This window comes from Phodopus roborovskii, unplaced genomic scaffold (genome assembly GCF_943737965.1).
Source record: "Phodopus roborovskii unplaced genomic scaffold, PHOROB, whole genome shotgun sequence".
NCBI classification, from domain to species: domain Eukaryota; kingdom Metazoa; phylum Chordata; class Mammalia; order Rodentia; family Cricetidae; genus Phodopus; species Phodopus roborovskii.
In genome coordinates this window covers 884,520-936,125 of record NW_026126482.1, presented here as the reverse complement: position 1 = coordinate 936,125, position 51,606 = coordinate 884,520, and the positions used below count along the sequence as shown (strand labels likewise).

Sequence of the window (51,606 nt, the reverse complement as noted above, 5' to 3'; positions counted from 1 at the left end):
CCCTAGTTTGAGATGCGTTTCCGACAAATGAATACACCCAAGCAAACGCGCAAATCCAAGCTCAGCATCCCCGCAAAGGGTAACAGCTCCCCTAGGCCCTGCCCGACAGAGCTTTGGCTGTGGCGCTGGGCTAGACCTTCCTTCGGATGGTTCGCGTGCTCGAAGCACCAACTACCACCCTGCTACTCTTACGTCCGTTCCCCATTGATGGAATGATGGCCGTTCCTAAAGTTCAACTATTACTAAAGCACTTCCAGGCACACTGCAGGGCAAGCTCTTATGTTTCTCGTTCATAAATGCCTAGGCCTGGAGCAGCAGGGCAGGGGGAGCTAAGTATTGAGCTCCTTTTTCTGGACTCTTTTTGGAAAGTTCAGGCCTCCCTCACCCAGGGCCCACTTCTCCCTTGGACAGCAGTGAAGGATCACTTGTTTTTGTGAATAAAGGCTCCGAACTGCAGAATAGTATTTTCAAATACAGTGTCTCATATTTTTAATTCTAAATAATTCAAAATCTGAAATTTTAGCTTTTTAGAAACGCTTCAGATTTCCTTTCAAATAAAGCTGAAGCCTAATTGTGTAAAAGCTAAAACTGCCAACAGTTGGATTGGAAGCTGAACAGAACTTTTGGGAAGTGACCTACCACTGAAAATTTTGGTTAGAAGAGCACAAATTATCCGAAGGGTGTGGGGGGGAGGGGGCAAAGGCACATGAGATTTTAAAGTCTGAAGTAGGGACCGGAGAAGAGCAGGGGTTAGGACCTCTAGTTCTTGTTGAGGACCCAGCCCGTTCCACCAAGCAGACCAAGCAGCTCAAAAATGCCTGTAACCCCAGGTCCATGGGGACCTGATGCTTCTGGCCCGAGCGGGCATGGATACTCAGTGTATACAGATGTACACTAACATAGCCAGAATTAACAATAAATCACAAAGGAAAAATCCGAATATAGTCAGTCACTTGGGTTGATTTCCTCCAAGAGATCCGCTGTTTCTGGTCACTCTCCACACAAACTTTGCAAAACAGTATTTTAAAGTCAGTTACAGCCTAGCAGGCATGAAGAGCCTCCTGGGGTACTAATCCCAGAAGCTTGCACTTGGGTGCTCTTAACCATCTTCTCATTTGTTCTCATGGTCTTACGTGACCACAGGGCTTTTCATCAGTATTAACTACCATCCCACAGCCTGACTAGCATTGTTTGTGAGGCCTGCACACACCACAGTTAGTTAGGTTCAAAGGGTTCCCCATTCCCTCGAGGGAGGGCAGGCTCGCTACAATCCTATTACTCTAAGGCCTGAGATAGGGCTGGCAATAGTTAATACTTAACTGCTTGGATAAAGGTTGTGTGCCACCACCTCTGGGTGGCAACACTGGGATCTTTCCTCAGTCTCTCCTTCCCCAATTTGGCTGAACCTGGAGCCTGCCACTTCCAGTAGATTGGCTGATAAACCAGAGTCCCCTCCTTGGGCTAGAGGCGTGCACCACCCTACCCAGCCGTTATGCTGAAGCTCAGACTCCAGCCCTCATACTCATGCAGCAGGTACCTGGCCCACTGGGCCATCTCCCCAGCAGAATCTTAGCACTGCGATATTGAACGAAGTGAGGAAATTAATGTCCACAATCCAGGCCAGTGTTGACAAGGCAAACCTTCAATCCCAGCACTCAGGAGGCAGAGGCAAGCAGATCTACATAGCGAGTTACAGGCCAGCCAGGGCTACAAAGTGAGACCCTGTCTCAAACCATAATTTTAAAGAAACAGTATAAAGAAAAGATGCCTGAGGGCTGGGTATATGATGTAGCTCAGTGGTAGGATGCTTGTCTAAGTTTTTTTGACGCCCTGAATTCAGTCCCTACAACCTAAGAAAACAAAAAACAAACAAACAAACAAAAAAACCAAAGTATGTTAGGTTGTGGGTTGTTTCTACTTTCTAGGATTTTGTTGTTATATCAGTTATTTTATTTTTGATAGAGAAACAAACTATAAAAAATGCAAGAATGACCCATGTACTTTAAGCTTTAAATTAAAATAAAATTTTATTCAAAGCATCTTTTAAAATTACAGCATGTTTATTAATATGCTGTTAACTCTGTCATACTACAACTCAGCCATATGAAGCATAAAACACTTCAAAAATCTGAATGTAACCACATTTTTAAAACAAAAAGCAGTCATAACACACCTCAAATTTTAGATGCCAATGTATTTGTCCAAGTATATAGCTTATATTAAAAAAAAAAAGAACCCTTTAAAACGTGGCCAATGGTAAGCAGTTGGAGTAATTTCTTAAATTGTCCAATCATACAAATAAAAATACTTGGGAATATAACTGTAATGGTTGACAAGTCAGCTGGAAAAAAAAAAAAAAAACCTAGCCCTTAATTTTTGAAGACCCTTTGTCATCTGTGAACTGGCTAATTGCATTTTTCCAATTGTACTGCTGTCCATAAAGTAAGTTCCCAGTACTGATGAGTGCTGCACTTGGACCCATACATACACTCCCATTCATCTTAGGAAAAACTTTAAGAGAAACTGTGGAACCTCAAATCAAGAAAATTCAGATGCTATGGTCTCTTACCATACTTATAAGTGCTTCAAGTTAAAAAAAGTCTACATACCAGACTACAAATAAAATTCTTAGACCATTACAAATATAAATTCTGTTATTACAAAAGCCCCTAAAGATCTGTAATTGACTGTACAGAGGAATTCCATTTTTAAAGTATGTCCTCATCATACACATTATTGTAACTACCACTTCTTCAGTTTCACGCTAGCGCTTCTCAAGACATCTCCTTACCTCCCGTCTCCGAGGTCACACAATTTACCTGTTGACTACAACCACAGACATTTTTGATAACAAAGCCTACATTCTCAATAATGTGTGATCTAAACTTGTAGGGTACTATCTCAATTCAAAGAAAAAAGGCACAGAGGAGCCCATCTTCCTCCTATTACTTTGAAGCCTCCAACTAAGGAGTCTATATCACCATGTTCTGCATATAATTTCATTCATCCACCTTTTAACAAAAGCTCAAGTGACAGATTCCTGACTCCATAACAGAGATGGATGCTCGGCCCTGGGACTCTGTTCATGCCTCAGTACACTACGTGTGTTTGATAACTTCATCTATTTGGAGAAAATGGTTTTGAACCACCAGACAACACACTTGCAGTTAAAACTATCTCAGAAGCCTGCATATTTGAGTAGCTAATATTTACTCAAGTGTTTAACTGATAGCTAAATTTAGTGAACACAAAATAGCTTGGCATGTTATTCTGAAGTGAAGCAGAAAGGTGGCAATATGCACTGAAACATAAATATGGAGGCTTCCATCCACTAATGCTAAACAAGCAGTACAATTAAAATTTAGTGTTTACTATCAAAAGACCTAAAACATTTCACTACAAACAACCCTGCAGATGTCCCTTTTATTAATATAAACACAAGTGCCAATCTCATTACAGGGCCCAAAAAGGAGCTCACTGGTGTACACACATACATACACACATGTGCACCAGTTGCCGGGGTTACCTAGACTTTGCAAGATTAATCACTCAGGTCCAACAGCTGAGCAATGTGCAAAAGTCCCCAGTCAACAAGCTGGGTGACGAGCGCTTTCTAAGCGTCAGCATTATATTACAGTGAGTTAAAAAGCCCAGAAAATGGGGTAAGATTCATTTTACACCAATTTAAAAAAAAAAAAAAAAAAATTTCAACTACCCCTTACCAAGATCCTCAAACACCTATTTTCTTCCATGTCCATAACTTATAACATCTTTCCAAATAGTTGGCCTCCCATGCCTCTAGCCTTACTGGGCATACTATTTTGCAATTTAAAAATATGTATCTTATACATATGTCTCACACTGCCTCGCTTCAGTGTTTACAGTACTGTCACACATACTAACATACACTGTTTAAAATGATCTTATAAATAATCTATTTCAACCTTCTTTGGCTATTTGTACCAATCTGTTTTTTCACACAAATGTCTTATTCACAAAGTGCTTCCTGTGAGAACTGCTTCCAATGAATGCATTAAACTTGCAAAAACCTAGCTTCCCACAACACATAGCTTCTACCCTGTAACTGCAGTCCATATTTACAAAATATTTTAAACTTTACATCAAATCCATTTCTGTATAAAAAAAAAAGTGCAATTCTCTCTCACCCCATGTCTGAGGCAACAACATTCTTCATGAGTTCCTACAGAATAGCAGCCTATGATAAGCAAATAAGGTGCTTAGCTTATGCCCAAGGATCTACTTTGTAAGTATGCTGGGCAGTACTTTTGTACAGTGAAGAGTCAGTGTTGGGGCTACTGGCGGAGTGGCGCCCCAGTCAGGTTGGCGAGCTCAATGAGTGCCAGGGCCCCATGCAGCCGCTCTCGCTGCTCCTGCAGCCGGCGCTGGGCGCCGCTCTTCTCATCGTCCTCTTCATCAGACTGGAGGTACTCCATCGGATCCTGCTGCTCCTGATCAGCCTTCTGAACTAGCTTGCCTTTCAGGGTGGGGGTGCGCTGCTCTCTCATCTCCCAGTACCTGTGCGACAGGCAGACAGGGTATTTATATGGTAGATACAGGTTGTCAAATATTTTCTTGGTGGGGCTGTAGAGGTGGGTCAGGGTTAGGAGCACTAGCTCCTCTCCCAGAAGATCTGGGTTAGGTTCCCAGTACCTATGTGACAGTTCACCACTGTCTATACCTCCAGTTGATGGTTCATCTAAGAGTATATATGAGAGCTTCACAGTCCAGATATTCACCAGTCTGAATTCTTCCTTTTCTTCAGCCCAACAGGAGGAATTAGCTGTTTTGATTACTTTAGTATGGCTAATTCATAAACTCTTAAATATCATTTCAGATTCTGCTTATGCTGTAGGATTATTTCCATCAATAGACTCAGCTCATGCACACTCTAACCTCCCTGGTTTTATTGCAAAAGGAAATAAGCAAGCTGATGCATTAACTTGTCCTATTTCTACTTCCCCACATGCAAATGGATCCACTGAAACACGAATTCCTCTTTGCCTCCTCTGTCCCCAGGCCATCAAGGATGATGGTGAACCTCCAGCTAATGGGCATAAAGAAATATCAACCATATCGTCTGAAATCAAGCTGCCCACTTGGGGACAAGTTAAAGCCCTGTGCACCAATGGAGAAATTATGAAACACACAGATCCCTATGTCAACCTGAGAATCTCCTTCTGGTGATGCTAGCTGCTTTGACCTGTGCATCTACAGTGAGTACCTCTGGGCATGTATTGGTCTTTTGTTCCTCATCTTCCTTTGCTTCAACTTGTATATTGGATGGATCTAGCTCCTGTTATCTTTACTAATCTTACTGATGGCTCTGTGTTTGTGTTTGGACCTTAGGACTATAATAGACTCGTTCATTCTTCTGAAGAGAAGACTGCATTTATTTTTTTCCTTGGGATTTGAATCCCTTCCCATTTGATAAGGATATCATGACTGGGCTCCATACTCAGGATGATACTAGCCTCTTGAAAAGAAGCATCTGTGAAGTGAGTCCCAGCCTGTTTGTTCTAAAAGGTCCTTGGTAAGTCAGGTAAGCTTTTCCTGAAATGATTAGTCTGAGTAAGAAATGAAGATGAGGGAAAATGAGCCCTCCAGTCAAGAGCACAGAGGCTCAAAAGCACAGAGGCACGGTTAGGGGGAGGTGGAACTGTAGCTGCACAATAACGGACCCAGCGGCACTGCAGAGAGCCAGTAGTCATGTTTATCACAGATGAGTCTTTATGTCAAATATCCTAAAAGACTTTACACTGACTTCCTTGTTCCATGACTTGCAAACTCAGTGTTCCAATAATATTGTTCAACAGTGAAACAAAGAAAATGAAATATTCTGTGATTGAGGCATATAAACTATTGTATTTCTATCACACACAGACCCCAAGTACTCTTAACAACTCTATAGGAAACTAAGGGCTATTCTGAATTATTTTATAAAACATGTATAAAGTCATTTATTTAAAATGAGAAAATTCTCTAAATTTGACATAAACAAGCCCCAAGGGCACCCTTCTGGGAGACCACATAGTAGGCCTTACTTTGCCAGCCACTCGGCAGCAGCCTTGTTGTCGGCGGACTGATGTTTGCTGAGCGTGTCCGTTGGCTCTTCTCTCTTCAGCCTGGCATAGGGGTGCTTTGGACAGTGGCGGTTTGCATGGGTGAATCTGCTTAGGCAGCCTTTAAAACACAGAAGAAATGCTAACTAGAATCTGGACATTCAGACATACTAAACATGTCCAGCTTCAACGTATATTATAAAGTAAATTAAGGCAGAGTTGCAGCATTCCATAACCAAACAGAGCTTCTACAGTCAGATCCATGGGATCCAATGCCTTCTGACCTCTATAGGCACCAAGAACACTAATCTCTCTCTCTCTCTCTCTCTCTCTCTCTCTCTCTCTCTCTCTCTCTCACACACACACACACACACACACAGGCAAACACATGCTCATAAAATAAAATTTAAAAAGAAAGTTTTCTATCAAGTCAGGTGTGGTGTTGCACACCTTTGATTCCAGCACTCAGGAGGCAGAGGCAGGCAGACTTCTTTGAGTCTGAAGCCAGCCTGGGTCTATTATTGCAAGTTCTAAGCCATGCAATGCTACACAGTGAGACCCTGCCTCAGAAAGAATCAAAAAAAGTTTCCTCTCATGTGGAAACTAAAAATAAATAGCCTATGAGCATTTATAAGATTAAAATTTAGAAAAATAATTGAGAAAAATAAAAACAAGAATTATACTGAAATATAACTGAAAATTTGTACCTTTTTAAAAAAAAAAATTTTTTTTTTTGATACTGTGATTTAAAAAATAACACTTCAAGGGCCAGCAAGATGGCTCAGTGGGTTAAAAAAAAAAAAAAAAAAAAAAAAAATGCAACCAAGCCTAATTTCCTAGAATCCAAGAATCCAAGTGGTCCCTTGACCACACACTAAAGAGATTCCTTTAAGAAAAGATACACAATGGAGCTGGAGAGATGGCTCCATGGTTAAGAGCACTGGCTGCTCTTCCAGAGGTTCTAAGTTCAATTCTCAGCAACAATGTGACAACTCACAACCATCTATAATGGGGTCTGATGCCCTCTTCTAGCACGCAGGCATACATAGAGCACTCATACTCATAAATAAAATTTTTTTTAAAAAAAGGAAAAGATATACTATCACAAAAAGATACACTTCTTCCAATTAATAGAGTACCTCTCTAGCATGTGCAAAGACTTGGGCTTAATCCACAGCATGGGGGTAGGAGGCTTATAATGTTCTATAAAAGCTTTTCAAAAATTCCTTCTCAAAAAATCTAAGTAAAACTACCAGCTGATTACTAAAAATCTAAGTAAAACGTACTCTAACTACTGAAATACAACTTCTAACACCATACCATTTTCTGAACAGACAAAAGGCTTCTCTCCGGTGTGAAGGCGTTGATGTGTTTTGAGCTGTCCACTCTGAACAAAGGCTTTCCCACAATCTGGATAGTCACACAGATATGGTCTCTCACCTAAGAAGACAGACATCATATCAGACCTGAGGCAGCAAGGCAGGAGAAAGGGAAATTCTCTTCACTGGGTCAGAACTCCAGTGAAAATTAACACACACATCACAGTGCACACAGGCAGGGGGACACAGAATGGCAACAGAGCAGCTCTGCTCCGCAAAGCACACTGCTTCCTCTAGGTCTTGAGTATTTAAAAACCCAGGTTCTAGTCCTGACATTAGCATCTTCAGCTTATGTATACTTTTCTCCTCAACACTGCAACTATGAGCTCTTCCTTGATTTATAAACTGTATCCTACTCCTGCTCTCTGGCTATTTCCTTGGCCTCACTCAACCAGAGGGGATGCTCTAATAGCCTGCCAACTGGCCTCTAGCCTCCTTCATACACTGGGCCTCAAGCTGGAGGCACCAGCACACAACACTGCTTTTGTACCCGTAGTACCAGTAATTCCTCAAACCATCCCAAGCCCTGCTGAGCTCCTGGACAGCTGAAAATTGACTGCTGATTTTTAAGTGGTTCCTAATATCTTCTCTGCATGCAGTGTCATCAAATTCATAAGCTACTTGGAGAAAGGTCATTATTTTCCTCCAAAAGAGACATACCAGCCAGGAGGCAATGTGTTTTTATCTGGTTCTTATCCTTAAAAATACTGGTGATGTTGGCACATGACTTTAATCCCAGCACTAGGGAGGCAGAGGCAGACAGAGCTCTGAGTTCAAGGCCAGCCTGGTCTATAGCGCAAGTTCCAGGACAGCCAGGCTACACAAAGAAACCTTATCTCAAACAAACACACAATAAACAAATCACAATGTCTTCCCTGCCCATTCAAATCCTAGAGTCACGCAGGCTTTCAGCTGTACTTTGTATCCCCTCATGAAGTGTCCTGGGGTGCTTATTTACCATAGGAGTCTCATGGAGAAATTTAAATTTCTACATAAGCATAGTGCTAAGCTAGATAAGGTGCTCAAAAACGTCAATCAAAACTAATGTATTATTTATTGCAAATGACAGACTTAAAACAATTACAAGTCTTTCAATGACTCAAAACAGTGACACATCCCTTAACATCACATTATTTACAGATACACTTACAGTCATGGTAGCTGAATATAACTTAAGAAATACTGAGCTACAGGGACATTGGTTTCACAATGGATAGTTGGACATTTCACATTGTCCATTTGGACAGTGCACAGCTTTCCACAAAGTCTGTGCTATCAGAACTTAACTGTTTCTTGGGGAACTTGAGTTCAGCATTTGCTCTTTTGTGTCCCCGAAGCAAACCAAGGTACAGAAGCATCTGGGGACATACAGCAAAGTAGCAGAAGTTAGACGAGAACATGGGACTTTCTTCATTAGGGCCCATGATCCTTTTTGTTTTTATTTTATTTTTTGTTTTGTTTTTACATCCCAAAGTTTCCCCTCCCTCTTCTCCTCCCAGTTCCTCTCCCCACCCCACCTTCCCCCTATTCCCTCCTCCTCCTCTGTTTCTCTTTGGCTAAGGGCAGGCCTCCTACAAATAGCCAGCCATGGTATATCAAGTTGCAGTGAGACTAGGTACCTCCTCTTCTATTAAGGCTGGATGGGCTATCTGGTAGGAGGATAGGACTAGGTCCCAGAAGCAGGCAATAAAGTAGATACAGCCCCTGCTCTCATGGGGCCCATGATTTTAACTGACCCTTTCCTACACTGGCAACAAGAGCATTGCAGTCTATATAACATATCTATCTCTCAGGCAGACAGACAGACAGACATGTTACTAGGGAGGATTCATACTAACTAGTAAGACTGAAAAGACCTTCAAAAGTTCTCAAAATTGTTATTTCATGAAGCAATACTTTTACTGATTAAAGTCAAAGCCTCTAGCTATCTTAGCTTATCGTGATTCAAAAGCAAAACCTTTCTAAGGATTTAACTTTAAAAATTGACTCCATTAAACTGAGTGTTAAAAGTCCAAGTTCAAGCTGAGCAGTAGTGGTGCACACCTTTAGTCCCAGCACTCAGGAGGCTGTGAGTTCAAGGACAGCCAGTGCTACACAGAGAAATCCTATCTCACAAAAAACAAAAAGCCCCAGTTTTGGATGAGCGTTCCTCAGCTGAAACGCACTGTGGAGGCTGGAGCATTGCTCAGCAGTTAGAACACTTGCTGCACTTCTGGAAGAGCAGGTTCAGTTCCCAGCAGCACTCACATCACATGGTGGCTCACAACCATCCTAACTCCAGTTCCAGGTGACTGGATGCCTCCTAGGGCACCAGGCACACACATTGTACACATACATGTATGCAGACAAGATATACATACACATAATAAAATGAAAAGATAAACACACCGTGGAGCTGGAGAGATGGCTCAATAATTAAGAGCGCTGGTTGCTTTTCCAGAAAACCTAGGTTCAATTCCCAGCACCCATATGGCAGCTCACAACTGTAACTCCAAGTTCTGGGGGATCCAACTCCCTCACATAGAACATATGTGTTGACAAAACACCAACACAAAATTCTAAAAAGAAACACACTGTGAACAACTATAGAAGCCTTGTTTAAAAAAGTAAAAACATGACAAGTGTAGTGGTGCATGCCTCTAATCCCAGCACTCAAGAGGCAGAGGCAAGTGGATCTCCCTCTGAGTTTGACCCCAGCCTGTTCTACATAGTGAGTTTCAGGATAGCCAGAAGAACACATTGAGAACCTTCTCAAAAACAAAACAAAACAACCAATAATAATAATGAGAGAAAGAAAAAGTAAAAACGGTAAAAGCTAATCTGTATAAATAAGTCGAATTTATTTAAAAATACTATCATTTTGGTGTATACATTTGGTATATACAATTATTGATGAAATTACTTACTCTTTTTTCACTCTAAGTATATTTCACACTGACAGTTTAGAGTAGCACATCTAGTACTCACAGGTCATGCTAGGAAGTGGTTGCTGTGTTGGGCACACAGTTTGCAAGCCAGTTGCAATGGGTTTTCATCTATAAACTATGAGATTTACAACAAGGCTCCTCCTGGGGTTAACTTTATGGAAAGAACATGGGTCTTTTACAAAGTATTTTGCTTTCTACATGGTATTTAAAAATGCTAGGAGATACACAGACACATTTCTACATATACAAAAAAAAAAAAAAGTATGACAGGTGTTAAGAGCAAACAAATAGAATTCAGGTAGATGGAAGTGAAAATAATTCAATAATAATGACACAACTGACATCTAGAATGACTGTTACGTTTAAAAATCCGAAAAACCACCATTCCCCATCAAAAAGCAACTGAGTAAACAATGGCTAATATGAGGCAATTTATATGAACTTTATCTAACCTAGTTAAGTAACATTAATTAACCTAAACAACTAATCAAATTTAAGTCAAGTATTACTTCTAGCCATTTCTACAATGTTGTCTGTCACCTTACCTGTATGAGTCCTTTTGTGAGCCTGGAGTGATTTCTCCCTCGGAAACACCCTGTTACAGATGTTACAGCGGATCCTGCTTGACGAATGCTCTCCTTCATTTATTAAATCCCGGACAGTGTCTGCTCTGGGTCTACCACGTCGGATTCCATCCTGTTAACATTGTTTATAAACTTTAATTTCCTACAATCACGAAAGCAGTTTAAGATACAAACTAAGTAGCATCAGCAAGAATGGTAGAGTAAGTGGCTCCAACAGCCCACCTCTCCAGAGATAACAGAAAACTACTAAAATCAGTGGTCACAGACCCAGTATAGACTACCAGCAACTCATCAAACCCTGATTCAACAACCCTCACAGCATTTACTTGCATTTTCTTTACCCAGTAGCAGCTTGAAAAGGTCGTATTCTTAGTGTGTGACCCTTGTCCCCTGGCAGACACAGCAGACCACTATTCTGAATGAACCGCCTGCTGGGACCTGGATGGGGCACTAGGTGGATGACACAAGGCAGCTAGCTGTCTTTGCCTCACCTAATTTGGTTATCCCTCAGGACAGAAGGCTAACTATTCAGAGGGCATTGTTCACAAACCTTGTAAAAACAACCTGCTGTTCTCTGGACTAAAAGATTAGTTTCAGCTAAAGCAAGCAGATACAGGAAAAGCCTGGGAGAGAAAGTCAGGGAGAAAGTTTCTTTGTAAAGTTAGGATACCAAAAAAGCACAGAAATCTGAGCATAAGCCCAGGAAATCCTGAGCCTAGTCAGAAACTCTACCTGGGGTTGGTTAAGCTCAACACACAGAAAAGTGAAGGCTGTAGCAGAGCTGTAAACAGCTGGGTAAGCAAAGTCTACTCCTAAAAGATGTAACTCAGGATCAAAGCAGTTGCCTATGCTAGAGGCCTTGAGCCTGATCTCAATCCCCTGCACTAGAAGAGATGTCACAAAAGGCTACTGAAGCTAAGGAAATGTGGATTAAAAACAAATTATTATAAGTTTAAAAGGCGAATTAATAATTTTAGGATAATTACCAGAAAGTTAAAAAGAAATTTAAATGGTGTACTAGGGAAAGTCAGTTTGACATACAAGGCATTAATTTAAAAAATTGGGAAAGAGACCAAGCAGAATATTTAAAAAAAAATTACCAGAAGACCTTCCTCATTAGTAACTACTTTAAAAGTAAGGAAGGCAAAGTCTCCCATTAAAATGCTGGAACAGACAGATTTTAAATGACAACTACATGCTATCCACAAGATTTAATTTAGATAAAACATAACTATCTTAAAAATGAAAGGACATAAAGAAAATTAATTACAAATACATTCATACATTCATACCAAATAGACTTCCTAATAAGCATAATTTAAAATGGCATAATAGGAGAAATATTTCAAATTGATCTGGAGACTTCACAAATAGTGTGTAAGGCAAATAAGCAGAAGGGCCAAAAAGAAATGATGATAAACCCTGCCTTAGATTGTAAAACACATCTCAATAATGTATCCTAAGCACCTTTTCTGGCCACACAGAATGATCTGTATGTCAACAGCACATGGAAAACTAGAACAAACCTATGAGAATTAAACACTCAAAAGCTGTACAACACAAAAGAGAAAACATTTTTACATAACTGAAAACAGATTACAATTCATAAGTCAAGAATTTGAAGGTCTGAAGACATTAGTACAACCCAGGATAAGCTCCCAGAGTCTTGGAAAGGATCATCCTGTGTGTACTGGGAAATGGGGATTTAAGGTCACTGTTCAGGGATACAAGGACTTAAACAGTGATGAAAAGTTTTGAAAATTGTACAATAGTCAATATCTGTCAATGACATTTATACCATTGAATTGTACACTTCAAAATGTTAATAATTTCATGTCATATATAAATTTACCTTAATTAAAAAAAAAAAGTGCAAGTCTTTCGTCCCAGGAGTTGGGAGGCAGAGGCCAAGTGGATCTCCGTGAGTTCAAGGCCAGTCAAAACTACATAAGCCTCCGAGAGAGAGAGAGAGAGAGAGAGAGAGAGAGAGAGAGAGAGAGAGAGAGAGAGAGAGAGAGAAGAAACTATAATGGCATATACCTGTAATCCCTGCACTCAAGAGCTGAGGCAAGATGATCACAAGAGAGTATGAGGCCTGTCTGGGCTACAAAAAGTGATACTCTATCTCAAAACCAACCAACCAACAAAACACCCCAAGACAACTTCAATAGCTGATAGCATACCAATATAGTCACAAATGTATTACAATAATTTAACATACCAGCAAAAGGGGAAACTGAGTATTGTTCATGGGAAGTTTGTACTATCATCTCTAATCTAAAATAGCATGATTTCCTTTAAAAATCCCTTTTCTTTTCCAGGTAAGTTGTCACATACATAGGTTACATGGAAAAAAACAAACTGTGCTACAAGTGTAATGCACAGCCACACCCAATATGAAGATGTCATCACTGCTTTCCATGTAAAAACCTACAGGTTACAGGTTTCCAAAGCTTAAATCTTAGCCTGAAACCTAGAATGATAACTGGCTCTAACCAAATTTCCTTCAGTCAATTTTTCACTTTGAAAGAAAAGCTCACGCTAAGCATGATGGCACACATCTTTAAATCCAGTTCTGTGAGTTCAAGAACAGTCTGGTCTACAGGCAGCCAAGACTACACAGAGAAAGCCCTGTCTCCAAAAAAAAAAAAAAAACAAAAAACAAAAAACAAAAAAAAAAAAAAAAAACAAAAAGAAAAAGAATAAACAACCCACTACTATTTTCTTTAGTACTAGAGCACATCCAATTGTAAGGGGTGCATAAGTACAACAGACTTGTCATGTACAGGTAATAGTTCAATAAATGTGAAGTTTTAATTAAGGAAATAAGAAGCCCTGGGATCTGCCTGTCTTTCTGTACACACCATCATGGTTACAGATGTGCTCCACCTAGCTTTTCTGTACACACCATCATGGTTACAGATGTGCTCCACCTAGCTTTTCTACGGGTGCAAGGGATCTGAACACAAGCATTTTACACCCTGAGCCATCTCTCCAACCCCAACCATATAAATTAAAATAACCAGTATTACTTGAATAGGCCATTTTCATTTTAGTCTTAAAAAGAAAAACCACGTTTCCAGGCAAGTTTATCAGCAGCCAATTGTGTCTGCAGCCTGAAGGTCAAGTCTTGTCAAGACCATTGGTGACTCAAAGAAAAAGCAATGCCAAAATGAAATTCTGAATGATGATATCAATAAAACTTTTGCATACAGAATCCCCCATCCTCCAAGAGGTAGATAAGTAATTCTCAAAGTGTTTACAGTCATTTGAAGACAGAAGACCTAAAAAGTTCAATGAATCCTATTGTGTAATACGACGCCATAAGTCAGAGGATCAGTAAGTGGCACTCCTCATGCCTCTGCATCAGCTTTCCCCCCCAAGTTCCTGGCATGCCTTCCCTTAATGATGGAATATGATCTCAGCTTTTCATCATGGTGTTTTAGTCACAGCAATAGAAACCTATGTAAGACAAGGCATAAATAACCCAAAAAGAAATGTGTTTGTGCCCTGATGAGGGTGAGAAATGAATCCCATATATCCCTTCTCACATTTGGGTCTGGATCCAGACTCCTGAGATGCTCAGATCTGCTTCCTGACTCTACTCCCCACCTGGATCTGTCTGCATAATTTCCCACTGCGATTCATCTGACATAGATAAGCTATAAATAAGTTATGCATGCTTACATCAGCTTAATTTTTTTTATCCCTAAAAGTTCATTTACATGAGATACAGGAAGAATATGGTATAGGAAGTAAAAACAAGAGTTCTGGCTGGGTACCAGAAGTTTTGCTACCTATCACATGACCTTAATCGTGGGGACCCTTTTCTCACTCCTCAGCAGGTAAACAAGATTAGATGAATTAAAAAATTCAGAGTGCTCAACAGAGGGTCTAGTAGTTTATACCTAACATTACAAAGTGCCCACTACATGCCAAGTAATAAATGGTAGCCACTATACTAAATGAATGGGTTTTTATGAGAACGATCAAAAATTACTATATACAAATCAATTATGTGCAAAACTACGCACTCTAAATGTTTGGATATTCAACATGAATACAGGGCAGACAGGGGCAGGTTGCAAGGAGTGAATGGTATCAGAGAAGCAGACCCCTTGAGTCTCACAGGATCCATCATGATCAGGGAGCATCAGGGCACTGACTGGGGTATACACCATCCTGGAAAACAAGGATGCCATACCTGTTCTTTCCCCTCACAAAATGCAACCACAGACAAAATGCAACCACAGAAGATAATGTTAATAGATAATTGTACCCCAATAGTGGTATGTGATCTTGTCATGAGGGACCAAAACAAGCTAGCAGGAGAGATACTCTATTCTTTATCCACTACAGGGAGACGGTGTAGGGTAGGGACAAACAAAAGAGCAACAGAGAGCTGACACAGGGTGTACACAACTCAGATGTTAACACCTCCCCTGGGAGTCATAGCAACAAACAGAAAATAAACACTGCTCTCACTCACAGCTGTTAGTGCCTCAGAGTGGCATAATGAAGGGCGGCAGAAGCACTATTGGCACTGGCCACAGACTCATCTCCATCTTCCTGGGAAGTGAGCAGACTCAGGCAAGCATCATCATTCACTCAAAGCCCGGGGAGGGAGACCATCACTGTAAGAACTTCAGGCAAAGCAGCATAAGGGGGACTGGACTCCCTCTCTAAACCAACACCATGACCAGAGAAGCCAAGCAGGTCCCTTTCTCAAAGAAAAGCATATTCCAGCACTTTCAAGTTTAGAATCCTAAATGAATTTCTGGAGCTGCACTTGGATCCCTTAATTAATTAAAAAAAAAAAAAACCCACTAGAATCTGTTATCAAATCATTTCTGAAAAGTACAAATATTCTGTTAGAAGAGAAAAAATATAAAACGGAGAGAGTAAAGAGATGGCTCAGTGGTTAAGAGCACTTTTCCTGAGGACTCAAGCTAGATTTCCAGCACCCACATGATGGCTCATAAATGTCTACGATTCCAGTCCCAGGCATATACAAGTAGACATGCATGCAACAAAAACATCTATACACATAAGGTAATAAAATTAAAAAGTCACAAGTACAAAACCTTTTGCAAGTATTTGTGTGTATGAGCCTTTATACTGCTTAGCTGTACCATGCATTTTCTAAGGGCGACCAAACATTAAATTAACACAAAAATTACAAAGATACCTAAAGTACCTACCTAAGATGATATCTTAGGAGGGACTACCTAAAGCCAACAACAGCAGCTGTTCCCTAAACCGACATAGGTAGTACTACCGACATCTCTACTGTCCTTTCAAATATGCAAGGAGGTGTAGTTTTAATACCCGACGTGTGTCAAAGCGGTCTTACAACTTTACTGCTTTTTAATAATAATGCCACTAGTAAAGACTCTTATTTCCTTCACCAAAACAGTTTCGACATTCTAGCTAATGACTATAATGTAACCAAATTTGTAAACAAAGTATCCCTTTACCCACTAGACCATTTGCTCGCTGCATCTGTAGCAAATTATGTCATCCAGGTACCCAACCAACAGAACTTGGATATTAACTTTGTATACACAAATTTATAGGCACCTTTATGGAGACTGCAAATTATTAGACACAGTACCGGGTCCATCCAAGCAGTCACCCTGTACCAACACTCAAGCAAGGCTTCCAGCCACAAAATCTTAACCAGCAGTCCCACTCGTCAGCTTTGCCATCTTTAGGAAGATCGCTTAAACAAACACCCTAAGCAGCCCCGGCTGCTCCGGATGTAAAGTGTATAATGGGCATGGTGGCGCTAGCCTTGAATCTCAGCACTCGGAGGGTGGGACTCTGAGAGATCGAGGCCAGCCCGGTCTACTTGGTGAGTCCCAGCCAGCCGAGGCTACAGAGATACCTTGCCCCCCCCCCCCCAATCCCATGTAGGCTGGAGCCAGATGCTCGCATCCTTTCATCCCAGATCTAAGAAGCGCAACGCTTGTGAAATGAGAAACAACAGAGCGGGGCATCTGGACCACGGACACTGCCAACCTCAACCTCCCTCTCATCACCCGGCTGCACCTGCTGCCCTCAGCCAGCCCGGGGCGGGGGGGAGGGGGGAGAGGGAGAATAGACCGCCGCGCCCGTCACGTGGCCGCCCCGCCGCGCCCCGCCCCCCGGGTCCGGTTTTTGGCGCGCGGCAGTGACGTCAGCGTGCTGTCATCCACCGCCCCCGCCGCCCAGCTTTTCCTCCCCGGCCCCGCCCCGCTACCGAGCGGCGCCGTTAACGGGCCCCAGGCTGCCCCCGCGCCCCGGCCGCCCGCGGCGCCGCTCACCTTGAGGTGGCCGCTGTCTGGGCTGCTCGCCTCCTCCTCGTCCTCCCCGCCGGACGCGGCGGCCACCGAGGCGGTGGATGGCGGCGCGCCTCGCAGCGTCGGGAGCTCAGCCGCCGCGGGCAGCCCCGCCGAAACGGCGCCGCCCGCCGCCCCGGGGCTGAGCGTCACGTTGTGCGCATTCTCACCCCAGCGCCACGGGTACACCATGAAGTCGCTGAAGCCGGGGCTGGTGGGGACGAGCGGCGGCGGCTGCTCGGGCTCCGCGACGCCGCTGCACGGAGGCGTCGCCGGCGTGGTCCTGATGACTGACACCAGCACGCGCTTCGGGGAGTCGTGGCAGAAGATGACCGGCGGCGGCGGCGGCGACGGCTCCGCCGTGGGTGCCGGGGCGCCGCGGATCATGCTGGCTCCTCTGCAGCCCTCGCGCTCTCGGCTCGAGCCTGGGTTTGCCCGCCCGCGCTGCCAATGCCTCGGCGCCTCACAGCCGCCGGCTCATGGCAGGCGGCTCTGGGACGACCCTGGCTGCAGCGGCGGCGCTGACACACACGCGCGCGCGCGCACACACACACACACACACACACACACACACACACACACACACAAAACCGGACGCGCGGCTCCGAGTCCCCGAGAATAACCACCTGCCGCCTCGGTCCCCGCTCCGGCTTTTCCCGCGTTACATTTCGCGCCTGGGCGGAACCAGTCACCGCGAGGACCCTGCGGCTGGCCGCCGCGGAGAGTGACAGGTGGCGCGGGCCAATCGCCGGGTCCAGGCTGCGTTCGGTCCGGAGGGGGCGGAACCAAGTGCGAGCGCGGGTCCTTACTGCCACGTCATTGGCTGCCGCTCTCATAAATTTTTTTTTTTTGTCTGTCCTGAGGGCCAACCGCGTTCGAAAGTCTGCGGGAGCGCGCGGCTCCTCCTGACACACCCGTCTGGAGCTCCGCCCCCGCCGGGTGAAGTCCTGCAGAAGAGGGGAGGGGAGGAGGCTGTTGATTGGAGGGAATGCAGGGAGAGGGGCGTGGCGATCTCCGGTGGGCGGGGCGAGCGTGCCTGGCCCGGTCTCCAGCAGAAGAGGCGGGGCAGGCGTCTGCGGATTGGAGAAGCTTCGGGCCCCGTCGCTGCTGGGCAGGAAGGGCGCCCCATGCCCTTACCCCACCCGCCCGTGGCCCGCTGTGACTGTTGGGCCGTAGTTCCCGCGCGGTGCCTCTTTAAAGGGCCGTGGCCGTGCCGGGCCCTCCGCCCTCCCCTGAGCTAGGCGCCCGCGGGGCACGGTGTTTTGTTTTTGAGATGATTGTCTACACGGCCCAGGCTGTTGTGGAACTCACTGTGTAGACCAAGGCTGGCCTCGACTGCTAGGACTAAGGCGTGCGCCACCCACGCCTGGCTAAGGATGAGCCCTACAGCGTTCCCTGACTCAGTGCGCTTGCTGCCTGCCACGCTCGGGACCGCGGTGGGGTGCACGGACGACCATGCGCTCAGAAGGCGGCTCTGGCCGTGCCCTTCCCGGAAGGCTCGGCCTCCTTCACCTGCTTGCAGTGTTTTCCAGGCAGTCTGATGCAAAGTGAAGACTTGAATCGGTAAATAAATGGTTAGAGCATAGAACTGGTAACCGGGGCTCATTCCACACAGCTGATCCTAGTAGCGGTCCAGTAACGACTTTTATACTGAGTGAATATCCAGTGGTCAAGCGATAGAAATGGTAACTCCATCATGAGAGCAAAAGTAACACACGTTAACTAAACCTCTTAATCCAAAGCTATGCCTAAATTAACCTAGCCACAACAGTTTTTAAAGGAAACTGTCCAAGTTAACAGGTCAAAGCAGTCAACAGTGTGAGTCCTGTGTTTTGTTAAGTGGAGAAATCACATTCTATTTTTGGGTAACAAAATATATCTGGCAAGATACACAAGTGAAATCTGACTCCATGGAGGGAAAAGTAATGGGAACAGAAGTGGAAATATTTCAAGAGGATACACTGAATAATTTGTATCTTTTGGGACAAATGAAAGTATCCTTTCAAAAAATAAAGAACTGGGCAGACAGATGGCTCCGGCTCAGTGGTTAAGGGGACCTGGGTCCTGTTCCCAGGACCAGTGGTGGCAGCAAGTGACTCCTGTCCCAATGGATTTGGTTCCCTAGGATAATGTATGCACATGATGTACATAGGAGGCAAAACACTATATATATTTAAAAATTTAAAATTGTATTCAATTGTAGTCAATCTGGAAACTAAGTTCAATTTGTATTTCCCTTAATGTAATAAAATTGTAAAAAAAAAAAAAAAAGTTTTACAATTTAACAAAACCTTACTATAATTTTTAGTATCTACCTAAAAGGAATTATTATATCTATTTGACAATTGATAGTAACAGGAGAAAAAAAAAGTGACATGGCTATCAGGAACACTCTAATTAGGGCTGAGCAAAAGCCAACAGGTTAAACACTGACCAATAGTTACTCCTCAGCATTCACAACATACCCACATGCCAGATGAATCTGGAAGCAAACAGGACACTGACTTAATGCTTCTAAAAATTACTCTTGATCAAGGGTAGCCGGGCAACTCCACTGGCTTCCAGCCACGAGAGAATGGGAAGCATACCAAGAATGTGGGAGTTCACCTAAGTGTGATTCCGGGAGAACTGAGGTCACTTTGAGAGCTGCTTCTGGCTCCACTTTTTATGCCACCAGGGGGCTATATGAAATGTGTGGTCATATTCCTGATGTCTATGTTCCATCCTGGATATCATTAACAAACAGCCTAATGATGTATAACAACTCCGAAAACACTAAAACCCATCCCAGAGTGGGCAGTGGCAGCAAATCCCTTTAGTTCCAGCACTCAGTAGGCAAAGGCAGGTGGGTCTCTAAGTTCGAGGCCAGCCTGAGTTACACAGTGAGTTCCAGGACAACCAGGCCTACACAGAGAAAACCTGTCAAAAAACAAAACGACAAAAAAACCCACAAAATTTCAGAATATTATTTCAGTTAGTCCAGCTGTTCAAAATCTAGTCCCTAGGGGCTGTGAGTGTGGATTAGTGATACACACAGGCTTGTATAAGGCTTTGAGCTCAATCCTCAGCACCCACTGTGGGGGAAAAAAATCTCCCCGATAAAAGTGTTATGAAAACAGTTCGAGATGGACCTTCAGCAGGTCCCATAGCAGGTGAAAGACAAATATGCTATCAGGCAGAACTTACAGGGGAAGGAGTTTATTGGGAAGGGAGGGAAGAGAGAGAGGCAGACAGAGACAGGGAGAGAAGGAGGCAGAGAAACAATGATCCACCTCCTCGAACTCATAGAGACCTGCCTGCCTCTGCCTCCTGAGTACTGAGACTAAAGGCTTGCCCCACCACGATTGGCTCGGAGCTTGTCTCTTAAAGGGACCTTTGACGTACTTCTTGCATTGCGCAGAGGGCATGACCCTATGCCAGGTTCTGAAGGAGTAGGGCCAAGGTATGCCTGGATGCTAACAAAAAGTCTTTTAAAATGTATCTTAAAGTCTCAAAATAGAAGTAAGAGAGGTTTTTCAACTTGAACACCTACTATATCAAGAAGCATGAGTTTGCTTATTACTACTAATACAAAAATCTTTAGCCTAAGTTTGAGACACTAAACTTTTTTTTTTTTTTTTGGCCAGAGGTGGGGGTAGGGGTGGGGGTGGGGGAGGGAGCTTTTTCCAGACAGGGTTTCTCTGTGTAGCCCTATTTTGGAACTAGCTCTATAGATCAGGCTGGCCTTGAACTCAAAGAGAGCCACTTGCCTCTGCCTCCCAAGTGCTGATATTAAAGGTGTGCACCACTATGGCCAGCTACATAGTAATTTTTAAAAATACATAAAGTGATTTGTTGTCATCTAAACATGTACATAAGCAGCTTTGAAACTGGAAGCTGGGAGGCTGGAGAGATGGCTCTACAACACCTGTTGCTCTTGCTGAGGACTTCTGTTTGAATCCCAGCATACATGTCTGGTGGCTCACAACTGCCTGAAAACTTCAGTCTCAGGGGACCTGGCACCCTCTTCTGGACTCTGGGACCCTGGCATATACACATAAATACACATACCTTAGGTCCATTGAGTGCCCAGTCTACAAACACTCCTCACATTTTCAGTAATCCCAAACAATTTCATTTGATCCTTGCCAGATTCTAATCAAATCTCTAGATTAAAAAGACCTGTTTTAAAGCAATATTCTACTTCTCAACAAATCTTACCTTCTGCTTTGAAACACTACACAGCTCATGTATCAACAGTTCATGCTGGTGATGTTTAGAGGCATCATTCAATAAAGGTTAACGAAGCACTGTTGAACCCTAATTCTGGGGTCCTGATGGGCCCGTGGGAGAGCCTGCGACACAAACACCAAAACCAGGAGATGCAACAAAGAGGTGTTTATTGAACGAGTGCACTCGGGTGACAGCAATCTCGGGGAAAGCTGCACACACCTCAGAAGGTTCAGGCTCTCTTTTTATAGTGAAAGACCGAAATCAGCATACATGCATGGGGCACAAGGTGATTGATTACAAAGTATGATCTCATGTTTGAGAGATCACCCAGGTATGACCTGTTCTTATTCAAAGGATAAACCATAGAATGACTTGGAAAGTCCCCAGACTGTCCTTTGGCCAGGAGTGACCCAGATAGGGCTGTTCATCTGTTCAAGGGTTGGGGGCCTATTTCCTTGTTGTGGCCAAGACCTGTGAGAAACTTTTTTCATACTCTGGCTTCCTCTTGGCTGTACATTTAGAGCCTTTAGTTATTCCACAAAGGTTTGATGATTCAGTTACTAGCCCTATTTAATGAGATCAGCCTAGCATGGCCACTAGCCCCATCACCACAGTAACCTTTCTTGTTCTCATAATTTCTGTCTTTTCCTCCCATGTCAACGTCCATTCCTTATGATTTTCTATATTCTGCTTGCAAGAATTATTCTCTTGCCCTTTGCCCACATTCTTGCTCTGCAAACTAAAATCTTTCAGCACTTAATAGTGCTGTTTAGTAAATGGGCAAATGGAAATTAAGTGCAATGAGGCACAAGATGCTGTATAAACTTACAGCTAGAGGGTCATGACCTTCTATCTAGATAGACTGACCTACCTTAGCCAAGAGTCTATGAAGAACAAACAAGCACTGATTTTATAGCCGGGTCCAGTACAGCTAAAGAAGCATCCAGTAAGTTGCAGGCTATGGTTGGAGAGATGGCTCAGTAGTTAAGAGCACTGCCTTCTCTTCTGGATGACCCAGGTTCAATTCTGAGCGCCACATGACAGCTCATAACTGTCTGTAACTCCAAGATGCAACACCCTCAACATAAACATACACACAGGCAAAACACTAATGCACATGAAATTAAGTTTTTAAAAGTTACAGGCTAACAGCATAATTACTTTGTTTTCTTGGAAGATGTGAGAGGTGGCAGTTGAAAGCAAAGGCTAGAGAAGGGGTTAGGTGGCAGAAGGGTGATAAAAGGAAATAACTAATGCTATTTATCCTAATTAGCTTTAACTATTTGACATAGCCTAGAGTCACCTGACCAGGGAGTCTCAATTGAGAGATCATCCAGATCAGATGCCCTGGGGTAAGTGCGTGGGAGACTGGGCTAACTGATGTAGGAGGGCCCAGTCTACTATGGGCAGAACTACTGCCTGGGCAGGTGTTCTTAAGCCGTGTAAAAAGGCTAGCAAAACACCAGTCTGCTTGTCCAGGTTCCTGCCTTGAACCCATGCCCTTTGTTCTCTCAAGGATGGACGGTGATCTGGGAGTATAAGAAGGAAGAAAACTTTTCCTCCCCTAAGTTGTTGTTTTTTTTTTTTTTTTTTAAACCAGTGTTTTATCACAACAACAGGAAGGAATCTTTTTTTTAAATATATATTTTATATAACCAAGTCCATTTAAATGAAAACAAACATTTATAGACAATATTTGGGAATTTGGGCATTGTTCTTTCCAAACTACTTCCTGCTGGTAAGGGGCGCTGTCATGGGGGATTCGAAGAAGATTCAGAAATAACAAGACGGAATCTTAAACACATCCAGTAAATAATGTCAAAGGCAGATTCCATTAATCAAGAAGAAACATATATATATATATATATATATATATATATATATATATATATATATTGCTGGGCAATGCTGGCACAGAGCTTCAATCCCAGCACTTGGGAGGCTGAAACAGACAGATCTCTGTGAGTTCGAGGCCAGTGAGTGCCAGGAGAGCCAGAGCTGTTACAGAGAAGCCCTATCTCAAAAAGACAAAACACAAGACAAAAGATTGATTTTTATATCCATTGATGTCTATGTGAGGATGCCAAATCCTCTGGAACTGGAGTTACAGACAGTTGTGAACTGCCATGTGGGTGCTGAGAATTGAACCTTGAACCCAGGTCCTCGCAAATAGCAACCAATGCTCTCAACCGCTAAGCCATCTCTCCAGCCTCAAAAAGCAGCTTTTACATTATGATACAGCGAACAAAACCTCTGAAACTGTTAGCCAGCCCCAATTAAATGTTCTTTTCTAAGAATTGCCCATGATCATAGTCTCTTCACAGCAACAGAAACCCTAAGACACCTCAATACCAGTGGACTGCTTTTTCTTTCTTTCCTTTTTCTTTCTTCCTTTCTCCTCCTCTTCCTCTCTCCGCTCTATCCCTTGTCCCTTTCCTTCACTCTTCCTTCCTTTGAAACAGAGCCTTATATAGCCCAGGGTGGCCTCAAACTCAATACACAGTCAAAGATAGGCTTCAACTTCAGATCCTCTGGCTTCCGTTTTGAGTGCTAGAATTACAGGCTTGCGTCACCTTCCCTGAGTCAGAACTCTTTATCTTGCTGTAATCTTTGCTGCCGTGGGTCACACTGTACTACGAAAGGGATTCCTAAATAACCCTGCCATATAGGTATCCTCCATCTCTCTCACTCTTTAAATAAGCCTGCTTCCTACACACAGGATTGTGGTTGTTTTTTCAGGATCTAAGCTTTTCGTGGAGCCATTTAAATCCTCAAGTATGGCCTGGAGAGATGGCTCAGAGGTTAAGAGCACTGGCTGCTCTTCCAGAGGTCCTGACTTCAATTTCCATCAACCATATGGTGGCTCACAACACTCCATAATGAGATCTGGTGCCCTCTTCTGGCCTTTGGGCAGAACACTATACATAATAAATATTTAATAAATAAAATAAGTGAATAGATCAATCCTCAAGTATGAACTAAAATTAGAATAACATTCCAAGGATTGGGACTGGGATACCAACCACAGGTTCTATACAAATTGTAGAAGTTCCACATGACAGCAAGCAGGAAAAACAAAGGCAAACAAATAAACAGAGGCATTCATGGGTTGAACTACTCAGATTTAAAAATCAAACTGCCACCTACAAATATAGATGGGGCCAGCAAAATGTCTCAGCCAGTGAAGGCCTATGCCACCAAGACTGAAAACCTGAGTTCAGTAGCTGGCCCCACACCAGGGAAGGAAAGAACTCTTTCAACATGTCCTCTGACCACCACATTCTCATTGTGGCATGCAAGCCCCCCCACACACACACACTAAGAATAAAATAAAAATACATGTGAACTACATAGAGACATAGATGCCTAAAACCGCTTTCATGTACTACTTGGTCCATGACATAATAACACTGTTTTATATGACGGCACTGTGGTGATGTGAATGAGAACGCCCCCTACAGGCTCACAGATTTGGATGCTTGGTCACTAGGGAGTAGCACTGCTGGAAAGGGTTCAGAGGTGCGGCCTTGTTGGAGCAAGTGTGTCACTGAGGGTGGGCTTTGACGTTTTCAGAAGCCCAAGCCAGGCCCAGTGGATCTCTCTTCCTGCTGTTTGTGGACCAATATGTAGAACTCTCAGCTTCTTTTCCAGAACCACCTCTGCCCGTGTGCCGCCATGATTTCTGCCATGATGACAACTGCCTGGACTTCCTGAAGCTGTAAGCAAGTCCCACTTAAATGTTTCCTTTTAGAAGAGTTTCTGTGGTCATGGTGTCTCTTCACAGCAACAGAACACTAAGACAGACCCTGTGAGGGCTCCATGAAAGCAATAAAAAAATATTTAACAAAATCACACACTTATAAATCAAAAGAGCTAGAACGCATATTAGTGGTTACCTTGTGCTAAAGGTAGAAAAACCAGCTGGTCAGAAGTATCTTCTGGAGTGGAAGAAGAAAATCTCAAAAACTAGATTGTAATGATGGTGTACAAAGTTTTGAAGTTTACTAAGTGATGGGAGATGTCATTCTGTAAATATGTTTCTCATACTGGTTAATGAACAAAGCACTGTTGGCCAATAGGAAAGCAAGATAGGCGGGACTAGGAGACAAGGAGGATTCCAGGAAGTAGGAAGGAGGAGTCAGTATGGAGAGACAGGGAGAGCAGACTCTGGCCTCATTCTCCGGTAAGATGAGACCACATGGAAATACTTAGATGAATAGAAATGGGTTAATAATTAAGACAGAGCTAGCCAATAAGAAACTAGTACCTGGCCAACAGCATTATATCTAATACAGCGTCTCTGTGTGTTATTTGGGCCTGGTGTGGCCGTGGGTCCAGGCCGGCAGGGAAAACCTACTCCTTACAACTAAGTGGAATTTTACATTTACAACAGGAGACAATATGAGGGCTGGAGGGGGTTAAGAAAGAGTACTTGTTGCCCTTGCAGAGAACCCAGGTTCTACACTCAGCATCCACATAATAACTTCAACTATCCAGAATTCTAATTTTAAGGGATCCCACACCCTCCTCTGACTCCACCAGTACCAAGCACTCACATGATACATGTACATGCACACACTAATACACATAAAAAATTTAAATCTAAAAGGAATTAAACAGGAGAGTTTTGTAATATGAAAATAACATCACCCCTTGGAAACCACTAATTGACTTTCTATCTATGTAAACTTTATAATTGATATCTCCCACAAGTGGAATCCTTTTGCCTTTGGCATATTGTGTCTGGCTTCTTTTACTTAGTGTAATGTTATGGAAATGCAGCTGGAGAAATAGCTCTGTTATTAACAGTGCTTACTGTTCTTGCAGAAGACCAGAGCTTGATTTCCATACCAGGTGGCTCACAATAGCCTGCAACTCAAGTTCCAAAGGATCCAACACCCTCTTCTGGCTCTTGCATACACATGCACGCATGGGGGAGGGGAGAGAGATCAAAAATAAAAAAATGTAAAATCCTTAAAAGTTCTTCCAATTTAATCTTTTGCCAGACACCGCTCTTCTTGGTGAGATCCTGTATAGGTCTCTGTATACAGTCCTTGCTCTCTCGGCGGCCAATCAACTTATAGTTTTTTTTTTTTTTTTTTCTGGTTTTTTGTTGTGTTTTGTTTCCTTTCTAATCGAGGTGTGAAAAGTTCTAGGTTCAGTTGAAGTTCCTGATGAAGACACACAACAGATCTTTTTCAGTGATAAATCTGCATATTTGTATTTCAACAATGTAGCTAAAACTTGGTGTAAAATTCCTCCTTTTTTTTTTTAATCCCCCTTTTTTTGGCTTAATGAATATCATTTATTCCGTATGAAATTTTTTATACTTTATCTTCCACCTGTTAAGAATGAATGTATATTAAATCTTGAAAAAAAAAGTTCTTCCAGCCATCAGCTGATAAATATACATTAGGAAGCTTCCAAATCTGGACCATTATTAATAATGCCACTGTCGTTTGAGTGTAAGTTTTTGTTGGGGGTGTGTTTCAAATGTACTTATCCACGTCTCACAGTTACATACATCTTCATTTCTGAATCCTTTCGTCCCTGATTCTACTGAATCCAGCCTCCAGCATGTCTACATGAAGTGGAAGGCCATATGGAACCTTTGAAGTTTAACTTTTTGAGGAATGGCACTGATCTTTTCCCCAGTACGCAACCATTTTATATCTCCAATGACTGACGCTGGTCCACATCTCTTCACACCCTCACAGATACGTGTTTTACTTTCCTTCAACTCCGGGTTTGATTGAGATGCCCTACTACAATCAAGACGGGAGAGGAATTGAGAATCATTCCTGACATCAACCTCCACATACACTTGTACACAGGTGCACACACATCCGTACATGTGTGCCCAAACACTTGTAAACATGCACACCACAGACACATGAAAATGAGGAAAAATACAACGGGAAAATAGAAATGCCAGTTATCCTAGAAAATGTGCCAGGCTGTAACACATGACTTTCATTTGCATTTTCCTTACAGCTTATGCTACTGAACATATTTTCATATGTTTTTATCCATTTGAAAAGCAGTGGATAAATGCTTACTGAAATGGTTTTAATTGTTTTTTTTAAATTGGATATAATGTATTTTAAATACCAACCCCACTAAAAATACTTTTCAAATATTTTCTTCTTCTCTATGGGTTGTCTTTAGCTTTCTTCAAAGTTTTCTTTGATGACTACAACTATTAAATTTAATGAAGTGTGACTTGCTTGTGCCTTTGATGTCACATTTACAAAGTTATCACCTTCTCACAGCTTCTGGTCTCTAAAATCAATCATCAGTAATAGGAACCAAGTCTCTTTGGAGAAATGGCTGATGCCAAGACCAGTCCAGGAAATGTACAAGAGCTGCCAGGATTAAATATCCATCTTTATTTACAGAAAGTATGGGAACGCTATCATTACGTATCTCGGAGCAACACAGGAGCCAATGAAAAAGCTCCTGTGCTTAAAGCTGCATTGACATGAGCAACAAAATTAACATAAGCCAGTGATGGTGTCACATGCCTTTAATCCCCCAGCACTTGGGAGGCAGATGCAGGCGGATCTCCTGAGTTTGAGGTCCCTTTGGCTAAAGAGTAAGTTCCAGGACAGCCAGGCCTACACAGAGAAGCCCTGTATCAAAAACAAAACAAAACAAAAACAACAACAACAAAATGTAGTACAGGATTGCATTCACAGTATAAACTATGCCATGAATCTACACCCCATAACAAACCACTGAATATGTTAATCAGTAGCAAGAAGGAATTCTAATTAAATTCCTAAACTGCTTTCTGTTTCAAGTGTTACAGGTGGAATATTGAAATATCCCTGTGGGGTAGTGGTTTAAACAGTTGTTCCTCAGCTGATAGTGCTGCCTGGGGAGACTATGGAGTCTTTAGGAGGACGGATCTAGATGAATGAGTCCTTGGAGGATAAGTTACCCCTGCCTGGTTCCTCTTTTGCTCCTTCATGATGAGGACCAGCCTCCATCCCAGGCTTCCAACATGAGCTGAGTGCCTCTCCTTCCTCGCCATGATGGATGTTTCACCACACCTTCCTTGACATGATGGACTGAATACCTCTAATACTGGGAACCAAAATAAAACCTTGTCCCTTAGGTGGTTTCTTTCTGGTATTGTGAATGCAGCAATGCAAAGTTAACTAAACCATATGGATTTATCCACTCCTGACATCATCAGACCCTTTGCAGTGTTCCCGGGTTCATCTTTGCTGCAGTGTGTCCACCAACCATTTCATGAGCATTTGAGTTGCTTCTGCCTTCTGGTTATTATGAATAGCACTTCTGAGAATAATGCAAGTTTTCATTTGGATAACTGTTTTAAACTTTTACTAGAAAATGCAGGTGTTAATCTTTGATTCAAAGAAGGAAATGACCAGCTATTTTAAAACCTCTGGTCAATCCGGCAAGTATTTACCGAGAACCTATCAGCTTCCCGAATGGCAAGCCTGGGGAACTACAATTTGAGGCAAAAAAATCATCCCTGACTTCTTGGAACAGAAAGGTAGAATAGCTGTAAAACTCAGACCTTTTAACACGTGGTTTAATTATTCCTTTTACGTGTGATATGAAGTGAAAACTACCTAGGAGAGAGGAAGGGATCCTGAAGGCGGGGTGGGGGTGGGTGTAATGGAGAAGGGCAATGAGGGAGGGGCAGAATTTTGAACAAAGTGTCATGGCATATATGTATATATACACACATGTAAACACATACATATGCTGCAGAACCAGTACTCTGTATGATAACTTACAGAACTAATTTCCAGGACAAGAGAGGGTTAGGGTTAGGGTTAGGGTTTGATGGCTCGGTAGTAAAGGGCGTCACCTAGTTTGTTGTTTGATTTCCACAAACTAGGCCTCGACTGAACGTTTCAAGAGGAAAGAGCCACTATCCAAACCTCACCGAGTCCACGCCTGCACTCATCACAGTGAGTGGGTCTCAGGGCTGTTTCTTTGCACTTGAATGGGCCTTTTGCCCCCCCTTCCCGTCACCTCTCTCGCAGGCCAAGTCTCCCTGCGGTGCCTCCTTTTCCTGCTGAGAACCCTGCCTCTCCTCCAGGCACCCACAAACACGCAGGACAGGCCGCTGAAGGGCTAGCGACCAGGTCACCTAGGACAAGTGCAGGCGACAAGCAACCGGGTCCCCGACAGGTTCGCACCGACCACGCCCACAGGCCACGGGGGGGGAGGGGAAGATAAGGTGGGCGTGACGTCACAGACAGCGGCTGCCCATTGGGCCGGCGTGCGCGCCGGGGCCGGAGGGCGTGTCTGCGGGTGCTGATTGGCTGGCTCGCGCCGGCGGGGGCGGAGCCGACCGCGGGCCGGGAGCGCGGCGGCGGCGGCGGCGGCGGCAGCAGCAGCAGCAGCATGGGTCCAGGCCCGCGGCTTCGCTGAGCCCTCGCTGGCCTAGGCTGCCCGCGGCGCCCGCAGCGGCGGCGGCATGAAGGGGGCCCTGGGGAGCCCGGTGGCCGCCGCGGGCGCCGCGATGCAGGAGACGTTCGGCTGCGTCGTGGCCAACCGCTTCCACCAGCTGCTGGACGACGAGTCAGACCCGTTCGACATCTTGCGCGAGGCCGAGCACCGGCGCCAGCAGCAGCTGCAGCGCAAGCGGCGCGACGAGGCGGCGGCGGCGGCGGCCGCCAGCGGGGCCGGGCATCGCGGAGGCCGGAGCCCAGCTGCGGCCTCAGGACACAGACCCGGCGCGTCCGGCCGCAGGGAGTCACAGAAGGAGCGCAAGAGCCTCGCGGTGTCGGGCGCACAGCAGCCGCTGGACAGCCCTGGGGGCCCGCAGCCGACAGGTACGCCGTGGGCGCCCAGCTCACCCCCTCCCGCCGCCACACTCGGGTGGCGGGGACCGGTTCCGCGTGGGCGGGTCAGAGCTGGGAGTCCTGATGGGCACAGGGCCCGGGGTCACCCTCCCGGGACCCACTCTGCAGGATCATGGCCCTTCAGGGCCACCCTTCTGGGTGGTCACTTTCCCGGGTCACCCTGTCTCGGTGTAGGGGCCGGGGTCTTACTCCCGGCGGTCTCATCCCCTGTGGGGGAGTGTAAGCAGAACCACGGACTCTTGATGGACAGAGGGCCCTTGGTCACTCTGCCAGGGTCCCTGTCCACGAGATGGAGTCGGCAGTCAGTCTCCTGGGGAGGGGGGGATCCTCGTCCCTGTGGATGCGTTCCGCATCGGGGGGGGGGGTGGAGTGAGCCAAGGTGGAGGTTCCTGATGGACGAGAAGGCCCGGGAGTGAGCTTGGAAAACCTGGCGGTCCTGGTTGGGTGGAGAGGCCTGGGACTGACAGGCTGAGAGGGTCGCGAAGCGGGGATCCCGACCTCTGCCCCTGGCTGCATCCTCCATCCTCCCCGCGGGCCTCTGCGGGATTCAGCCCCGTAGGCGACGCTCAGTTGAAACCTTCAGGGATCGCAGACTCTGGGCCTCGAGATTCAGGGAGGCCTGGGCACTCAAGGGTGCGGGATGGCAGAGCGTAGCCCATGGTGAGTGGGGTGGGTTTGGGGTCCCAGCTCCTCCGCACCTTATCTTTTCTCTGTCTTCATACCGTAGCGTCTGTGGCATCGACTGCAGGTGGGACAGATAGTATAGTACAGGTGTAACTAATTGATTCAATACTGCTTTTGGAGAACGGCTTTAACCTTTGCAATCAGAATGTTCAAAGTTATCCTTCCTGGTTAGCAGAAGGGCCAGTCCTCCGCTGGGTGTGCTGTCTGCACAGGGGGCGGCTTCAGACTTGGTGGCTGTCACCTGAACGGTTGCTTGCGGCAAGGCTTTCTGCAGCCAAGCTCTCGCCTCCTGCTTGCCCGTTTCCCCGTAAGACTATAACCGTAAGGCTGGCAAGAAGAGGTTGAGATTAGAGTGTATATATATTTTGACCACGGGGTAGGCAGATGTTCATGTGGCCATTATTGCTTTGTCCTTGCTTGAGGCAAACTGTCCCACCTCTGGCCTTACATTTGAGGCTTTGGCTAAGTAATGTTTACCTTCATCTGTAAAGTTAATTTGAGACATTGCTTGGGAATCAGAAAAGTGTGACAGTGAAGATGGACACCTTAGCAGGTGTAGGACTCCTTTTAAAATTGAAGTGCATCATTCTGTACATTTTGTATTATGCGTTTCTCTTAAATGTATTGAGAAAAATGGAAGGGAAAGAGTTGTGAAAGGCTGTTTTATCTATTTATTTTTATCAAGTGAAAATGCTACCATTCAGTGGTGGCAAACACCTTCAATCCCAGTACTGGGGAGGCAGGTCAGGTGGATCTCTATGAGTTTTAGGCCAGCCTGGTCTAAAGATTGAGTTCTGGAGGGGGAGGGGGTTGGGTAAATAAATAAACTAGCTTTGAAGAGTACCAGTTAAAATGGCTCGATTTTTGTTGTTGTCTGTTTGATTTTTGAGACAGGGTTTCTCTATATAACAGCCCTGGCTGTCACTTTGTAGATCAGTCTGGCCTCGAATTCACAGAGATATGACTGCCTCTGCTTCCCATGTGCTGAGATGAAAGGCATGTACCACCATGCCTGGCTAGAATGCTGATTTTTAGCCTTTTTAACATTAAAAATATTTTGGTTATGATGAACCTAGAATTTCATGCATGTTGAGTGAATGATTTACCACTTGAGCTTGAAACTTTCCCCCAGCTCTTGTTACAGAAATTTTAAATAATCTCAAAAATGTATAGAGTTAGCAAAAGTATCCCTAATTTTTCTTATGAGTAAGTAGCACTATGCATTTATGTACATATATTTTTGTAATGACAGCACAGTGTGGGTCTGGGGAGATAGGTTAATCAGCAAAATGTTTGTCTTGAAAACCTGAGGGCCCCATGTTCCATGCCTGACTGAATCCACGAGCCCCAACTCCCAGAGAGAGTTCCGAGGCCTGGTCTCAGAAAGTAAGGTATGAACACCCAGGCACACTGGCACGCACACAGGTACATTGCTGTGTTTTTGCAACCTACTCTCTCATTAGGAACTGTAAGCTAGTATACTTAGAACTTTTTTTGTTCAGTCAGTTCTCAGTCTAAGCAAAGCATTCTGAGATCTAGTTGATGTTGTTAGGATGGAAATTTTGTGATGAGAATTCTTTTCTCAAGTGAGCATGATGCCTGTATCTAATGGGCTACAGAGAGTGACTATAGGTGTTGTTAGCACTAATTGACATGAAAAAAAACCATGCTTTTCTGAACTCAAAACAAAACAAAAAGATTAAACTTAGCCAGGCAGTAGTGGCACATGCCATTAATCCCAGCACTTAGGAATCAGAGGCAGATAGATCTCTATGAGTTCCAGTCCATCCTGGTCTACACAGTTAGTTCTAGGATAGCCAAGGCTACATGAAGAAACCCTGTCTTGGAAAAAGAAAGAAAGAAAAAGAAAAAAAAAATACAAATTTTGAATGTCCTGAATGAATGTGTAGTGCAGACAAATACCACGCATAATTGCTATGTAACAAAGCTTGTTACTGATCTCAAAATGATGTGGAAGTCATTATTTTTCCCATGGAAATATAGATTTTTTTTTTTTTAGTGTTCTGATCTGTCTAATGATAACCCTTGGATGAGCCTTGCCCAGTAAATTCATTCTCGAATCATCAGTTGATCAGTTGTTTCATCCTGTTTTCATAGAATTTCAGGGTTAGGATGAATGAGCCAATATTCAGTTTTGTCTTATAGGAAGTCCTACTGTAAATTTTACTGTATTCTGTTTACTCCAGGATTAAGTTTAGACAAGTGATCAGACTGTAGGAGCCAACTCTTTATTGGAAAGGGCTGGGGAAATGCAGCATTTGCATCGCCTACTCTGAGCTGCTGATTCAGCACAAGCTAAGTCCAGTTGAACCAAGTTGTGGGGAAACAAAAAAAAATCTCTCTGCTTAATTTTGTTTTGGGGTTTTAGAAGAATGTAATGTTTGCCAGGTACTCATAATTATCATAATAAATTAATTTAATAGTTTCAGTTTATACACAGGGACCCTAGAAGAGACTTCATTTAATTGATAAAACTAGTAATAACTAAGAGGTAGCAGAAAGAAGTGTGAATAAACACTTCAGCAATTCTGTAGCTGAGCAGAGATACATAGTTAACAAAATATGAGTTGCAAGTAGGAAATCAGAAGCTGATTAAAATAATGTTTTTTTTTTCTTAAAACCTTTTGTGTGTGTGTGTGTAAGCATGTTTGCCTGCATTGTGTATATATATGATGTGTATGCATACAATGACCACAGAGTCCGGAAGAGGGTGTCAGATTCCCAGAACTGGAATTACAAATGGCTGTGAGCCACCACGTGGGTGCTAGGAAGTAAACTCAGGTCATTCATTGGTAAAGGCCACAAGTGTGCTTAACTACTGAGCCATTTCTCCAGCCCCAATAGTTTTGTTTTATGTTATGAGCGGGTTTTCCCTCTGGTCTAGTCCCAGAGCGGTGCCAGCCCCAAATAACACACAGAGACACTGTATTAGATATAAAGCCGTTAGCTTGTTACTAGCATTTCTTATTGGCTAGCGCTGTCTTAAATATTAACCCATTTCTATTTATCTAAGTACTGCCACGTGGTCTTATCTTATAGGAGAGAAGGCCCGGACCTCTGTTCTCTCAAGTCTCTACATCTTGATTCTCCTCCCTACTTCTTCCTCTCTCCTCCTAGACTCCTAGTCCCACCTATCTTGCTTTCCTATTGGCCAACAGTGCTTTATTCATTAACCAATAAGAGAAACATATTTACAGAATGACATCTCCCATCAGTTTTGTTTTTAAATACCTTTTTATTTGATGTGTAAGAGTGCTTGCTTGCCTGCCTGTATGTGTACCACATGCCTGCCTGATGCCTACAGGGGCTATTAGAACTGGAGTTAGAGTCTGTTTTGAGCTATTGTGCAGGTGTTTGGAATCAAACCTGGGTCCTTTGTGGAAGCACCCAGTTCTCTTAACTGCTGAGCCATTTCTCCAGCTCTAAAAGTTCTTTTCATTCTGAGGAATGCTGATGACTGGACTATCATGATAGACCTTTTAAATTTTTCAGCTTGTTAGTTTTAACAATGATAATTTACCCCTTATATTTCAAACACCTCTTCTAATTTTTATATTTAAAAATGTTGAGAATTCCATAAATGAATACCATATTTACATATTTTCCTCTTTCTTCTCCTCCCAACTCTTCCTGTGCTGCTACACCCCTCTCAAAATCAAGACCTCTTCTATATTATGTATTATTCTTACACACACACACACCCTACTAGTTACTGAAATGCACATGTATTTAAGGCTGGCCATTTGGGATTGAATAGCCCATCAGGGGGCTTGTCCCTAGAAAAAACCCCCTCTTTCTCAGAGGCCTTCATCTAGGACTGGGGCTCTGTGAGACTTTCCCATCCACACTGGCATATCAGGTGGTATCATTATGCATCCCTTGTGTAGATTTAACGGTAGAGCATCCCTGTCATGTCTAGAAGATACTATCTTTCAGCAGATGTCATGGCCCTCTGGTTTATCTTTCCACATCATCTTCTGTAGTCTTAGGTACAGGGGGTCACCTCTTCCAGTTTTGTGGTGTGTGTGTGTGTGTGTGTGTGTAAGCAAGAGAGAGGTCAATATTGGGTATGTTCTGTCACTTTTCACCTTATTTTCTTGAGACAAGGTTTTTTTTTTTTTAATTAATGACTTTATCTTATGTGCATTAGTGTTTTGCTTGAACTTACATCTGTGTGAGGGTGTTGGATCCTTTGAAATTGGGGTTATACACAGTTGTGAGCTGCCATGTGAGTGCTGGGAATTGAACCCAGGTCCTCTAGAAGAACTGAGACAAATCTCCGGACCCCTAGAGATGTGGACTTTTTTCTTTCTTTCTTTTTTTCTTTTTGTTTTGTTTTTTGAGCTGGGATTTCTCTGTGTAGCCCTGGCTGTCCTGGAACTTGCTCTGTAGACCAGGCTGACCTTGAACTCACAGAGATCCACCTGCCTCTGCCTCTGTGTGCCACCACTGCCTGAAGCATGGTCTTTCAGTAAACCCAGAACTCACTGTGTATCTCTACTAGCTAGCTAAGGAGTCTCTCTGCCTGGCCAGTGTTGGTGTCACAGGCATACACCATCAGGCTTTTCTTTCTGTAGGCTCTGGGTATCTGAACTCTGGTCTTCATATTTGCACAACAAACACTTTGCCCACTGAGCTCTCTCTCCAGCACCCAAATTTGATTTCTTGGTCATGTAAATTTTCACAATAAAAGCTTATTTATGACATCGTTCAATGTTCTACGCATACCACAAACTGGGATTGTGAACTCACTGGGTGATGCAAATTGTTTTTAAATATTTCTGGTTAGTCGTGGGACATTGAAAACATTAGGCTTTCAGGCGGGATGGTGCATATCTTTACTCCCAGCACTAGGTGGCAGGTAGATTTCTTGTGACTTTGAGGCTAGCCTGGTGTACATAGGAAGTTCCAGGCCAGCGAGGGTTACACAGTGAAACCCAGTCTCAAAGATTCGGAGATTGGGCTTAGATTTGTGGTGTAGTTTTTCATACTAAAACACTGCTTTACAGTTTTATGTTAGTAATATCACAGAAACTAAGAACTGATAATATATAGAAGTGCTAGACTTTAAAGCATAGGTAGAAAATGCTCCTGTGAAAATACATATATGCCTGTATGTGTATATAAGCCTGAATATGCAAATATACATACATATGTTGTCCATGAGAGGAATTTAACAGTTAAAAGTGTACCTATTTGAAGGAATTAAACATTTTATAGCTATACAGTCAGTGGGGAGAATAATTTCTGCTAAGGAAAGTGAAAGCCGTTAGAACAGAAGGTGCACGTACTGTTTGGGGAGACCATAAGAAGTGATGAAGCATCGCACAGCCTATTACTGACAGTTGCATAGCTTCAAACTCATGGATTTAAAAAGCTAAGCATAAAACGTAGAGATCAGGGCTAGTTGGTGGTGGTGGCACACACCTTTAATCACAGCACTCAGGAGGCAGAGGCAGGCGGGTCTGTGGGTTCGAGGCCAGGCCTGGTGTACAGAGCATTTTCCAGGACAGCCAGGGCTGCACAGAGAAACCCTGACTTGAAAAGCCAAAAAAAAAAAAAAAAAAAAAAAAAAAAAAGAAAGAAAGGAGAGAGAGAAATTGGTAGCTCCTGCTCCAGCTAGGTGCTGGATTCTTAGTAAAAAAAAAAAAAAAAAGACACCCTGTTTGAGTACTGTCTGCCTCTGAAATGGGTTAGAGAATATGTGTGAGTATTGTCACATGTAAATTCTATCAAAAAGCAAGAAAATCTAAACAATCATGCACACATTTGTGTTGAAGCAAGCACCTACCTTCATGTCAGAAGATAAACCCTAGTTGCCTTTGGTTCATTTGCAACGGGATTCCATTTTGTTTTGTTTTATCTTTGCTTTTTCAAGACTGGTTTCTCTATGTAGTCCTGGCTGTCCCAGAACTTGCTCAGAGATGTACCTGCTTTCTGAGTGCTGGGATTAAAGGCATGGACCACCAAGCCCAGCTGTAGATTCTAAATGTAAGTGTAGCCTGCGATGTTAGGTCTTTATCTTTTAATTTTCTTAGATGAATCTTTATCATTATGACTTGGTAAAGTTGTGTTTCTGGAATGCCATCTGTCTACTAAAAGATGTTCAATGACAGTCACAGAGGCACTGAGAAGTGCAGAGTTAGCCAGGCATGGCAGCATATCTGAGGCAAGGGGTCATTAGTTCAGGGCTGGCCTCCATTCCATAGTAACTCCGATAAGTTTGTAGTTTGTATGGGTTAGCCCTGTGATTTCTAGGACTTGGTGATGTTTAATTGATAATTTACAGACAAGGCGATGGTGGGCAGTAACTGTTTCTCTCTGAAACCCTCACTTTCCAGTGACTTTGATTTCTGGTAAAAAACCTCTGACCATCATGTCCACCCCATGCGGCTATTGATTCGGTGCCTGAGCCTTGCTTTGATTTCTCCTGGCAGGTCAGAAGCGGACCCCTAGAAGAGGGGAGCAGCAAGGATGGAATGACAACCGGGGGACAGACGTGCTTGATAGAGCAGAGCGAAGATCCTACAGGGAATATCGACCCTATGACACTGAGAGACAGGCAGACTTGACAGCGGAGAAGTTTACAGATGAAAAGTATGTACCTTAGTCCTCTGTTAGGGTGGACAGGGCCCCAGAGATTTCCAGATAACTACTAGGCTTTGTGACATTTCTGTGGTGGCAGTCCTACAAATAATTTGCCAAGGTAAGTCTCAAATCATGTTACCTTCAGTAGAACATGAAGGATCTTTCGTTTACCTATGGTTTTACAATTAAAAATTCTGTCCAGATGATGGCACATGTGTTTAATCCCAGAGGCAGAGGCAGGCGGATCTCTGTGGGTTCCAGGCCAGCCTATTACAGAGTGAGTTCCAAGACAGCCAGGACTGTGTAGACAAACCCTGTCTTGAAGCCCCCCCCAAAAAAAAATTGTGGTTTTGGGGTGTATGTAGCTCTGTGATTGAACGCGTGACTACCATGCACAAAGTTCAAAGAACTGAAGGACTATTTGGTGAACATATGAAAAGCCTTTTTAAAATTTTTATTTATGTTTGTGGGATTTTGCCTTCATGTATGTATGTGTACCACATGTGTGCCTGGTGCCCATAGAGGCCAGAGGAATGTCAGATCTGGAACTAGAGTTACAGATGGTTGTGAGCCACGATGTGGGTTCTGGAAATCAAACCCAGGTCATTTGGAAGAGCCAGTGTTCTTAACCACCGAACCATCTCTGCAGCCCCTGAAAAGTCCTCATGTTAAACAACAACAAACCCTAACAAAATACACACACACACACACACACACACACACACACACACACACACACACACAAATTCTTTTAAAGTTAGATTAGGAAATTCATTTTGGGCTTAGGGATATAATTATGAAATTTAGCAGTTGTCCCATGACCTCCTCGTATACACTGTGGTGCATGTGTGTATACATTCACACACGGTAGGTAGGTAGGTAGGTAGGTAGATGAGAGATAGATAGATGATGGGTGGATAGATTGATGGATGGATGGATAGATAGGTAGGTAGATAGATAGATAGATACATATGCAAAAACAAAACCAATGAACACCCTCCCCCTATCTTACCATTGAGGTGCCCACCTTTCAGGCTTTGGCCTGTTTTTCCATCTGTTAATCTACTGAGGTGGTAAAGTGGTGTCTTAGTTATTTTTTTATTGCTGTGACAAGACACCATGATCAAGGCAACTTATGGGAAAAAAGCATTTAATTGGGGCCTTAAAGTTTCAGAGTGTGAGTCTTTACGGATTGTGTTGGGGAGCATGGCAAGTAGGCCTGCTGCTGGAGCAGTAGCTGAGAGCTCACATCTGAGTTCTAACCACACGGCAGAGAGCAAGCTAAACGAGACAGCAATGGGCTAGTGAAGTCTTTTGAAACCTCAAACACTACCTCCCGTGACACATCTCCTTCAGCAAGACCGACCACACCTTCTAATTCTTCCCACGCCTCTCTAGTCCTTCCCAAACGCCACAAGAACCAAACATTCAAACATGACCCTGTGAGGGCCATTCCCATTCAGATCACCACAGATGATAATAGTACCACTCCATACCCTTTCGTTTCTTCTTGACACATGAGGGTTTTCCATGTGATCAGCAGTGTTTGCTTATTGTTTTTAGTTGTGTGTTAGTTGCACTAGATGTGGTCACTGCACACTGCACTCAGTGGCTGTATTGTATTGTGAGCCATTATTTGGGTGTATCATATATTAACACTTGCTTAGTGCTGTTGGGTCTGTGCTTGGCTGAGCATTAGGCTTTATTAAGATGCTTGGGATCTGTGTAAGGCATTTCTCCTCAGTAGAGTCCTGGAGTTAGAATGCCAGTTGAGGCTGAAAAGCTGTGACTCTGCAGGTGACCTATATCTGCCTCTGGCTTTAGTACAAAGTTAAATGGGTAGTAGAGATGGAATAAAATAAGACAAAACTGGGGTTGGGGGATTGTAGACCTGCAGCAACAAACCCTGTCATAGCCACCTATCTGTTTGTTCTGTTACTTCTCTGCAATAGCATCTCCCACGGCATGTTCTATAAACTGGGCTGTCATCCAGGCTGGTTTTTGCTTATTTCAATTAAAGTGCACTTACTTTGCATTTCTTTATACATGTTACTAGACAGAATTACAAAATTTTTGTTATCTTAAAAGAGTCTAAATTCAGCCCTTTCAACTTACAGATGGAAACAGAGACCCAGAGTTGGAATGACTCTGGTCTCAGCTAGTTGACAAGGATGTTGCCTCTGTACAGGCAGAACACGTGTTTTCCTTCAGAAGCGACATCCTATGTGTGAGGAGTTGACCGAGCCAGGATCAGATGCAGAGAACAGTCATGTTGGTGTGTGTGGATCTGGGATGCAGATACTCCTTGCAGCGAAGCAGGAGCTTTTCCTTAGGCCTCTAATGAACTTAATTGAACCCTCTGAACATAGACTTGTTAGGTTTGGCAGGTAAGAGCACTTGCTGTTCTTCCAGAGGTAAGAGAACCGAGTTTGGTTTCGAGCACACTTATCAGGCAGCTCACAATTGCCTGAAACTTCTGGTCCAAGGAATCCGATGCCCTGTTCTGGTCTCCACGGGCACACACAGGCATACACATAAATAAAAATAAAATAAACCATCGGTCAGTGGTGGCTTGCCTTCAGTTGCAGCAGGTACTCGGGAGGCAGAGGCAAGTGGATCTCTGAGTTTGAGGCCAGCCTGGTCTACAGAGCTAGTTTCAGGACATCGAGAGCTGTTATACAGTAAAACCCTGTCTCAAAAAAAAAAAAAAAAAATCTTAAAAAACACCAGAGTTTTCACTGTCTTTGGTCAGAAGGTAGAGAAAGTTCAGTATGTTAAAGATTCCAGCTCCAATATCACCTTCTGGCTGTGTATTTAGAAGAGAAATTTGGAGGGACAGTATTTAAAGCTAAAGTATTTTTCTTACACAAAATATTCCAAATTAAATGTTTAGTACCAAGACAGGAAAGAACATTTACATTTAACTAACACAGCCATTGTATAACTAGGTCCACAGAGTGGATCCCTGCCCCCACTAGTTGAGAGCCTGGGCCTGTCCTCCCCACCAGGTACCCGTGTGACCTCAGGCAGATCCTTCCTCTGCTGCTTCAGGGTTCCATCTCTAACAGTAGCTCTGTGTACTAAACTTGGTTTTGAGAATTAAAACCTATGTGTCCAGTGCTCAGGCCAGTGCCAATGCCAGATAGAGTGTGTCCAGTAGTTAACTATTAGTTTAGTGAAGCCGCCATGCTTTCTGATAATCTGTAGCCGTATCTGCCTTCTAGAGTTTGTGTGTGTTTCTCAGAGCCTTCAGACCTGTAAGTCCATTTCACCACTTTTCATTATACCCACCTTTCCCTAGACCAGCTGACAGGTTTGATCGAGACAGACCACTGAGAGGCCGTGGGGGCCCCAGAGGAGGCCTGAGGAGCAGAGGCCGAGGTGGTCCGGGGAACAGAGCTTTTGACTCCTTTGACCAAAGAGGGAAACGAGATTTTGAAAGATACAGCAGCAATGATAAAGTGTAAGTTCCTTTGCCTGTGCCGTTTCCACTTTATGTATTTGATGACCGGCTTGATATGAGTGGCTATCTCATTCTTGTGGGGCAGGATTTTATTTCTTTAAGGACTTACTGTTTTAAAGATTATCTGTATCTGTGCGTGTGCTGTGTGTGTGGGTGGGTGGGCTGTGACATGCATGAGTGCAGTGCCTACAGAGGCCAGCAGACGATGTCAGACCCTCTCTGGTGCTTACAGTTACAGACAGTTGTACGATGTCTGATGTAGGTACTGGAAATTAAACACAGTTGTAAGAACTGTGTGCACTGAGTTATCTCTGCAGACGCTGGGGCAGTGTTTTCTGATTGGGAGACTGATGAGGAGCAGGCTCCACCTCAAGTTAATATGACGGTTCTTTGTTTCTTCAGCACAAACAGAATGGAGGACAGCATGGGTGGCTGTGGTATTCGCCCCTGGGGATTGGGTAAAGACGCTAGGTAAGGTGCAAGGATGTATCCTCTGAGAGCCTGCGGTGGAGTGGAAGTCTCTGAAAAAACTATGTTCTCTGTGTCTGTTTGTCAAGTAGAGAGTGATGGGGATTGGTGTGTGTGTGTGTGTGTGTGTGTGTGTGTGTGTGTGTGTGTGTGTACACCTGGGATTGACTAAATCAGGAGAACACTTTTTAAAATAATTGTTATATTGTATTTAGACTCAAGACTGTTTCTCAAGGTCTGTTTGTTTATTTATGAGACAGAGGCTGGTGACATAGTCCTGGCTGGCCTGAAACTTATTATATAGACCAGGCTGGTGCAGAATTCATGGAGCTCCTCCTGTTCCTGTCTCCCAATCAAAAGCATACGCCACCATACCTGACCCCCAAAAGGTCTATTTTTTTTATATCTTACTTTAGCAAAATAGTACTTGACAGATGACCACATATATGTTCATATATTTTAAGCATATGGTGTGGCACACTTGCACATCTCAGAATGCATTTTATTTTTTTATATTTGAGACAGGGTCTCACTATTTGGCCCAGATTGCCATTAGTCCTTCTGCCTCAGCTTCCCAAGTACTGGGCTTATAGACATATGCACCATACCCAGCCTTTATTTCTCTGCGAGTTTCCAGAGTTCTTACAGATCTGTATTTGGTAAAATCCCTTGCAGGGTCTGTACACAGGGCTCAGTTAGAAGAGTACTTGCCTAGCATCCACAAAGCTCTGGGCTTGATCCCCAGCACTACGTAAACTGGGACGGGTGGTGCATGTCTGTAATCCCAGATCCTGAAGTTCAAGGTTATCCTCAGCAATATAATGAGTTCAAGGAAAGTCTGGTGACATGAAGCCTTGTCTCAAATTGAGTACCTGCTGCCCACATAAAGGACCTGAGTTTCAGGAGTTTTGAATTCTCTTCTAGCATCTATGTAGGCACTATGCCCACATGGTACACACACAGGCATGCAGACAAACACATGTGCACAGAAATTAACATAGGCCTTAAAAAAGTTAAGTCTTTTTTTCTTCTTACATAGTTTTTGAGGTTTATTTATGTTATGTATATTGTGCTCTATCTGCATATTCACCTGCACACCAGAAGAGGGCACCAGATCCCACTGTAGATGGATATGAGCTGGAAATTGTGGGTGCTGGGAATTGAACTCAGGTCCTCTGGAAGTGCTGCCAATGCTCTTAGCCATTGAACCATCTCTCCAGCCCCCAAAAGTTGGAACTCTTAGCATACACGGTTGATCCTAGCTGATCCCAGCACTCAGGGAGGGAGGAAGGAGTGCAGAGGCAGGTAGATTTACATGTGAATGTGAGGCTAGCTTGATCTAGCTTGATCAGTGAGTTCTGAGCTACTCAGGGCTACACAGTGAGACCTTTTCTCTGCCTCCCGAATGGGAAATAGCATTTTAAAGCAACCCTTACTACTTTTCTTTCACTGCGACGTGAATGCAGTCCCTTCAAGAAAAAGGGCCTAAATTTTGTTTCCTGGCTTTAACTAGACGAGGGCATTGGTGAGCATGACAGATTGTGTATTGGATGTTTGTGATGGATTGTGTGACTGATGCTCTTGCTGGTTTTCAGTGACACAGAGCCACCTACACCCATGGAAGAGATCTCAATGATGGAGGAGTCCCAGGGCGCCCTGGAAGAGGAGTCTCCAGCCAAGTAGGAAGCTGCTTCTTATGTCTATGGATTATCTCTTGTAATGATTCTTAGTGATTCATCCCCTTTCTTTTTCTTTTAAGATTGGACATTGTGTTTATTGAGCACGAAGTTGTGTGGGCATACGTGCGTGCATGCGTGCAGTGCTTGTATGATAGTGGAGGCCCAAGCAGAGTACCAGGTGTCTTCCTCTGTGGTTTTGTACCTTATTGCCTTGCAACAGGGTCCCTCACAGAATGAAAATTCACTATCTCAGCTAATCTGACTTGCCAGTGAATTCTGAGGATCTTCCCATCTCCACGCCACAGGGCTGGGATTTATAGGCATACATACCCAGCCAACCCTGGCTTTTCCTGTGGGTATTGGACATTTATACTCTGGTCCTCAGGCTTTCAGTGCAGGTACTCTCAAAAAAGACAGGGTCTCTGTGTAGTTCTGGCTGTCCTATAACTCTCAATGTGCAGACCAGGCTGGCCTTGTACTCAGAGAACTCCACTTGCCTCTGCCTCCCTAGTGTTGGGATTAAAGGTGCATGCTACCACATCCAGCTGGAACAAGCATTCTTAACCCACTGAGTCATCTCCCTAGCCTTCTCTCTTAATGGTTTTAGAAGCTGAGCCCTTTCTCATATCATTCTGGGTTGATCTTGTTTATTTGTTAATGCATAATGATCAAACTAGTTAATTTAAGTAATCTGATAGGCTGTTTTAAAAATTGAGAATACATTAAATTCAAGTATTGTGTTCTCTGCTCCCTTACCTCTTGTTTTTTTTTTTTTTTTTTTTTTTTTTTTTTCATGAAGACTGGGTCTCTGGTCCATACCTATCACACTGAAGCTTTAAGCCTCCTTTCCCTGTGAATGAGCCAGGGTGCTAGACACTGAACTCTTAGGGCCCCTGGCTTTGTCTCTCAAGGAAAAGCGACCTCTTGGACAACTCCTCAGTCACCCTTCTCCCTGCCAGAATCCACAGCCAAGCAAGTCACAAACTAGGGTAATTGGCCTTTGAAAGGTTTTTGTTCTTGTTTGAGTTTTTTATTTTTATTATTACTGTGTGTGTGCATGCCGAAATCAGAGAACAACTTTTATAGATTTGGTTCTCTCCTTCCTCTTTATGTGGGTTCCAGGGATCAACCCCAGTAACTAGGCTTGTATAACAAGAACCGTTACCCTCTGAGCCATCTCACCGGTGCCTCTGTAACACACTGATCGATAGTGTTCCAAGATGACCAGCCATGGCTGTCCAGCATCCCAATGTCGTGGATTCTGACAGTAGTTTTCCCATGCCAGTGCCACACCTCAGAGAAATTCGGTGCCCAGATGGGAATTTGGTGGTCTTCCCATTCTCAAAGACATGACCTGTCTGCACCTGCTCGCCCACGAGCTCTTTTCCTCATGGCGGAACACAGCCCCATCTCTTCCCCCACCTCCCACAGTTTTGATTTCCTCAAACCCTCAAAGTGTCAGTTTGTTTATTTCTCCTCCCCCAGCTCTGGCCTTCTGGACACTTTAAATGTGTGCAGTCTCATATTGAAGTCTTCACTTGACCCTGCTCTGCGTGCCAAGTTCATTTCTTCTCCTACTTGTTCTTTTAACTCCATACCCGCCTGCTTCCTGTTGTCATCACCCTCTGAATACTTCCCCCATTCTCCAGGCTTCATGGCCACTTCATTCTGGATCTGTGTTGATTTAAGCCGGCTCTGACTCACTGCTCTGGATTCCCTCTGCCTTCAGTCTTCTTTGCAACTCATTAGGGTTTTGTCTTTCTGGGGTCTTACATACCTGCTGCTTAAATTGTCACGTGTGTGTTGACACCACCAGAACAGATCTTTGGCTCCATCCTTCAGTGTGAGCTCTTGGTCTGCGTATTGTCTCCTGCATACCTTCCGCAGGATCCTCACTGCTTTGCATGTTTTGCATGACTTAACTGCTTGCCTCCCCACAGATGTCTGGCCTCACCAGGTGTCTGTCTTGTGGAACAGCATTATCTTCATCAGCTTCCCTAAATGGAAGCTCTGGAGTCTGCCGTGGAAGGAAGTCCTGTGTTCTAATCTGTCCCACCCCCAATCCAGGCCTCCACTCTGCCCCTGACTGTCACCATCTGTCACCAGCACAGCCTAAGCTGCTGTTGTCTGGTTGTTACTGCAGCTTCTGATGGCCTCTGCGTTCTCATCTGCACCATAGTGGCTCTAACACGAGAATTCTGAATGTTATGTCCTCTGGCCCCTTAAGACTTCCTCCAGTGGCTTCCTGTTCCTTCTCTGCTCTTGTGCACAGTCCCGCATGGCCTGGCCCTTGGGGACCCTCACATTTGAATATTCTTGAGCCTTACCGGGATCCATTTTGCGGCCCCTACTTCATGTTTCTGAACACATCTTATCCTCACTCTACTGGCAATCTAAGCTTGCTCCCCTGTTTGCTGACTTCTTGCTCTCCACCCAGCCTGCCACTAAGCTCTCCCTTACCCCTCAGCTGCCAGAGTAAGACTAAGCCAGTTTGATCAAGTTACTTAATCTGCCCTCACTTGTAAAATGGGGATAATCAGCTGTACAGCTACATTCATATCCACAAGTGGGAGGGGGAGGAGGGGAGAGGGAGGGAGGGGAGAGGGAGGGAGGGGAGAGGGAGGGAGGGGAGAGGGAGGGAGGGGAGACCTAGAGTGGAGCCCAGAACTTGGTTGCTATGTAAATATCTGTCAGTATCATCTTTGCTTCTTACAAGAGTGACACTGACTGACAGTTGTGACAGCTGTGGAGGTACTGCTCAAAACAACTAAGAATGTGTTTTTAAAATAGGATTCATAGTTAATGTGCCTATTTAGACAGTGTATTAGCTAAAGAAACAGACGTGCAATTTCTATGAGCTGGGAGAGCGAATTATATCGGAATCTTCAGGGAAACATCGTTTGAAGCAATAAACATTTGTGTGTGTTTGGGTGTGCTAAGGTTGAAAACCACCAAGTTTTAGCATTCTAATTAACAGAATTAAGACACTATGGCATTCCTAATATTAGACAAAATAAGATGGGCTAATACTGGAGGAGGCTGAGCAGGGCTGGCCACCACGCCTCTGTGGAGACTGCGGCTCAATGTGGACCTCTGTTGGGATCTGCAGGTTCTGCCCAGCAGAGCAGCCACATTGGCCAATGGTGAAGAGCTCTCGTTTCTTCAGCCCTAACAGACTTCAAAGTTACAGAAATCTCTCATAGCAATGTGTCATTTTTAATTTCAAAACTGCATTCCTTGATGATTGTCTACCCTCTCAGCTCTGGCTGACTGGTTTGACATTGGCACTTTCAGGATTAACCCACAGTGGACCTTCAGCTCACCTCTCAGGCTTAGAACACCTTGATGGAAGAGCTGTAAGTCCTGTACGGCAATGTTTTATTAGTGTACAACCTAAAATACATACTTATTCTTCCAATTTAGCCAGTACACTAGTATGTTACACCCTTCCTTCATGGCAGCAGCTGATGTCTGAGGGCACCTGCTCCTCTGACCTGCTTTGTATAAGTAGAATCTTACACAGAAAAGACATGTTGGCTTATTTCACTTTTCATAGTGTTTCACTTTTCATAGTTATGCTATGACCTATATTAATAGTTTTGTTTTGTTTTTTAAGATAGGGTTTCTCTGTGTGACAGCCTTAGCTGTCCTGGAACTAGCTCTGTAGACCAGGCTGGCCTCAAACTCAGAGATCCACTTGCCTTTGCCTCCCTAGTGCTAGGACCAAAGGCATGAGCCACCACACCTGATTCTAAAATTTCCAAGACCCACCAGACAGTTTCTTAAATTGACATATCACATTCTCCAAGCAATATACCCGGGCTCTAATTTTGACATCCTTCTCAATGCCTCTAACGCAACCTTTTTCCCGTTTATCCTTTTTAAAAAAAGAATTGTTTTTATGTGTATGAATGATTCACCTACATGTATGTTTCTATATGCACCACATTAAGTGCCCATGGGGTTCAGAAAGGAGCATTGGATCCCCCTGAATCATGCCAAGCTGGTTGTAAGCCACCAAATGGATGCTGAGACCCCCCCCCCAACCCAGATCTTCTGTAAGAGCTGGATGTGTGCTCAACTGATGAACCGTGTCTCCAGCCCTAACTAACTGCCGTTTTGATACTAGCTATCCTACTGGATGTGGGATGGTGTAACCCCTTGTGGTTTGACCCACCTTTCTCTATGACTAATGATTCTGGACATCTGAAAAGTTTTGTGTGTGTGTTTTGCCTGCATATGTATGTGCACCCAGTTCTTTTGGAAGTCAGAAGAGGGCACAAGATCCCCTGGAACTGGTGCTGTAGGTGCTAAGGATTTGGACTTAGGTCCTTGTGCTTGCAGACATTTAAAATTTAAACATTTGAAACGTTTAGCTAGGATGGGGATAGAACACTAACACATGTGAGCCCCTGAGCTCCACTTAGAGCATTCCAAAAAAGCCTATAATAAAAACCTCACTAAAAACTGAGTCATAGAAGAGAATAAAAAAACACAAACAATTTTCAACAGGGTTTCATTCATGAAGTTTTCAGGAAAATACGGAAATAAGCATGAAAATATATAATGAAGTCCACAAGAAAATCTATACTTACAATGTGATCAAAAACAGTTTTGGCATTAGAGAGTTAGTTTAGAGCATGGCCTTGGAGAGTCTGAAATAATATTCGTTTGCTTTTAGAACCAACTGAGGGGGGTATTTTTGTGACCCATTGTTTTAAGACTTCTGTCTGCCTGCCTTCAGGAAAGGTGGGTGATGGTGTAATTGATGGAGATGTCATGGGGTGATAACATCATTTTCACCTGTCTTCAGTTTGCAGTGAAGGATAGGGTGGTAAAGATAAAATTCAGAAGATGCGACTCCCAGGGCATAGATTACTTTTAACTTTATTTACATTTCCGATGCAGTACTTTTTTCTTTTTTCTTTCTTTCTTTCTTTCTTTTTTTTTTTTTTTAAAAGACATTTGGTCCCATTGGCCAAAAAAATTCTTTGTTATGATAATGCACCTTTACAGAGTTCCTGAGTTGGAGGTAGAAGAGGAAAATCAAGTCCATGAGATGACTTTAGATGAGTGGAAGAACCTTCAAGAACAAACCAGACCAAAGCCTGAGTTCAACATCCGGAAGCCAGAGTCCACAGTTCCTTCGAAGGCAGTGGTGATTCACAAGTCCAGATACAGAGACGATGTAAGACTGCTATCTCAGGGGATCTGTACTGTTGACCTCACTGGGCACAAAATAGACCTCTCTCGGTGGATGTGAAGACAGAACCGAAACAAAAACATTTCTTTCGTGTGGGGGTGTTCTCAGGATAAAACTGAAGTCAACAGGCTTAGTACCCACTTAGCCATCTTGCTAGCTTTCCACTTAGCATTCTTGTTTCTGCTCAAGCATCAAGGGTGATGGAAAGGAATAGAACTGGCCGTGTTGACAGTAGAATACTGCAGCCTTGAAAGAAAGCCACGAAGACACGAGTGCGCAGGGTTCTTCGAGGCCTCTTGGTCTCTTTGTGAGAGGGGCTCAGCAGCCGTTTGAAAGGTTACTGACTCAGGTTCTTTTGGATGCAGTCTTCTGTATGTAGCCAGCCTGGTCTGGCCTCAAACTCTCCATCCTCCTGCTTCAGTACCCCAAGCGCCAGGACTAGAGGTATGGACCACCGTGACCCTTGTCCTCCACTCATTCATGATGAACGTTCCATCGGGTCAGCAGATCAGTTGAAGCAATACCTGGGAACCTACATTCTGTGATGATCCCCTTGTTAGAGTATTTTAACAGCACTGTTCCCTTTAATTTCAGAAATTGCTGAGTTCCTAGATTGCTCATGCCATAGTCAGGCAGCATGCTAGTCAGGCAGCATGCTGCAACCAGCTGTGCTGAGGGCATTATCCAGGACTTGTGTGTTGTGCAGGCCTGTTTTCTGTCTAGCTCTATCTCTCTGTGTGTGCACGTGTGTGCGTGTGTATGTGTGCATGCACACTTGCACAGGTGTCTGCCACTCTGTCTCCCCAGCCCAGCGTTGAGCTTTTCTCCAGATACCTGGACAGAGATGACCATTCTTTTGTTACTGAACTTGAAGGAACACTAAAGCATCAAGTGTAGAATTAATTCCTGTTGTTCAGTGCAGATTGTGGCGATGAGCAAACTCATATTCCCCGCTGGATATGACTCGTTGACTTCCAGTCAGAAGGACGGAACACTGTAGTTTTTGTCTGTGTTTCCCTGTTAGTCAGATTCCCAGTGCTGTGATAAAGTGCCTGAGATCACCTATAATGAGAAAGGTTTTGGTTCAGCCTCAGGTTGTGGCCCAAAAATGCAAGCAGATGGCAGAAAACCATATTTGCTTGCTTCACTGTGGCCAAAAAACAGACAGGAAGGAGCTGAAGTCCTGATGATGTCCCCATCCAGGATACAGCCCAATAACCCACTTCCTTTTACCATGTCCCATGTCCTCAAGATTCCACCGCCTGCCAAGACCGCCACAGGTGGGGGCTCAGGCCTTTAGGTGGCTTCTCTGGCATCCAAATCACAGCAATGTTCATGTGCACTTTGGTCAGTTATGTTTTCTGAGTATTTTATTTAGAAGGCTGTTGATGACACATTATATCTACTCAGCCTCCTGTTTTGGTCAATTCAAGGTTAAGACACATTTACTAATAAATTTTGAGATATTCTACCAGAGATAGTTTTTGTAGACACCAGAGGCCAGAGCTAGCTAGCAGCATGTCTTTGTTATTTTCTGTTGTGAACATTAGAAATAAAGCTCCACTGTGCTGTAAGGCTGGGAAACAGGTAAAAATAGATGCCAATTCCTCAAACCATATCAGATTCATCTTCTCTGGTTGCAGAGATCTGGTTGATGCATCTAGTTTGGTTTCAGGGTAAATGCTTGTTAATCTATGCCATTGCAGAATTTGGCCAGGGACCGCTCTTAAAGCAGCAGGAGTCAAATCTTGGGGTTGCTGATTTGTTTTTGGTGCCTTAAGAAACCTTCCACCAAAGAAGTTGTAGAGTAATATGTGTCATTTGTGTGCAAAGTTCAACTCAATAATGAGCACTTAGTCAGGGTCAGCAGCTGAGCTTGAATTAATAGTAGATTCAAAGATGTTTGGATGAAGACCCAGGCTGTGTTGCTGTGGTAATGGCTATGCATGAGCCCGCCTGACCTGTGACTTGTGTTTCAGCTGGTCAAGGATGACTACGAGGATGAGTCCCATGTCTTCCGGAAAGCCGCCAATGACATCACATCCCAGCTGGAGATTAACTTTGGTAGCCTCCCTCGCCCTGGACGTGGAGCCAGAGGCAGTATCCGAGGAGGCCGAGGAAGGATCAGAAGAACAGAGAACTATAGCCCCCGAGCAGAGGTGGTGGTGAGTGGCTGCATTGCAAGTCCTGATGGGTTGCTGAAGGAGAGGGAGATTGCTCTAGGCTACAGTGGTCTGGTTTGGTGCCATTGAATGATGTCACCTTACCTAAGTCACGTAATTCCTGTAGTCCTGGCTTGAGGTGGGATCTGGCCACTAGTGGATGCTCTTCTTGACCAGCTTCTCTTTGAATAGCGAGGCACACCCCATTATGTGCCTCTCTTCTACACTGTTTCTTTTTGTTGTTTACTCTTTTTTTTTTTTGGTCTTGGTTGTTGTGTTTTTCTCTACCTGCCAATCTCAGGTACATGTCACGCAGTAAATGGTCTAATGCTGGCCACAGCTGAGTGGGGAAAAGGCAGTTAATTTAAAACCTCTCTTTTCTTTAGACCCAAGATGTCGCTCCCAACCCAGATGACCCTGAGGACTTCCCCGCCCTGGCTTGACAGCCATTCCCCTGCAGCAGAGCAGCACTATGAAGAGACTTTCCTTGCCGCGAGAAGAGTCAGACTCTAAGAACAATAGATGTTGCTTTTCCCGTGTCGTGTGAACTTGTTGCACTTTCTTGCTCTGTGGGATGTGGAATGCAGGTTCCCATGAGGTCAGGCCCTTCCCACAAACAAATGCAGACTTTTGTAAGGAATAATGTTTAAAACATGCACATAGATTCTAACAGTTCCACCACAGAGTAAACTAAGCGAGAACTGGCCATGGTGGTGCACGCCTTTAAACTCAGCACTTGGGAAGCAAAGACAGGAGGATTTCTGTGTTTGAGGCCAGCCTGGTGGCCTACGAGTGAGTCTTTGCAAAGAAAGAAAACAGAATCCCCTATTGAGATGTTGGGATGACTTAGGCAGTTGTCCTTTAGCATTTCAGGACACGTAGAACTGGAACTGTCCATTTAAAGCAGTCATACCACTTTCTACTTTTCATACCATCCCCCTGTAATGGTTCAGTTCTGCTGACAAATTTCCTGCATTGTTTTTATTC

General features: G+C 44.0%; 2 protein-coding genes across 2 annotated transcripts; one reads left to right on the top strand and one right to left on the bottom strand.

Moving 5' to 3' along the window:
- Positions 1 to 2,008: 2,008 nt before the first annotated feature.
- Znf367 (zinc finger protein 367) lies at positions 2,009 to 17,796 on the bottom strand. Its single transcript, XM_051194132.1, has 5 exons — positions 17,276 to 17,796; positions 10,932 to 11,082; positions 7,401 to 7,520; positions 6,063 to 6,201; positions 2,009 to 4,536 (listed from the first exon to the last, which is right to left on the bottom strand). The coding sequence occupies exons 1-5, from the start codon at positions 17,675 to 17,677 to the stop codon at positions 4,314 to 4,316; spliced, it is 1,035 nt and encodes a 344-aa protein (XP_051050089.1). The 5' UTR covers positions 17,678 to 17,796; the 3' UTR covers positions 2,009 to 4,313.
- Positions 17,797 to 29,867: 12,071 nt separating this feature from the next.
- Habp4 (hyaluronan binding protein 4) lies at positions 29,868 to 51,167 on the top strand. Its single transcript, XM_051194131.1, has 7 exons — positions 29,868 to 30,321; positions 37,494 to 37,653; positions 40,946 to 41,107; positions 43,171 to 43,254; positions 48,271 to 48,442; positions 50,437 to 50,622; positions 51,006 to 51,167. Exons 1-7 carry the CDS (start codon positions 29,964 to 29,966, stop codon positions 51,060 to 51,062), a joined length of 1,179 nt encoding a protein of 392 aa, XP_051050088.1. The 5' UTR covers positions 29,868 to 29,963; the 3' UTR covers positions 51,063 to 51,167.
- Positions 51,168 to 51,606: the final 439 nt, after the last annotated feature.

What these genes read in the sequence shown, in the direction of transcription:
- Znf367 (XM_051194132.1), bottom strand. Translation starts at nt 17,677, where the DNA reads ATGATCCGCGGCGCCCCGGCACCCACGGCGGAGCCGTCGCCGCCGCCG. An exon ending in TCACAAAAGGACTCATACAG is followed by an intron (nt 7,521 to 10,931) that starts GTAAGGTGACAG and finishes CTGTCTTCTTAG; the next exon opens with GTGAGAGACCATATCTGTGT. An exon ending in GCTGCCGAGTGGCTGGCAAA is followed by an intron (nt 4,537 to 6,062) that starts GTAAGGCCTACT and finishes CCTGTCGCACAG; the next exon opens with GTACTGGGAGATGAGAGAGC.
- Habp4 (XM_051194131.1), top strand. Translation starts at nt 29,964, where the DNA reads ATGAAGGGGGCCCTGGGGAGCCCGGTGGCCGCCGCGGGCGCCGCGATG. An exon ending in TACAGCAGCAATGATAAAGT is followed by an intron (nt 41,108 to 43,170) that starts GTAAGTTCCTTT and finishes GCTGGTTTTCAG; the next exon opens with TGACACAGAGCCACCTACAC. An exon ending in GCCCCCGAGCAGAGGTGGTG is followed by an intron (nt 50,623 to 51,005) that starts GTGAGTGGCTGC and finishes TCTTTTCTTTAG; the next exon opens with ACCCAAGATGTCGCTCCCAA.